General features: G+C 37.1%; 4 protein-coding genes and 1 long non-coding RNA gene across 6 annotated transcripts; 2 read left to right on the forward strand and 3 right to left on the reverse strand.

Annotated features, from left to right (window-relative positions):
• The first annotated feature begins 5,535 nt into the window (after positions 1-5,535).
• Positions 5,536-7,756, forward strand: Rab30 (RAS oncogene family member Rab30). Of its 2 annotated transcripts, none has more exons than XM_017614207.1 (4): positions 5,536-5,627; positions 5,754-6,092; positions 6,881-7,078; positions 7,181-7,756. In XM_017614207.1, exons 3-4 carry the CDS (start codon positions 6,908-6,910, stop codon positions 7,679-7,681), a joined length of 672 nt encoding a protein of 223 aa, XP_017469696.1. In that variant the 5' UTR covers positions 5,536-5,627; positions 5,754-6,092; positions 6,881-6,907; the 3' UTR covers positions 7,682-7,756. The 2 variants fall into 2 exon arrangements, with proteins under 2 accessions (XP_017469696.1, XP_017469697.1); XM_017614208.1 differs by having other exon boundaries at positions 5,577-5,890; positions 5,980-6,092.
• Positions 7,757-9,858: 2,102 nt separating this feature from the next.
• LOC108361558 (uncharacterized) lies at positions 9,859-13,541 on the reverse strand. Its single transcript, XM_017614202.1, has 2 exons — positions 12,571-13,541; positions 9,859-10,007 (listed from the first exon to the last, which is right to left on the reverse strand). Exons 1-2 carry the CDS (start codon positions 13,456-13,458, stop codon positions 9,987-9,989), a joined length of 909 nt encoding a protein of 302 aa, XP_017469691.1. The 5' UTR covers positions 13,459-13,541; the 3' UTR covers positions 9,859-9,986.
• Positions 13,542-14,584: 1,043 nt separating this feature from the next.
• LOC108361560 (uncharacterized) lies at positions 14,585-30,378 on the reverse strand. The gene is made up of 4 exons (XR_001847321.1): positions 30,304-30,378; positions 24,274-24,277; positions 21,819-21,823; positions 14,585-14,598 (listed from the first exon to the last, which is right to left on the reverse strand). It is a non-coding gene; the product is annotated as an uncharacterized LOC108361560 (long non-coding RNA).
• A 721-nt stretch (positions 30,379-31,099) lies between these two features.
• LOC108361559 (uncharacterized) lies at positions 31,100-32,120 on the reverse strand. The gene is made up of 2 exons (XM_017614203.1): positions 32,043-32,120; positions 31,100-31,990 (listed from the first exon to the last, which is right to left on the reverse strand). Exons 1-2 carry the CDS (start codon positions 32,077-32,079, stop codon positions 31,326-31,328), a joined length of 702 nt encoding a protein of 233 aa, XP_017469692.1. The 5' UTR covers positions 32,080-32,120; the 3' UTR covers positions 31,100-31,325.
• A 13,074-nt stretch (positions 32,121-45,194) lies between these two features.
• LOC108361561 (juvenile hormone epoxide hydrolase 2-like) lies at positions 45,195-46,923 on the forward strand. The gene is given in 3 exon segments (XM_017614205.1): positions 45,195-45,763; positions 45,766-46,383; positions 46,751-46,923. Coding segments are annotated over 3 exon segments (1,245 nt in total). The 5' UTR covers positions 45,195-45,309.
• The last annotated feature ends 5,490 nt before the right edge of the window (positions 46,924-52,413 follow it).

The following is a 52,413-nucleotide window of genomic DNA, read 5'->3' on the forward strand; positions in this document are numbered from 1 at the left end:
TTTTTGGGTTGTTGTTGTAGTAGTCGTTGTTGTTGTAGTTATATTCACTCCTGAGGAAGGCACGGGGTTGTGTGCTGCTATTTAATGGCCTTCCTCAGACTTTTTCTTAGATTTCAGGGTTGTGTGCTGTATTATTAATAAATAAATTTAAGTATTTGTCAAATCTTGATTTTATTAAAAGAAAATCATAAATGGTGTTGAAAAACCAAACAAACGCTCGTGCGAAAGCTCTATTTTTGTGTATTGTTAAAATTTATACATCTTTTGTGGACTCTATGTTTCTTGAGAATTTAGACAACGTGCGAGCTGCCACGTTCTGTTATCAATATAATTAACACATGCTTTTCCGAGTGGTTGCCTTTCAATAAAAAGAATAAACAAATATTCGCAAATAAATTGGATTTATTTTATAACTGACAACTAACCTACGCTTTTTGTTCTTTTCTCCTTTTTAATTTTGACTCCTTATTACCGCCAACAACTTTATTTGTATACATATTTACAAGCTGTCAAAATTTTGCGTAGTCCCACGAGCTAGGTAAAAACTATGGCATTCGTATTCACAACGAGAAATCTCAAAATTTTTGTTTGGTCTTTCCAAATTTTCTCTTTTTAATCAGTTGGCAAAGGCCCTCAGTGGCAGCGCTCCGAGCGTTGAGATAGTAATTTCATGTCAATTAGTAGAAAAGTTCCATGTTGAAAAAACTTTTTATTATGGCGAGAAAATTTTACATTGCTGCTGTGCCAATTCGTAACTTTTTANAGTTCCATGTTGAAAAAACTTTTTATTATGGCGAGAAAATTTTACATTTCTGCTGTGCCAATTCGTAACTTTTTACTGTTGGAAATTTTTGACAGTTGCTCTGGTTCAAAAGAAGTTGAGCAATTAAAATCAGAAATTATACAAAAAAGACTTGTCTTTACTGACATTTATTCTTCTAGAACTAAAAGCCATGAATTTATTAGACGCCTTAGTAATAAAATCAAACCATCACGCCGGGTTGAAAATTTTCATTCACTTCATTGTTAACAAAAATTTACAATCCGTAGTACTTTTCTATCAATTCGCAAATGCGTTTAATTAAAATCGTTTAGAAAATGCGTCATTTATGTATACCGTTTTATGTGGAATTATTCAATAAATTTCGTTTTACACCAAACTTTTTGAAACTATTTGAAGTTAATTATTTTTTGTTTCTTAAAAGCAACCCTGCGTGCTTGGAAGGCCTGTGTACCAATAATTTCATCCCTAGCATATTCATCCCCGAGGAAGGCAGTCGCCAAATTCAGCGAAGGTTGTTTACTGGTTATATTGTGGTTTCGACTTAGTTGCTGGACTATGCATACGCGCCAGTGTGTTGTCGGTAACTTAACCTCACTTTTTCGGCAGGTCTATTCCGGTCACGCATTTTAAAGTACTAGAAAAGGTACTAATTATTTACTACCTTTAATTCGTTGGTGCATACTATTTAAATTAAATGTAGAAAAATGTATAATTACAGGCTTATAAGCCTGAATATATGTTTGTATCGGCAGCTCCACACAGCTTGGACATATATTGTGACTTTAAAAAAGTAAAAGCCGTAAAATAAGGCAATTTCCTATAAGACTGTAAATGATTTTCTAAATATATTAAAACATATAAATATCGATAATATAAGCGAATTCCTAATTTAACCATGCAGCCACTCTATTCTAGTGTATCAGTAGTTCATTTGGCTCAATATTATGACAATGCAGCAAGAGTTATTTAATATAAAAAAGCGCCTTTCCATACGTTTTTTTCCATTGATAACCACGTCTTTTATTTTTCTACTTTTTGAGGACAAAAATTATACAAATCCAGCAATTTTAAATATTAATATTGTTCTGAAAACACCAAGTTCTTTAAAAATCGCGGTAAAACGAATTACTAAAATGGAGATTTTAGATACTATTTCCCAACGAATAGTAGTATAAAAATTAATATCGGCAGCACTGAAAATAAGCATGCCAATCTTGTCAAATTCACAACAAACACGTCGCTGCTGACAACACCTTGTTATTATTCCACCATGGAGCAAACCTATAATAAATAAAAAAAAAGTTGCGATCCCGTACGAGTCCGGACTAGTCAGAAATCGTCAGAATCAGTCAGATTTTACTGGAAATCGATCCCGTACTCGGTTCTCTGACTATTGAGAGGACAAAAAAGAGAGTAAATACCGTTCTCTCTCTGTCATAAGTTACCAGTTTTAGTCCGAGAATTTTTTGCTGGTAAATTCTGGTAAATGTGTCAAACGATCAGCTGTAGTGTGTTTGGCAACCAAATTGTAAATAAAAGAAAAGTGCACTCTGCTAATTCATATTGAAAAGTATTTAATTACTTGTTTAAGTGGATTCTAATGAATTTGAAAGTATTTTTGGTTATTTACATGTGTGAGCTGAGTGTGTTTACATACAAAATAAGCAAAAATTTACAACTAAAATTTGGAGGTTATGTTGAAGTTGACAGAAGCTACCATTTTTTACTAGAAAGCGATCCCGTACTTATCAATGTTACTCTCTTGCTCTGAGCGAATTTTTATTTTTTGACAGTTTTACTAGTCCGAGTCCGAGGAATACGGGATTGCACCTAAAATAAGTGTGCCTGGGCCACACAGTCGAAGTGGAACTTACGTTACGTATCTCTTTTTTTTCTCATAACCAATGCACATAAATATGTACATACATACATGCATCTGCTTTCTGTAACACTGAATTTACTTTGAATTAGGTCTTAAAGACCGTAATAAATTAAAAAAAGGTTGTATTTTTTTCTTTTTTCTATCTAGATCCCTACCTCTACTCCCGTTCGTTATAATTACATTTATTTTATTATGTTTTCCTCTATCTTCATTTTTATCTTTACACTCTATCGATAACAAAATCAATAGTAACTTTCAAAAAAATATCGATAAAAATATCGAAGACAAATTCGATAAAAATTTCGATAGCAAAATCGGTTATAATATTGGTAGCAAAATCGATTGGAAAATCGATAAAAATAGCGATAGCAAAATCGATATTAAAATCGAGGAACTCATCAAGATAACCAACCGTTCAGCTATGAGAAAACTAAAAATGCAGACCGATAGTACTTTTTACGCCGCAATTTACTATTTGCCGCAATTACAAAGTAAACGTAAAATAAAAGGTTAAAGAATTTTTTTTTTATATTAAAATATTAATATTTTCTAAACTACGTAAGCGATTAAAAAATTAATATCAAAATAAAGACAATTAAGCTATCTAAGTTGATATATAAAATGTGTTTGCTTGCTTATATATTTAAGCCAAAAATATTAAAAAACAAATAAAAACTTATACTTTTTTTATAAAATAACCTTTTTTAGAAAAAAAAGCATAATCAATGCTAAAGACATATATATTATTTAGAAAGTGCAAGTTCATAACTTTAATTTGATATATACTACGTTTATACGCACGTATTATTTGCAAATAACAATTAGCAAAATGGTAAACTTTGCCGTATAAACGCTGAGTTAATTTTTTATTTGCAAATAAGTATTGATTAGTGGTACTATTTGCAAATAAGCGCAAGACGCCGCCATTATTAGGTTTATTTTCTTTTTCGATGGTCATCTTATTGCCTTTTTACACGGTGCAGCGACCAGAGGTGGCGCCGTCAGTGGTACCGCTACTTTGGTTTTGCCGATTGTGACAGTTGTGGTAACTTGTAAACAAACCTTTGTTTACAAATCAGTGAAAGAGAAATTTAATTATATGTGAAAAATCAGTTTAAATTGTGTTAATTTGCAATTTGTGAGTGATTTTTGAGTTGAAGACTGCGTAGAAACTAGTAAAATGAAGTGCTGTGTGTTAAATTGCGACAGCCGTCAAGATGCAGGATGCGTAGATGCAAGTGTAGCGCTGGGGCGAATCGCTGCATTTTGTGTACATAGGGCACGGCAAAGCCGTTCCCGAAATGTTTCTTTATTATTACATTAACAGCATTTCCTCACAATGATTTTGTTTCTGCTCCAAGCAGCCACCATTAGCAAGTTAACTAATCAATCCCGCTAAGATGCTGCCGCAGTTTTCTGCAGCAGTCTTAATTGCAAAACAATGGAGTGCACTAAAACGTTTGCTGAAGCAGCCTCAATTGCAAAGCAATGGAGTGCACTAAAATGTTACCTATTCTCTAATAGATTAGGTGAAAAAGGCAATATTTTCGCGTGTAGCAAAATTAAAACACGTTTCTCGCTGTAAAGTGAACTGTTTTGGAAGTTTTAACTCGTTCTCCTTTTCGCTCTATTCTTTGTTTACTTGTGGTACACAAATGTCAACGCCCAGGACGGCGCAATCTTGTATTCTATCATTCTTGGCCTTTTTATAATCAAGACGTTGCCATTTTTAACTTTATTTTCTTTTTTGATGGTCATATTATTGCCTTTTTATAATCAGGCAATATTAAAAAATACTTTTTCACCATCGAATAAACAGTGAGTTAGCTATTTGCAAATTATTATTTTTATTTGCAAATAGCTTACGTATAAACGTAGTAATACATATTTTATTTTGATCTACTTTTGAGGTTTAAGAATTCAGTGATAAAAAAAATTAAAAGCATTTACAAGCAAGTGACAAGTGTGGGTAATATCATAGTTTCTTTTGCCCAGAACTGGTTACTGCGTGTTTTATAAAAATGTCTTGTATATAAAAATGTGTATATAAAAATGTCTTGTGCAAATGAAAATTGTGATTTTTGGCCATTTTTCTAAAGGGTCCCTAGGGAACCGTAGGGGACCTAGATGGTCGGGATTGCATTTTTGTCAATGGCGGCGCATTCCCTCTCCAAAAAGGTGGGTTGAAGGTGTCACGCCTACTTGCCTTTCACCCACCGCCCCTTTAACGAACGGCCATAATGGAAAGCCAACCAACCCGTTTAATTAACTACAATATGCATTTGCACATACATGCATTTATATTTTTTATTATTACTGAATTCTGAAAACTCAAAAGCAAATCATAATATAATATGTATATCAAATTAAAGGTTAAAACTTGCACTTTCTAAATACTATACATTTTTTTAGCATTGATTATAGACTTTTTCTAAAAAAGGTTATTTTATGAAAAAATTATAACATTTTTTGTTTTATAATATTTTTGGCTTAAATATATAAAAAGCATACACATTTCATATACCAGCTTGAAGATAAATTAATTGTCTTTATTGTGACATCATTACCTTTTGAATCGGATACGCAGTTTAGAAAATATTAATATTTTAAAATATCAAATTTTTTTGTTTAACCTTTTATATCCACTTTACTTTTTAATTGCGGGTAATAATATTTATATAGTTAAAATCAGTGTAAAAAGTACTAGAAATCTGCATTTTTAGTTTTCTATAGCTGAACGGTTGGTTATCTTGATGTATGCCTAAAAAGTTACCGATTGGTACAGGCCCTATTTTTCAAAATTAAAAATTAAGTGCAATTTGATGTAAAATAGGGCCAAAAATGGCACGGTTTGAGCGAAGTTGGCAGCCCTGGACACAACTTTGATACTACACAATGAACACCGACATGCTTTACAGTAAATTCAGGAGGGTTGACCAGCCAATTGGAGAAATAATTGAGGTGCTTATGTAGTAAAAAAACGTCGCGCATATGTGTGCGAAAGATAATTTTTACTAATGTACTCGATGGGACCAAGAAACTTCAAATAAGTGTGAAATAAAATAATAGTTAATTAATTGTTAACAGCAACCGAAAAAGAGGTGTAATTGAATCAAGGGCAAAAACGGAACAGGCATTCGAGTGACTGAATTCTACTGTGTATTTCGTGAAAAGCTTATTTACACAGGCTTCACTGTGTTTGTTTACATCGTGGAATTTGCAAGGTTTCCAAAAATATTTTAATGCACTCATAAAAATATAAAACAAAAGAAAGTATCTAGTATACAAAGTTATAACATTTCTGCTACTAAAGGGGATACGTATTTTAGAAGTTTTCCAGTCGAAAGATCAGCCACGACCAAACCACGAATTCGCAAGCGAAAGAAATAGTTGAGTCAGCAAAAATTTCAACGTATATAAGCAAAGGTGAGTATTGCAAGAACAGAAATTACCAACATTTTCATGTTTGTGAGCTATTTAAACCTTAATATTCGGGTGGGACGGAATATTGATCATCTGATGTAAATACGTCTGTTGCATATACATATGTATACATATGTACGTATGTTTATACATTAATACATTATGTATTTAGGAAAGCCTTAAAGCCATGATGTCATATATTTCCTTACATACATATGTATGTACATATTAGAAAGCGCTATCCATTTGTGGGATAAACTAATATGTTTAGCTTTATATTCCAAACAATAACATATTTTATGTAAATAAAATATCCTTTGATGAAAGAGTAAGGGTATTCCTGAAGTCTTGCATAGCTTGCTTGGTGCACGAGTTGCACGGATTGCATGGTAAAAACCGGTTTTCCAATGGTACAGCTTTGCAACCACCGTGCACCGTGCAAGGGCTTTGCAAGAATTCGACGATACCCCTAGTATTTGAATGTCGCGGCAAAACGAAAATTGCTTAGCTCAGCTCAAAGGAGGAATTATGTACATGATTGCATGTTTAACTGCATACAAAGTTGGAGATTCTTGATATAATTTATACGAATCCCGGCCTTCCCCGTAGCGTGAGTCCGACCGACTGAAAGTGCGGCATGGCTAGAAACGATATATATAATTAATTAATTATGTAGATTATGAAACCGACAGTCACTTTTTTTTATAATCCAAATAAATAATCTTAATGTAATGTAGTTGAATTCTTTGACATAGATTTTTTAATATAAACTATTTTATTTTTTTATTCAGCACAACTAAAAAATAAATCGCGCATAAATGGAGGACTACAAATTTCTTTTCAAAATTGTACTGGTTGGCAATGCGGGTGTCGGCAAAACATGTCTAGTGCGGCGTTTCACACAAGGATTATTTCCACCCGGTCAAGGAGCAACCATAGGCGTTGACTTTATGATTAAAACCGTAGAAGTGGAAGGTGAAAAAATCAAGGTAATAACCATACATTACATATGTATTTACATACATATGTATGTGTGTAAAAAAAGTATAAATTGTTAATGCATCTATTCTTATACATTTATACATAAACAGCTTCAAATATGGGACACCGCAGGCCAAGAACGTTTTCGATCAATTACTCAAAGCTATTACCGTTCGGCGCATGCATTGATACTAGTTTATGACATAAGTTGCCAGCCGACTTTCGATTGCTTGCCCGATTGGTTGCGCGAAATCCAAGAGTATGCCAATTCGAAAGTTTTAAAAATTCTTGTTGGAAATAAAACTGATCGCGATGATCGTGAAATACCTACACAAATTGGTGAAGAATTTGCAAAGCAGCATGATATGTATTTTCTTGAGACTTCAGCCAAGGAGGCAGAAAATGTCGAACGCTTATTTTATGAGATCGCCGCTGAGCTTATTGACCAGGCGCGAAGTAAGGATGGCACGAACGCAAATAAAACATCTGCGGATTCTATTGGTCTTGGTAATTTTGGCACAAAAGCAACTCAAAACAGTTGCTGCAGTAGTTTTAGTAGCAGTACTAGTCAATCAACAGGCGAGAACAGCAATAGTAGAAGTAACACTTAAACAACAGTTGGCGCATAGAGGTGAAACAATTATTAATTAATATTTGACGAAAAATAAATAGATTTTAGTAATATACTCCTAGTTAAGGTTAAATACATACCAATTGTGGACATACATATGAACATATGAGGCTATGGATCGTGCTAACTAACGCATGTTTTGTAAGAAAAAAATCGATACAAGAAAGGTTGATTCGTCCAAGAAAAAAGATGTTGGTCACATTAAAACTTACTAAATATATTTTAATAAATAAAGGCGCTATCTCATCTTTAGAAATCCAACGTTCCACAAAATCCCGTAGATTATTACTCAAAAATTACCAAATAGAATTTGAAAATAAATAGAATATCAGTAAATAAGTTTAATAGTTAAAAAAAGCAGTGTGTTTAACACTCGCGCAACTGTATAACATAGATTTTTATAAAGATTTCTATATTAAGGTAACGAATTTAAATTGTGAAATAATAACCACGAATTGTTTCATTATTACAATAACTGTCTTATCTAATATCTTGGTCTGTATTCTTTCACTGTCGATTTTATAATACTCCGCGCTTGAAATCTTTGAAAAATTGCCACAACACAAGTTATCGGATCACCGGCTTAATAGTCCATTTACGTTCAAAACAAAGCCTCTGGTCAAACTGTAGCTGTATGTGCATATGTATGTGTGCATGCAGTATGTATCAATGCACAAGCCTTCATATTTTTAAAATATGTACATTTGCAAAGTTTTTGCACAGATGTAAGTGTTAAGTTCGTAAATTTTTTTTTAATATTTAATTTTAATGACATCTTTATATTAACACTTAGTGTGAACCCACACCGAAAACGACAAAATGTTTGTTCGTGTCGTATAGAGCAAGAGTACATTTACTTGTTATTATTCAACTCAAACCAAATTAGTCGCAACACGACACAAATAGGATACAAAAAAAAATATGATTTCTTGTCGAAGACAACAAACCCGTTTTGTCGTGTACGGTGTAGGTTCACACTTGGAGTGTAATACATTTATCCGTCCTTGCAAAATTTTTAGTTTCGGGTTTATAAAGTTTTACAATTACTACATATGTACATCACTCTTCTAAAAAATTTCAGCTTTGCACGGCTTATCAGTTTTCGGGAACTATGTTTGTTTGTTCTAAGTTGTATAGATGAAGCGAGATCGCTTTGAAAACGCCAGTTTAATACTCCTGTTGGCATAGTTTAATCCTTTAATCTATTTATTAATTTGTTGTTGTTGTTGTTGTAACAGCATACAAACTCCCCAAAGACTTTTGGGGAGTGTTGCTGGAGTGACAGTCCTTGGCCAGATATAAATCTGGGTCGTTCCGGTTACGTAGACCCGACTGTCGTGGGTGCACTCCGGTGGAGGAAGTGAAACGATTCGATGGTATACGTATGTCTGTATGTATGTAGCTTGAAATTCCAACAGGATTGATTTATTGCGTATAGCGTCAAAAGAGTTTTGATGTTTGTTTGGTTTCCCAATATGTAACCCCCGTATTATGAATTTTCATGCGATAGACGATAAACGCTTGCAAGTATATCGTATCAAATCAGCCCTCGTATTATCCTTTCCATACGCCCGATAGATAGCGAACAATTGGATAACATTTATTATACGCGAATATAAAACGAAAATTATTTACACTACTATTAAAACAGTTATCATTGGTTTAGAACATTAACTTTATTCATATTCTTTATTTAAACTTTTTTATTCATATTCTTTATTTAAACTTTTTGTATATCTACGGGTTTTTTTTTACATACATATTTTGTACCAATTTTCCTTTGGTGGTTACAACAAACTCTTTAATTTTTTTCTTAAAACTACACCTTTAAATACACATATCAGTGTACACACATTCTATTCTATTGTCCTTTAGGAAGCTTAACAGCTCCCTGAGAATGCTAAAGTCAAATTTGAAAAATAATTATTTTATACAATTGTATGCATTAAAAAAACTGTAATTTTTTCTAGCGGTGAAAAATCTCGGATAACCAAAATTAAAAATGAGCGCTAACCCCAGAGTTGTCTATAACCTCTCTTTTAAACTTGCTCAGGCAAATCCTTCCATAGGTGTGTCCACAGATAAGCATGTTTATTAGCTTTATCTCATGGGTAGCGAAACTGCATTTTTTGTCGCGGAACCTTGGCGAATCTGTAATTTGCCATTGTTTTCTCAACTTTTATATTTTGTGCTTGGCCACATCATCGAGCCTAGAGAAAAATTGACCTAAGTCAAATTTCCCTTTAACAAACAAATCATTGATTTGTATATATGTTTTAATAGATTTACCCCGTTTGATATAGCATGTCTTGGGTGTAATCTTTAATTTATAGTATTTTCTCACGTCAGTGTTATTAATAGGTACATATATACTGGGCTTATCATATGTATTAGATTGATGCGTTTTAATTGTGTTTTGATTAAGAGAACTTTTGTTTGTCATAGATCTTGTTTGCATTTTGTATAAAGTGTTATTTTTAACATTTATATCTTTTAAATCGTCAATTGTAATGCGTGATAATGCATCCGCAACATAGTTGTCTTTTCCCCTAAGGTACTCTACCACAAAGTCATATTCTTCAAGATCAAGTCTCATTCTAGTTAGTTTTGAGCTAGGGTTTTTCATTGAAAATAGGTAAGATAGTGGCCTATGATCTGATCTTACCAGAAAATTTGTTCCGTAAATGTATGGTTTAAAATATGTTATTGCCCAATGTATGGCGGTTAATTCTTGTTCAATTGTTGACTTATTGCTTTCTCCTTTTGTGAAAGTTCTAGATGCATATGCCACCGGCAATTGTTTTCCCTCATATTCTTGTGTTAGTACAGCACCACATGCGTGTTTGCTTGCGTCAGTAGTTATACAAAATTGTTTGCTGAAATCTGGGTACTGTAACAATGTAGGACTTATCAATGCCTTTTTAAGGTGCTCGAAAGCATTATTACATTCTAGTGTCCACTGAAAAGGTACTCCTTTCTTTGACAATCTAGTGAGATGTCTTGAGTATTCAGAGAAATTTTTTATAAACCTCCTGTAGTAGTTACAGAATGCTACAAATCTTTTCGCACTATCTGCATCTGTAGGTATAGGGTAATTTTTAATTACTGAAAATTTTTTGTCGTCGGGGAGTATGCCTTTGTCAGTGCACTTATGTCCTAAATAAGTCACCTCGCGCATAAAAAATGAACATTTTTCAGGATGTAATTTTAAGTTGTGCTTGCGACATAGTTCAAAAACATCCGATAGGTTTGATAGCATGTGTTTCTCAGAGCAACCCAGGACTACCAGGTCGTCCATATAGAGAAATGCTTGTTCTGGTTTTAAACCGCTAAACGCAATTGTCATCATTCTTTGAAATGAATTAGGGGCAATTTTTAATCCGTATGGGAGTCTAGAAAACCTGTAGGATCCATTATTTGTAGAAAAGGATGTCAGGTCTCGTGAATTTGTTTCTAGTGGTATTTGATGGAATCCTGACATAAGATCCAAACAAGAAAAATATTTAGCTCGACCTAATTGGTCTAGGATGTCATCTATTCTTGGCAGTGGGAATTTATCCGCTATTAATTTTTTGTTAATCTGCCTGTAATCTATTACTAACCTCCATCTTTTTTCAATTGAATTTGGAAGTGATTTTTTCTGAACTAATAAAATAGGACTATTATATTCGGAACATGATGGCTCTATTATTCCATCTTTTAACATTTTTGAGACTTGTCTTTCAATTTCTTCTTTGTGAGTGTGTGGTATACGGTAGTTCTTAATGTATACTGGGTCTGTATCTTTTGTCCTTAACTTTTGTGTGTAAAAATTGTTTGATGTGATTGCTTCTGTTTCTAATCCAAAAATATCGCTGTACCTAGAACATAATTCCGTTAACGTTTTTTCAAATAGTTTTGGAAAATTTTTCTTTAGTGTATCTAAAATTTTATTTTTTCTTTCTGTTTTGTTTTGATCACTTGAAATTATGTTATAGTCAGTGAGATTTTCTGATTGAATTCTGTTTAGTTTTACCGTTACTGGTCTGTCATTTGTGTTAAGAATTCGTATGAATGCATTTTCAGATTTTACCAAGGTACTTGCAATGAATATACCTGTTTGTATTTCTTGATTAGGTATCAGTACTTCTTGAAAAGGAGTAGAAAGTTTCACCCTTCTTATAACTTCTGACATAGCTGGGAGTGTTATGTCATCGTTACAAGTAGTTATAATTGGTATTTCAATGTGCATTTGGAATTTTTCTGGTCTGAGGGTTAGGAAATCTTGATTCTCATTGAATTCAAGTAGACAATTGTATTTTTTCATAAAGTCCATTCCAATAATGCCATCACACGGTATTGGGAAATCGTTTTGTACTACATGAAACTCGTGTGGTATTAAGTAATTTTTAAACTTTAAATCGAAAAATGTTGTGCCTATTGAATTGATTTTTCCTTGTCCAATGCCTTGTAGTGTTGTAATGTGTTTTTTGTTTATGTGTTTAAGTGTATCTTGGTCATGTTTAATTATGGAAATGTCTGCTCCTGTGTCAACTAGTAGTGTTATGGCGGTGTTAGTGTGAGCAATTCTGACTTGTATGTAAATGCTAAAGTTAAGGTTAAGATTGTATATTTTGTAGTCCGAGTTTATCTTAGGGGAATGTCCGGGTTTTCCGAACTATTGTTGTCTGTTTGGGTCATTCTAATATTCCTTGTATTACCTCGGTAGGTATTTCTGTTTTGACCTCTATTATTATAGTTATTTCCACTATAATTGCTGTTTTGGCCATTGTGGTTTCTTTGAACATTGGTTCTATTTTGAAACCTTCTTCCAAAATTTCTATTGTTTTGGAATCTGTTGCCAAATTGTCTTTGTCGGTAGTGCAAAATGGTATTTTGTTGGCCTGTAGCTTCTGTACAACTTCCAACAAATTTGCTTATTACTTCATTCATGTCAGTAAACTGACCTGCTTCCATAATAAGTTTGACTTTTTCTAATGTGCAATTTTTAGTTATTGCCCTTACGGCTGCTTGTGTCGCATATTTACTTGCCAAATTTAAGTTTATGCCGTCATTTATATATGCATTTTCTAATGATTTTGTTAGTGTTTCTATTTCATTGCAGTAATTTGTAGCAGTTTTGCTACTTTGTCTTATATTCATAAGTTTTGCAGTCACTACTTCTACTGACTCACCTTTTACGGTGGTGCGTAGTTTGGTACTGATTTCCGCAATTGTATTTTCATTGTCAATCAAATTTCTCGAATTTCCTTTAAGTTTAGTCTTAATTAAGGAAATGGCTATTGCCTCATGTTCGCCTTTTATCGCATCAACCAGAGTTAGTGCGTCAAGGAATGAACGTAAATTTTCTGATTTGCCATCAAAATCAGGTATAAGCTTTGTTGCTGTATTTATAAATTCTACTACTGTCTGTGTCATTGTGGGAGTTTGTATAATTTCTTGTAGTGGTGTAAATGATATTTCCTCGTGTAGTGACGTTGGGATATCTATTGTAATTCCTTTTCTTGAGGCTACCGTTATGAGTTTTTCCCTAATGTCAAGAAAGAATGTTTCAGCTGCTACTTTATGACCTTGTGTAAGTCTATTATAGTTGACATTTAGAAAAACTCTAAGTTTTTCAAGTGTGCTGACTAGGTTATTGATATGTTTATTAAGTGTCTCTGTCTTTATTTCCCTGTCGTTGTTTAGGCACTTATGTGTTTTCAAAAATTCCTCTCTAATTTGTCTAGCTTTAATTAATATTTGGTTCCAGTCCATTACCTTTGGTTGAACCTTTTATTGTAACAGTGGGTAATAAATTTGTTAGACTTGGTCTAAATCATTGCTTCTACTGGCTGTATATTTTTTTTTAAAGCACCTATTGTGCATTCTATACAATTTAAAGCAAATATTTGCTGCTAAAAGGGCTACTATTACAAATAACAAGATGGTTATAACTTCCAAGTCGGGGGACGTTACGTCAACTTTGTTGATAACATTTGCAGTAGAGTCTACTGTTTTTACGTCTAATAGACCCATTTTAGGCCAAGTTTGTAGTATTTGTATTGGTATGTCCAGTTTTAAATTTTTCTAATTGTCTCCTATCATATAAGTTTTTTAAAAATTTTATGTAACTATAACCCTCTTTTTTTTTATTAATTCTTATTTTAGTAAATTTTTAATTAACATTTATTTATTTTTATTGATAAAATTTTGGCTTAATATTTAAAAAAAAAGCAATAAAAATTTTTTTTTTTTTTAAAAAGTAAGATTGAAAGTAACTTAAGAAATGTATTGTATATGTATATAAAAAAAAATATTTTTGCCACGAGCGAAAATTCGCTTACTGGCCCTATGAGTGCGGATTGACGCACATCAGTTTTTGTTTGCTTATAATATAATTTATATTTTTTATTATTTTTTTTTTTAATTTTGCTTTCTATTTACTAAATACTGCTCCATCAGGAATTCTACCTCTGAGATTCTACTCCATATTTTAGTTGCTGCATCCCATGGTGGTGGCGGCCTTGTATTAACTGTTCTTAGTAGGATTGCCTTCTCCCGTTTTAGTTTTTGCATGTAACCTCCTCTTCTTTTTGGCTTTTGTGCTTTTGGAATGGTAATTTCATCTGTTGTCTTTCTGCTGGTTCTTTTTCTATATTCCTCGAGAGTTATTGGTTGTGGTCCTTCCTTCATCACGCAGCTGACGGATCTTTGTGGCTGATCCACGTCAGGACAAATTAGTTTTAAGCTGACTGTCCGTCAGGCTTTTTTGTTTGATGATTGATTGATCTTTTTTTTTTTTTTTTTGGCTGATCAAGTCAAAGTGCTTTTTAGTGCATAATTTTTAAGCACAAAATTTTAAAAATGTTGCAATTTAAGCAAACCAGGATTCAGGCTGATCTGTGCAGCAAAGCACTAGACTGCCACTGTGCAATTCAAATCTAAGCACCGGTTGGCAGGATAGCTTTTTTGCAAATTAATTTTCGCAAAAAGCTGGCAGGATCGCCATGTATCGAATGAAACAATTCATTTATGTTTTAATTGTATTGAATTTATTTTACTGAGCAACTCAATGTCGCTTTGTAGGTTCTTTTACAATTGATTTCTTAGCCTAACATATTGGGGTATTTATGGGAAGTAATTGCTGCATAAGTCTAAATAATATTATAAATAAATTGAAGCTTAAAGTTAGTTTGTTTGACGGTTTGGCACGTGTGCCTGACAATGCGTGAGTTCTATATTCACAATATTCAAACAACTGAAATATGAAACCCTTATTGTTTTAAATAATTATAAACGTTAAGCATGGTCGACTTTCAGTTACACTACACCCATCTTTTTGTAGCCCCAATTTTAATTTAAGCAATTCTATCTCTTTTTCTAACCGTTATTTTCGCACCACCGAATTCACGGGTGCTACTTTTGACGCACCCCAGTACGCTGATTGTTACGATAACAACTTTTTGAGAAAATTCGCGACGCTCTTCGCCGTTGTCTATATTCGCAGCATCGTTATTATTCGCACTATCGCCGTAATTTGGTCCGCCGCTTTTACTCCATTAGCGTTGAGTCCACCCTTTTAATTGGAGTAGCGAATACTTCGCGTTGATTATGCCCGATTAATTTTAAATTTAAGCAGTTTAACGCCTTTTCTCTGCGCAATACTTGGAGTAGTGCCCATTACGAGAACGATTGTAGCATCTTACTGCTGACAATGCCAATGGGGTATGGAGCGCTCGCTTTCTTCTCGGTTGCTGCTTGGAGCCTTTCATATTGTGGTATCAGCTTTTTAAATTTGCCGATTGTCGCCACTCCGCTAAAAATTAGTGTTTTGGCCGACTTGTCCTTGACCCCGTCGATGATGAAAGCTACCAGTTTATATACTTCGATTGGTGCTGACTGAGCAAGCTCTTGCATGCTCAGAACGTAATGCGTGAGGGTTTCCGATTTTTCCCAAACGCGCGTCTCCAATTGACGAAGAATGTCTTTGACACTCAGTGGCCTTTTAAATTCATCGATGAGTTGCTGTCTCAGACACCCGTTTCTTCCACCCGTCAATGTTGCATATGCGTAACAATATCTGGGCGCAGCCACCTCATCGTACCGGTAAACTTTTCGGCTGTCCTCGAACTCGCTGCTCCACTTCGTCGCCATTAAATGTACGGAAGGTTTTCTCTATTTCAGAGAAGTTGATCGGGATGCTGCGGCAGGCTTTACCTGTTTGCAACTTTTAGCTGCAAAATACGTAGCTGTTTTTCGATTGCTGTTAAATCGAAAGAACGGTTCTCGCTGATTGCGACGTCTGCTGTCGCGGTTACTATTGCCGCGTTTTCGCGTCGCTTAGGTGTTGCTCTGAGAGTTTCGCTCATCGTTACTTAATCAAGTGGGTTTGCGTTAGGTTTTTTTTATTTCCGTACCTGAGCTATAGAATAATTCACGACCGCTTCGGTTAACTTGTTTATTCGGAATGAATCTTTGTTACAAGCGGTGCCACGTGATTTGCATATATCCTTTTTGAGACTAGCGCTGCCAGATTATTGGTATGTTTACAGTACATTCTACTACACTTGTCATTTTGCTTGCATTGTTTATAGCTTTGAATTGCATCATAGTTATTTTCCATAACTTGGATTTTGATAGGCGTCAAGAAGGCCTCATTTGTTTTCTCTTATCCAGTGGCGTATGTGCTTGCTTCTCCCTTTTGTGTTGTTGACGAATCTCCAAGAGTCCCTCGTGTTTGGGTTTTTGTTAAGTTCTGCAATTGCTTCCCCGAAGTTCGCTTTTTTTGACAGTTTCACCTCGTTTCCCTAGTCAATTTTTGCACATATAGCAGCTTCAAAGTCTTCAATATTGGGGAGTTGTGTAGTATGGCTTTTTAAGAGATGCCAAAAGTCTCCTATAGCTTTTGTTCAGCCCATCATTCAACCACGTTTTCGGTGTAAACTTAACTTCGTTGAAGTCAATCGTAGACTTCTTTAATGCATGATACATACCAGTGTTGAAGGATTTGACCCGTTGCCGCATTTAACTTTATTCAGTTCGTTGTTCAAAGCCTTATTGCTAATGAAGAAGTTGGGCAGCTTTTCTACGTTTCGAAGCTCAATAATAATGGACTGGCGATGACTTCCGCCAATGAAATCATCCTTTGTTGTCCAGTTTTCAAGGTAATTACAGTCAGGCTGAAGTCTAGTACAGAACCGTTGATTTCATTGCCATTGGTGTTTCTGAAGGAAAGGTTTTAGCATCGCTGTTGAGGCACTTGAAGTTAAACCTGTCAATGGTAGCAGAAAGGATTTTCCCTCTCGTCGAATCATAGTTGTCTCCCAACCTGGACCATCTTGCGTTAAAGACTCCCAAAAAAAAACGTTTGATTGTTAGTTTAAAAAAGATAACAATTTTTGAATTTCGTTAATAAAGTTTTATATGTTTAAGGTCTGACTAAAGTATGCCGAACAAAGTGTAATGTTACTGTCCACATTCATCATCTTACCAATATCAATGCCACATTGCGTCTGATATTTAAATGTTTGTAGTTTGATACTTTTATGCTCCTAATTGCCACGCCTACGTATCCGTAGGCTCTGATTTTTGTTATTAGATTATAATGTCGATTTCTCGTTCAATAAGCGACTGTGAACTCAACTGTTTGTTTCTAGAAGGACTCACACTCACTTATTGAGCGAGAAAACGACTTTGAAAATACCACAGATAATCGATAATCGACTAGAAGTCGTTTATCTACTACTAGTCGACACTAGCAATAGGGGTGTCAATTTTATTATTTATTTTGAATGTATGAACTTTACAGGTACGGTCTACATGGAGCTCCGCCGATGTGTGGTGATGGGTGTGCTGGTTCAGCGCGCTTTCTAGTGGATGAATTGCATTTCGTATTTTACGCCACGGTACTTCACGGTGGCGCGGTCTGCCCCTCGTCGTGCAACCAAGACCGGTTCGTGCTTGTATTTCAGCATCCCGCGCTTTATTTTCTTGGTTGGACGTTTTAATTTAAAGTTCTCTCGGAAGTCGCTCTGTAGGGATGTTATTTCTGTTATTTACATATTTGTATGGACTTATTTCTACTTTGTACTGATTTTTTATTTAAAGAATATTAGAATGTTATGTTGTGATTTCTTTCAAGAAGAAAATTTCAGATTTATTTATTTATTTAATACCTGGAATTGTGATCCTGTCGCTTACACCCTCATTTCGTCTTCCAGTAGCTTCCTTTGTGTTCGATCTTCCATATTTAATTCTTAAATCGTAGCAAAGAGTGATAGGTTTTTTTAAATTGTTTGTCGGTAGGGTTTGGCCTTTGACTGCCACCGACTGTGGTAGTTTGGGCCAACTTACTGTACCTGAGTCTCGTAGTTATTTTATTTGTTGCTTTTCAGAGCAGGCAAGCTTTCGTCTGCTTCAAAAGGTGAAAATCTATTGGAGTTTCTTTTGTATGTTTGATTTTTATGTAGTTGCTTGCTGGGTTAGAGCTGCTTTGGCCGTTGAATAAATAAATTTGAATTTTGTGAAATAAATTTCCTTTACACTCCTTCGCGTTTCTACGAATTTGGCGCCTTCTTCAGGTAGTCTGTTTTTTATTAGAATCTGTTGGAGGGCTTACGGAGGTAAACCCCTATTTACGATATTGGGAAGGGAAATTGTTGAGGCAAATCTGTTAGATATACGTGTAGGTACGGATCTACACTGCGAGGGTAATGGATGTAAAGCACTCAAGTATTTGTATAATAATGCAAATACGCATGTATGTAATTCATATGCAACTTCATGAGACAATGTTGAAGTTCAATAGTACAAAGAATGAGAATTCAATATAAATATAACATAAAGATGTTCCAAACAGTAATTGAAATGTAAATGTATAATTCAAATTGATACTTAGCGAAGTAAATGATGTATGTGGTAAATACTCCACGATGATGAAGTTGATAAATTCCTTTGGTTGATGTAGTTGATTAAAATGATACTCTATCGATGATGGTCCAATCCGTAAGGTCGAAAAAGGAGAAGGAGAGCCAATAAGGCGCCCCTGTTTATAGCAGTCGCATGGTCACATCGAACTGCCGTTAGTTCGAAAAAGAGGGTGGATGCGTTCTCTTTAGCAGAGGTGTATTTTAAGTGCGTACGTCGCTTAAACAATCACAAACAATAAACATGAAATACAATGATTTGATTTGAATCTTACTCACATTTAGTAATAATAACATTTATATCACAGGAAAGAATTTATACATAAACACACATCAATTGTTTTGTTCCTGCTTTCGCTGACGTCCATTTCTACTTTGAATAACAGCTGTGTAAGCGCTGTTTGTGCTGTCCACGTGTTCTTTAAAATTCATCATATTGTTAAGCTGCTGTCGTATACAGAGACTTTCCAATGTCGTTCGTCTTCTTTCTCTTCTTTCTACATCCAAGATCATCGTATTCGCGATTTCGAGTTTCCTTTGATTGTGTGGTAGCAGGATTTCTTCTTCCTTTTCCCATTCAGGGTATGTTTTTCTGCTGAGAGCACTGTGGTTTTGGATGCCACAGATAATACATTTAACATTATTGCATTTATCTATGCAGCCTTCCTCTTTTCCGCATGTAAGGCACCTCTTTTCCGCTTTACACGCTAGTCTCGTATGCCCCAGCCTTCCGCAGTTATAGCATTGTCTGACTCTGGAAAAGTAATGTAAAACCTTAAAGTTTGCTGTAAATATGAGAATCGATTCGGGAAGGTTATTGCCTTAAAATCCAATTGTTATGTTGAAAGTCGGCAGAAGTCTTTCTTTGTCGTTTGGGTCCCGTGTTTTAAGTCTCGCGACAGAAATAAGTGGAATGTTCAATTGAATATTTTCCTTGATTTTCTAGTCGATAAATTCAACAGGAATTTGTCGGATGACTCCGAAGGTCTAAACAAAACTATGCGGGATAAAATGTACGGGACGTATTTTAGCCTTCATTAAATCAGAATTTTTAAGACACTTATTCACAGAGGAGAAGTTGTCAAATTATACCTTGTTGATGGATTTAGCTATAGCTTGTGAATTTCGCTTGCTCTGAGTGAAGTTTAAATTCAATTGTTTTCAATGTGGCGAAGAACACATTTACGATACGGATCATTCCAAAATTGTGTCGTAGCAATCATAGTTCATTGCACGATTTCAGCGACTTATTCCTTGTAGGGTTCTGAAATGGAACTAATAATTAATCTCGTCTATTGTTAACCCATATGATACGCTTTAAAGTATTTGAAGTAATATAAAGATTGCCATAATAAAGATGAAGCACCGCATTGTATCGTATCGCACCCGTTTGAGGGCTTTTGCTTTTTATCGGTGTCTTATCAAATACGATATACGATTTTATCGCTTTCTAGAAAATTGAAACATAATTTACACATGTGGTTTTGTTGAAAGCGATGTTGAATCGCTTAGAAAATCGCCTCATGTAAATTCTACTTAAGTGATTTTACCTGGGTCGAAGTTTTCAAAACTTTTCTCAACTGGAGCAGCGAGTACTTTTCCGCACAAACTACGTCGCGTTACATTTCGCGCGAAATAATGTTTAATTAACTGAATGTTTTAAGTACTTTGCGATTACTTTAATTTAGGATGGGTGAAAAGACCACTTCTGATTAAACATTCGGAATGCTAAGTAGTTATTAAGACACAATTTTAAACTCTGAAATGTCCACTAAGTCTGTTACCTTCATCGCGTGCAACTTGTTTTTAGTTGGGATCCTCCAGTTGCCTTTGTTGATCAGCTAGGTCTCCTTTTGATGTTTGAATATGCGACAATGCTTTGTTACTAATAACTTAATTCGTTTTATTTTCAAGTCACTTCTGTGCCGTTCAAGGGTCAGAATAATACTGAATCTTACTAACTATTACAATTATTCGATAAGCTAAACGGGTGTGCGCGCTTTTAGCTGACCAAGCAGTCAGTTAGTTAGCTTGATGTCTACTTATTGAACTTATTAAATTTGCGTGTAATCGATAAGTTTCTTGTTTGTGCGCGCATTCACACCGTTAATTAGTTAACCTGGAGTTTATGCGCTGAAATTCATTTGTTATTATCATCGGCCGCATGTGTTAGCTCAGCGATTCATGGTGATCCAAATTGTGATATTGTCAAAGTTTCAAGAGGATGTTTATTTGACAATACTTCGTTGACAATTTGTCGGGTTAACTCCTCCCCTTCTTAGTGATGTTCATCTATCGGCTCTAAAATATGCAGACAGTTTGTCCCTTTATATTTCCTGCTTTATCGGGGTTAGTATATTAAAATTTTTTAACTTTAAATCTAAATTTCTTGTTTTACATCTTTTAAATAGTTAAAATTTTTCCTGAGGGATTTTCATATTTTAGATCATCTATAATTACTAAATCTTGAAAGGGTATCAAATAAACTCCCTCTAACGTATGGTTATTAACTTTATATTTTTTTATTTTATTATTTCATTTTCAATAAACAATTTTCCATCATTTTGGGCTTGTTAACACGTTGCACTTTCTGTTGCGGTTGGGCGCTTGTTTGCGCACGTTCAATTCCCCGTTTTTGCACATTTTTTATTTTGCTAAATAATCCCATTATTTCTCATTGTGTGTGCATTTCCATAATTTGGTTGCTTATTTCGTATTTGTAATAACGGATCTACGTCCATCGGTTCTGTGCGATTTTGATAATAGCTACCTGAGGATTCTTTTGGGAATACCTCAAATTATTTTGCAAATTTTGGTTTCTTCGATTTTCTTGGGGAAGGTTTTGAGAATTTGAATCTGAATTGGGTAATAATGTCTTGTCAGTAAAAACAAGATATTTTTATTTAAAACTTGATGTCTATCAAAACTATCTCCTGTACAATATCAAAAATAAATTTATGAAGGGGAGAATTAAAACAACACTAGCAAACATCCCAAAACCAGGCATGCTGCCAACAACATTCACAAGATTTGAAGATTCTCTATTTATTGAGGGGTTAATGAATAATTCATTGTTTGAGGCATCTCGCTCATTTTGGGTTTCATAAATTGTTTCTTCTTTTCCTCTGAACTCAACATCATCTGGAATGATTTTATCAACATTTAATAATTTGATGACATCAACAACTTTTGATTTCTTTTTATCATCACAAATACTATCACCTTCATGCACCAACTTATTCAAAGGACAATCTGCATCAAGTGATTGACACGGACAAGCACTCATAAGTGATCCACTTTTCTTAACATATACATTTATGTTCAATAGATCCTTAACAATAAAAGGGTTAAATCTTGATGAACTTATAACCAATTTATTTATTGTGTCCTTTATCATAAAAATTTCTTGTTGTAATACAAAATTATTGAAGTTCTGTCTAGATATAAAGTTTTTTATTTCTTCATTAACCTGATTTGTGTCATCAATACTAATCGCCATTTCTGGTGTACTCCTTTTTACTCTTTTATTTATACATACATTGTAATTTTTTATTTGCCTGCAATGATCATTTTCCTTAAATTCAAGACTATGTTTTTGTGCATTTACAATCCATGAACTATACTTATTGCCATCATCGTCAATGCAATCTGCTAACACATTTAATTTTTTAGCCTTGACGTTATCAGGCGTTATTATGACGAAACCAGACTCTTTGTTATATTCTTTCCCATTTAAATAAATTTTTTCATGTCCAGGTTTTATATAAGCTGATCCATTATTATCAACATATACGAAACTGTCTCTCTTATCAATGTGACATGACCAATCTTGAATACAACGATCTCTCAAAAACAAAAAATGTTCACTCCATTCCGCACCTTCATGAGTCATTTCTTTACTTTCTACCCAAGTGGGATTAAGCCCCAATCCTTCACAATGTTTCAATCCGCCACCATAACAGTCTCCTGAGGGGTAGCATAGTGATCCTATTTTACACATCCCTTTCATTACCCACTCAAATGCTTCATTTTTATCTGGAAGATATGGTCCTTTTTGTTTCACCAATGTAGTTTGTCCTGATGTCCCTGTAGTGATATGTTTCCATATATTCCTACTAAGTATGTGTATCTTCACCGTTGAAGGGTATCTCCATAATAATTTTGGTTTTTGTTGAACGCAAATTTATTTCGTCATTTTTAAGACTTATGAAGTTCCGTCAACTTGTTTGACATTTTTCAACAGACAAAGAAAGTTTGATGGTTACAAGAGTAATTAATAATTGGGTAAAAACAAACATTATGAGAATAAATATCTGTTATTACTAAAAAAAACAAAAAAAAAAAAAAAAAATTTAAAGCGAACTTGGAACGCATGTGGTTGGAATATAACTCCTGCGCTTTTGCTAGAGTATCGGGTATATCGCGTGGTCCCAAAGTAAAAAGAATTTGGTCACTCATTTCTTGTTCTATTATGTGTGATGGTCTCTTGTCGGCAAACGCTAAATCTAATAGAATCGCGTCAAGTTTAAAAATGTACCATGCTTGGTCAGAATGTCATTTGCTTCTTGCGTTATTTTTGTTCCTTGTCAAAGCGGCAAAGTGCTTCCTACTTCCCCTCGTATACAATGACATAGAGTTGTTGGCCGCCTCACGCCAACTAACGTAATTATTAATATGTCCTTTAAATTCTGGAAGGGACTTTATAACGTCCAAAGTTTCCTCGTAAATTATACTGTGTTCAATCATTTCTGTCACGTATTCAGCAACATTATTTGATCTGTTCAAAGCCTCTAACTGACGTCTAACTTGTACGATCTCACTACGTAGTGAGGCAGTACTGGCTACTATTAGCCTCGATACCACATCCATATTGGATGCATTATTGATATCACTGTTTGTTATCGACGTTATTGAAAATCTGCTTATTAAACTTTCCAGCTTTGTTACAATTTCTTACATCGTTTAAATTATATTAAACTCGGACGCGTAATGAGATTTTTTTTTATCATATTTTAAACTGTGTCGATCTCCTGTTTAAATGAAGATAATTGTCGATAAATAATAATTCGCGTGTGACTTGTTTTCTGGATTTTCCGGAAGAGCCTCCATCATTAACTTCATGGCCTCCCCAGAGTTGTATTCATTCGACTTATCGAAATATATACATTGATATGCTTATACCTAGTTTACACAGGGCAATACTTAATATACTCTTATACAGTGTTTACAGCTCGGCCAATCCTGACAGATGTAGTTTAGGTTTAACGTGGGTACCTTCCGCACTCTAATGCAGTCTAAGCTCCACAGAGCCCCTAAAGCTCAACGGATCAATTCAATGCGAAGATCAGCGCCCGGAAATGCGAGCATCTCGGTACCAATTGGCAGTGCGGAATGGACACGCTAACCACCTTGGTAGGGTTCGAGGACTATCTAAACCTCTGCCGTGCTATGGGTACGGCACCCGGTTGCAATGAAACTCCACATCGTGCCAACACGACTCTCCCCGCATTCGGGTTTAAACCACAGCCACCACGATACTCCCCGTAGGGCCAAGCCGCACGAGCAGATTGGAGCAAGCTCCAAGGGCAACTGCTCCCCGTGGTACCAGAATTAAGTCTCCGGTCAGACCTCGTGGCCGAAGCCACTCCCAGTTGATATACCATACTACTCTGGACTGGTAGCCATCACCAACACCACTTTCCTACTCGAGGCGTCTTCGCCTTCTAAAAACTTCACGTGCGAAATTCCTGGAGAGGGTACTACCGAAGTCGTACCGTCCATCCGTCCATTTTACCCCCACGCTATCAAGATTCCTCAAGTCCGAGTATCTCGGGCATTCGCAAAGCACGTGCTCGATATCCTCAAGCTCCGCTCCACACTCACACACCTCAGAGTCATGGAGGTTCCTCTTACGCAAAAAAGTATTAAGAGGACCATGCCCCGTTAGTAGAAAATCCAAGCTCAAGCAATGCCCGTAGTCCGGATTTTCTCTCCAATAAACCCTACACTCGGAATGAAGCGGTATATAACATGACCATTGGAACTACCATCCCAACGGTCCTGCCACATACCACGCACTCTGTCATCCAACAACCGTTTGCACTCAAGATAGCCCCTCTCCAAGTCACCGTCCGAAACCCACCCAGTCAACGGCAACATGTTCATGTCTTTTCTCATCCTGTAGGTCATAGCTCTCGCTATAACCACCAGGTCAAGAGAAGGAACTCCCATCAATACCTGAAGCGCATCCGTGGAGACGGTGCTACACATCGGAAGACAACCCAGCAACAATACCCTCTGACAGGATAGGACCTTCTAGCGACCTGCAACCTTCATAACTGTTTCGTACAAAATAGCGGACCCAAACGTGGCACAAGCCACGAATAGGCCGCGATAGATGGCACGAACAGCACGCCGGCCGAGGCCCCATTCACATCTCAGGATGCGACGTACCTTACCCACAACACCAACAAGGCGCTCCTTACGGCACACCAGGTGGGGAGCAAAGCTCATGCGTTCCCCAATGGTCAGCCCCAAATACCTGACTTGCGTCACATATCTAAGACTGACCCGGTTGACGCGAACCACCGGTGTACGTCCCAACGATAGCTTCCCCTTGAGTAACATTATTACCGACTTGCCAACCGAAGTGTCGACTCCCATACGTTGCCCCCAGCTACCGACGATCTCAAGCAGCCGTTCTTCCTGCCTTTCTATATCTGACCTGGAATTTCCTTCAGCCAAGACGAGAAGGTCACCAGCGTACGCACTAAAGCCACAGACTGGCTCGAGCTCTCACAGCAGGGAATCCATCATAAGGACCCAAATAAATCGACCATTGATGGACCCCTGCGGACAGCCACGAGCCACATCGACCTCAACAGTCCCCGCAACACCAACCATGGTAGCTCTGCGATCGGAGAAATAACTCCGCCAGAGAGCCATCTCTGCACACCCCAGCTGTTCCAAACGCTCAATGACTCTGTCCCAACGTAGGTAGTCAAAAGCCCCCTTAAAGTCAACAAATATGCCAAGGACATACTTGTTGACACTCCCCCGTACTACACTCTGAACATTCAGCCAAGCATCCTCTACACTACGTCCTTTCCTGAAGCCATACTGTCTATCCGACATGCTACCTGGGGACCTTTTAGACCTGACCAGGCCAAATACATACCCCAACTCCTCATCATCTAGTGGGGGAACAGGCATCTCCTGTGTCGAAGGTACTTGCACCTCCGCCCTAGGAAAGAACGTTCCTAACAGAACCCCTGCACACTCCCCCCACGATGATAACATAGTGTCACCAACGCGAAGAGAGGTGATTTACGTACTCTGACGACCCCGACATATCTTGAAAACCTGTCCCCAAGTATCGTCCCTATTCTCCCCTACAAATCTCTGCCAGTCCTCCTCTTTCGTTCTGACTAGAAGATTTTTATATTCCCTCATCTCACTCCTATATTGACTCCTAAGCTGGGACAGATTATACCCCCCCGTTGCACCTACACCTTTGAAACAGACGTCTTGCCTTCCTCTTGTCATTGAGCGCTGGCGACCAAAACTTCGCCCGCCTAAGATTAGGCGGCACCCATCTACGCAGAACGCGATCATTTACCTTCCAAACGATTTCGTTAAGACAAGCAATTTGCTCATTCGAGGTCATCTCCCCAAAATCGCTCAGAGGCACTTCCCACATAGCCACTTCGGCTAGGAGCTGGTATTGGTCCCAGTCAACCCCACTGGTACGCCACCTTCTCGCATGACACCCAGAATCCCTGCCAGGAGGCGTATGGGGCAAGATCACAATCTCAATAAGATTGTGGTCACTTATACCCTATCCAGCCCTAACTCTCCAGTCGAAACATGTCTGCTACTTGCCAGAAGTAGCACCGTGTCAAGGTAGGCGAGGTAGGGTTCCAATGACTCACCAAACTTACAATAGATGCTGCTGACGAGCAGCCTCCCGAACCTACCCTCTACACTAACAATTACTCCTAGCTCAGACGAGTCTACCAATACGCACTCTAAGTGCGGGTTATTCACCACAACTGCAGCATTGGCCCCACGGTCGGTGAAGACCCTGAAACACAAGGGAGACCCCGTACCACACCATGTGAGGCATAAGGTTCCTGCATGCCGCAGTCCTCCTCTAGCATCAATGTCCCTAAGTCGCACATCACCGAGTAAGCCCCCTGACAATTAAGTTGCAGGACCTTACCCATCTTAATGTCTGGGAAGCGCACGGGCAACAACTGCATCATAAATCGGGCAAGCGGCTGTCATCATAAGATACTCAGCCGGCTTTCCCCTGAAGGCGCAGTTGCGACAATGCATTGCATTCTCACACCTCGCCATACGATGCCCTTCCTGCCCGCACCTAAGACAGAGTTCTTCGCCCTACAGTTGGCCACACGGTGATCGAAGCCCATGCACCGGAAGCAAGCGGGCGCAAACAAATCCTGCCGTACTCGGAACGAGAACCACTTAATGTAGCAACGGCCTGCATCAAGGAGAGCGGACATTAACTTGTCCGTACCCTCCAAGACAACATTTGTTACTCCATCCGGAGTCTTCTTCCAAGGACGGCTGACCATCCTTACGTCCTTCTTCAGGCATCCAGGGCTGAACTCCTGAACGTTCAACCTGTACAACTCCCCCATGAATTCATCGGGGGTATCTCAGTGAGAACCGACTGAACCACAACCCTAGTTCCTTGCTTCCTGATGCTGACATCGAGCCCCACCTCAGAGAAGCGGGTATTCTTCGCAACCTTCTCCCGCTCCGCGACAGAAGGTGTACGAATAATCGCACCGCCTCCCTTTAGAGGTTTAATCTCATGCACCCTCACACCTAATGAGGGGCCCACCTCATTCATTACCTTCTTCACGACCTCACTAGAGCGCTGACCCGACTTCTCCTGAACAATCAGCGAATATGTCTCCATCGGTTTCGGAGCCACCGATGCAGGCATCGATGGCACAATAGCCTCCGGTGTCGACTACGGTGGAGCTCCCATCAGTGGGACCACAGCAGGCTGGGAAAAGACGCCCTTTCTTCGCCCACTGAGGACATCAACCTTGCCGTGAAGGTGGTCATTCTCGGCAATAGCCGTCATCAGGAGCTCCTCGTACTCCGAGGAAAACTCCAACAGCCTCTTCGCCGACAATAAGTCAACTCCTTCCAACCCAAAAACGGCCTCGCTAAATTTAGCGGAGATCGCCTTTAACCTCCTCGCCGATACCGAGGAACTAGCCCTCGTATCAGCCCCAACCACCTTACCTGGCTTTAATGCAGCCCCCCCAACGCCCACATCAGCACAAGTGCTGGTACCAGCAACCGTGCTCGCATCGACGTTCTTCTCAGCAACCGTGCCCGCACTCGCGCCAACGCCCAACGACCAACCAGCACTCAACCTTGCTCCACCTGACGCATCGCTAAAAGGTATTACCCCCGAAACCACAATCGACCTCGGACGACCACGCCTTCCATCAGACCTGGTACCCGAACCCGATTCTTTCTTGTAAACCTCATCCGTCCGACGTATATTCCGTGGTGGCGATTTCACCCCCTCCTGTTTCCTCGTTGCATCACTCTCCTCCCCCGACGTGGACACTTCGCGAACCGACGATTCTTCGGCGCCCACACTAGCCACTCTGCGGTTCTTCCTCCGCGAAGGCATTTTGGCCTTCAGCCTCTCCAGCGGGTAGCTGTACCGTGCACTTACGCGCACACGCACCCAAGCACCGACTGTGCTCTAACAAACGCCCTAAGAGCAAACTGAAAATGGAGCCCCGGTTTCAGTAGGACTCAAAGTAGAGCCCGCGCTATAATGCCGGCGACTCAACGAGCGGTCAAGGCGGCTAAAACCGCTGGATGCAGACCACACCCCAAGGCAGCCCTTGAAAAGGTCACCCAAGTAATCCCGCCGGTCGGAACGGTGTCCCCGTATCGGGATACGGATCGACCGATGTAGTAGCTATGCCAACACACTCGTGAGGCAAAGCAATCGCCGATATGCGCGTATAAGCCCTACTCAAGGTCTAGCCAAAAGCCAGCAGCTCACACAACAGATGCCCTCAGAGCAAATCGCTTGAGAAAGCAGTACCCGGCACACGTAATACGCGGTACACAGCGCAACACTCCGCCAAAAAAGGCGGGACCTAAAATGGCCACCGTAGAAGGTCAGAAACACCGAGCGGCACTGCAGGAGCCCAAAAACCCGTTCTACGAAATGCCGGAAAATATCCGGAAAAAGTCTGGAAAATATCCGGAAAAAGTCCGGAAAGAGTCTGGAAACGATCTCAAAAAAATCCCTAAACTTGCCCAAGATCAGTACTAAATAAGCACTTACCTACACTAATTCCCTACTGGGTACACGTGAATCACGTGTTCGCGATTTGGTATACAATAGACTCCAGCGCAATTCCATTTAAACGGCNATTTCCATATTCTATTTTTACTCTTTCAATTTCACTGACCAGCGCTGCAAACGATATCAACTAGTAGGCTAACAACCAGAATTGAAATTTAATACGCAAGTACTTACCGTACTACAAGTATACAGAGAGTAGATTTGCTACTCCCTTTTGGCAGCAGCAAATATCTCTCGTACGCGATGAGGGAAAGTAGAGTACGTACTTTGGTGGAGTAATAGCAAGTACGTCAAGTATTTACTCTCTCAACGCCAAGTAGTGTATGTATGCGGAAAAAAAGTAACAATGTGTTGGGAGTAGAGTACAATGCAAGGAGTACTTATTGAATGAAATGCGGCAAATACAATTGCGCTGGACTCTAGTATACAAATACTGTAGTCAATACCTACACACACGCACACGTATATTATCTCGAGCTGGTAAACAAGTTGTTTGCCAGCCACAAACGGTATCGCGCACTTCTGGTAAACAAATACCACCACAAAGCAGACGACGAAAAACTTGTCAACAAGTTACCGTACACCGACGCCACTTATTGGTAAACAAGTCACCGTTAACCGACGCCAAGTAATAAACAACCGCGCACCAACTGACAAACACAAGCGCACAAAAGAAAATCGCCGATAATCGCAACTGAAATCTTCCGCAACACGTCCGTTCGCTACGATCGCCACAACTGAAGTTGCCACTCCTGACAATGGATCGCCCTTGATCATGTGCCCAAATTACTTAAAGCTAATTCATGCCAAGGGGTCATGCCCTGCGTCCTCTCCACCGATGCCGCCATCATCTGGTTTACTCACCCACTTCCGAATGCGGTGAGCTTCAATGACCCCAACGTATGGAAGTTGGGATAACTGACAATTATCAAAGTCACGAATGACGTAGCGGTCATTGCCTAATACCTTGTGTACTACGTACGGTCCTTTATATTGGGGTATACATTTTTTGTTAACACCCACAGTCGTATCAACATTCCTTATGAGCACATAGTCTCTGCAAAACGCTTGGAATAAAATAAATTGACAAACCGTGTGGTTTCGCTGTTTCACGCTGAGTGCCCTTTTATTTTTCAAAATGGCTTATGGCTTCTAAAATATAAACGGTTCTTACTCGCTAAAGTTACAACTAATTGTCTTACTCGCTATTAAAACTAATCTTAAGGTCTAGTTACTTAACCTAATTTCTTACGGTCTAAATACAATCTTTACGGTCTAAATACAATCTGTACACAACAAAAGGCCTATTCACACACGTACATACATGGGTGAAGAAATTGTAAAACTGGACCCCGACTTGCAACTCAAAGCGAAGAAACAAATGCACGACATTTTGATGGATCTGCAAAGTGAGCAATTGAAACGGAATGGGCTTATGTAACACAATGACTATTTATATGTATGTATGTACACTCATAGACAAAAATAGGAGTGTCCCTTTTTGTCATGTTTTGACCATTTTCCGTAGGTTATTGAATTTTAATAACTTATTTATAAAACTTTAGTTAACTCTACAACCAAACACATATCACTAGAAGCTTTAAACTTTAAAAAAAATTCAAGAAAATGCATAAAATTACATAACAATTTCGAACTTCCTTTTAAGTATTTCAAAAACAAAATGGGTTGTTGCGGCGCCCTCAGCTTAAAAAAAACAATACCCAAAATTAACGGTGATCTTAAGCCACTTGAAATTTGCCATTTATTACATAAAAATTACACATCTACACAGACATGCAATTTTCTTTTTAATATTTAAAAGAAAAAAATCGAAATTTTGATGAGTTTTCCTGAATTTCGTTTAAAGTTTAAAAGTTTTATTGATATGGTTTTGTTTGTAGAGTTAACTATACATCCCGTGTCATAATTATAAACGCACCACATATTGCCAAGTTTAAAGATTTTTAATTAATGGGGTGTATTTTTATAAGTAAATTATTAAAGTTCAATAAATAAAAGGAAAATAGTCAAACTTTACGAAAGGAGGCAGAGTTATTATTTTGCCGAGTGAATATGTATTTTGATTATTCTTACCACTTTTTTACCTTATTATTACTTTCATTAAAATATTTGGTTGCTCTAATTGAATCAAAAATGTAACAGTGTTTGTACTACTCACGGTGCACCGCTAAGTAGGCAGGTATTAGCTAGTAGGTATGTACATAAATTGAAGACATTGTACTCATTTATTTAATCACCAAATAAACCAATTGTTGCTTCTACTAGTATGGAAAATTTCCAACACGAAAAGTTTTGGTTTATTTAAACAATGAAACGATATTTTAATTTACCGCAGAAAAATAGTTTTCGAAAGTTTTTCTTATTTCTTCAGCGCTCCTTTTTGACGCATTTCTTTCAGAAGCGGTTGTTGTATAGTTGTTATCTATTATTGCATCTATTTCACTTTCGGAAATGGCGTCAAACGTAGTTTTCTTTTTCACATTTTCTGTTCTTAAAAAGTTGTGCACACATACGCAAGATAATACAATCTGAATGGCTGCAGCTGGAGCGCGATGGATGGGTGAAAATAAAACTCGAAAACGGTTCGCAAGAATGCCAAAAGCATTTTCAACAACGCGCCTGTTCCTCGAAAGTATGTTGTTGTATTTAAGTTCGCTTGGTGATAGTCTTAGATGAGAGTAAGGTTTCATTAAGTAGTCTTTTAGAGCAAAGGCATCATCGGCTAAAAGCACAAAAGGCGAGGGAGTTGACATGAAAGGGAGCGTGCATGGGGCTGGTATATGTACTTCATTTTTTTCAATAGCGTATTTCAGGTCCGAGTTCAACCAAATTCCAGCATCACCCACTCTCCCATTAACACCGACATCAGCATAAATAAAACGATAGTGGGCATCAGCGATTGCCATCAATACAAATGAATGGTATCCTTTGTAATTGAAATACGTAGATCCTGCTTTCCTCACTGGCAGTATTCTGCAATGCTTTCCTGAGACGTTTCATCAGTTGAGTGAATTTAAAAGTGTTAATTGTTAGTTTACCATCTAAAGCGCCGATGCAGTTCGGGAATCCCCACATCTGATAAAAGTCTTTTGCAATATCACGCCAATCTTGCTCACTTGCAGGGAATTTCAAATACTCCTCCCTTAACGCCAAATATATTGCGGGAATTGATTCCTTTAAAATTCTGGAAATGGTTTACTGCTGAATTCGGAACGGCAATTGAAGTGACCTTTGGGTTTCACCTCATTTTGGAAATATGTACATACATATGTATGTCGGTACTAAAAATTACCAAGAATATATTTTTCTTACCAGTGGATAGATATCGCAATGTCAGCTGCAGCCGTTCCGCAGCTCCTATGCAGTTCCTGAATTTTGTATCCTGCTTGCTAATATAGGGGCGTACTTTTTCTAATAAGAATGCAAACTGAGCTGGAGTCATTCTTAAGATATTTTTGTGAAGGATTGAATCCTCGCACTCAATTTCCTTTAACAGTTTGTGGCTAAATCCTATGAAAAGTATTTTTGATAATTACAAAAACGAACTATATACAGGTGTATATAATGTGGAATTCGAAACTTACCTTCCAGTTCTCTTTTTAAAAGCCATTGCGCAGAATATTTTATTTTAGGCCTTTTTCTTTTTCCTACGCTGTATTAAGGCAGCAGCGTTTAGCAAACAATTTGTTGCAATAGATAAAACTTGTATTTCCATTGTATGCTTAGAAAATCTCTCGTATGTCAAAATGCAAACAGCTGTGTAAAAAAACTAACGAAATACAGCCATCTGTCAAAAAAACCTAACGAAATACAAGTTGGCCGGACTGTTTTTAACAACCTAGTTTGTTTTTCGTTTGTTTTTTGGCATATAGCTTACTCGCTTACACAAGTACTGAAATTGTATGTGACCTTCTCTTTCTTTCAAAATACAGCGTAAAATACACTCGAAAACCAAGAAAAAAACGTAGTATCATACGGGCATAAGGCATCAACATGCCCCATCGAAACTCCTTTCTTATGATGTAGTTCTCGAGTTCGAGTGCCCACCTAGCAATTCTCGGATTCAACTGTTTTCTTTCAAGAGTCATAGCCAATGAGTTGCAGTCCGTGATTATCTTGAACGGCATACCTTCTAAATAGGTTCTAAATCTTCTTAAAGCGTACATGATTGCTAATGTTTCGAGCTCGAAACTATGGTACCTGGATTCGGCACTTGATGCAGTTTTCGAAAAATACGAGATAGGATGAAATTTGTTGTCATCTTGCCGCTATAGGAAGACAGCCCCAAACCCTATTGCGCTTGCGTCGCAATGTAATTCTGTCTCTCTATCACTGTTATATATTGCGAGAACTGAACTATTAGACAGTCACGCTTTCTTAAATTTTAATATTTTAATAGGCTTGTCCGATCTTGCATCCTTTAGCGCAAATAAAACAAAGTTATTCCACTATTGTTGCCCAACGTTTCGCTAAACTCATTAGCATCTTCAGGGGCTGGTTGTTTATTTTCACTTTATCAACAATAAGTACAAAAATTACAAATATGCATTAACGTTTTACAAAAATTACATAAGGAACATATGTACATGTATGACGTGCATTTGAATATATAAGTGGCAAATGAATTATACTATTTTACTACTTACACAAATTTCTATTATAACATATTTAATTAAACTTAATTTTACTTCGGCACCATCTATTGTGGTAGTCTTGTCAATACTGATAATTACTAAAATTCGTCCACATAAAATATATGCAGCAGCAATGTCATCGGTGTCTTCCTTCTTATTTATTGTTTTTTCTCTTTTTTGCATTATTCTTAGGCTCTCCAGGGTATACCTTGTCTTTTCCCTTTTTTCCTTGTCTATTATTATTGTGTTTGCAAAGTCAGCTGTGGGCCCACTAGTAGTTATGTGTTGTGATAATGCTGTATTGGTTTTGTGTTTTTTTATGTCTATATATATTTTGTAACAGGCTTCGTTTTCTTTGCCTTTACATGTTATTTCGTAAACTACGTTGTTCTGTTGTTTGGTGTCTATAGGGCTTTTTGTTTTTGTGTAAATCGTGGATAAAGAGTTATTGGACTTGCATGCGAGTGTGATATTTTGTTTTCTAGCCAAGTCGCGATCGAGGTTTTCGGATAGTTTGGGGATGTATGTTATGCTGTGGTATTGTTTTTTCGTGGCAGTTGTTTTTGTAGATGTTGCTCTATTTTGAGGGCTGGTTATTTCCATTACTTTCTGTTGTATGAGTTCGCGTATTAGGTAGTCGGGGTAATTGTTGCTTTTTAGTATTTTTCTTATTTTGTCTATGTTTGCGTCATGAAATCGTTGGTGGCTTAAAGTGAGTATTTTATGTATTGGGTTTTTGGCGGTGTTTATTTTGTATTTGGTGGGTTGTGATGAGTAGTAGTTAATTAGGCGGCCAAGTTTGGAGTACCAATCCAGAAATAGGCAATTTTTCTCTCTGTGAATGCAGGCGTCTAAGAAGGGGATGCGTGCGTTTTCTTCAATTTCTATGGTAAACTGAAGTTTGTTGTGGTATTTGTTTAGTGTGTCTAGAATCTTGTTCACGTCGTTTAGTTTTATTATTGCAAAGATGTCGTCCACATATTTCGCTATAAATTTGATGTCAATGTTGTATTTGTTTTTAAGCTCCGCGATGATCAGTGGCGGATACACGGGGGAGTTTTGGGGGTTAAAGTCCCCCCCTCAAGTCAAAGAATAATATTTCACTAATATGGGTCTAGAAAAAAGGCGCTTTAGAAGAAAGTACGCGTAATAAAGTTTCAAAACACGAATTTTTAAAATCATATATTCAATTTTTCGCTTTATTTATAAAACATTTTGATAACTTTAAACACATTAAATTTTTCTTTTTACTTATAAATCAATGAAACGAAGAATTTGCAAATTTTTCGTGGTTTTTTGAAAAATTCGTCTAGAACTTCGTTAACTGAAAAATTTATATCTTTGTGAATATTCATAGATGCTAGACCGTTGAGCCTTTCTTGACATGTTGTATTTCTCAAGTAGGTTTTAATTCTTTTCAGGCATGAAAAGCTTCGTTCATGTGTGGCTATTGAAACGGGCAAAAGTGCCAATATACGTAAGATCTTAAAAACATTCCCAAAAGACGTTCTATTAGCTACTTGTAATGCTTCGAGAGCATTTCGAATATGTTCGTGTGAAACTCGTTTTTTCCACATTTTTACCTCCAGAAGAAAGTTTTGTTTCGAGCAGTCGATTAATTTTTCATAGAAAGCAAACAATTCTTCAGTTTTTTTTTTCGTTAAAAGTATACTTTGGAAACAAAACACTAAAATTATTTAAAACTGATTTATGGTTCAGGAACTGGCTTTTCAAATGAGCAACATATGTATCAAGGAAGGGAATGTAAAAAGCAATGCGATAGTATGCCTCGGCGTCTCCGGTTTTCACATTAAAGCAATTCTTTTGGCGACTGCTGTATCGCGGTACTTTGATTTCTGTACCTAGGTTGGTGCATACTTCTTCTACGTGTTCGAAAAGCAAATGAAAGTTTTTTTCTGCATTTTGTCGCATTTCATTGCTTCTGCAAGATCTTCATCAGGTACTTGTAATTGCCGGCTAGCAGAGCAACAATAATTTATAAAAAAGCAAATGCTTGGCTGTTGTCGCTGTGCTAACAGTTTTTCAAACCCTGATAATTTCTATAGATATTCGCATGATACAAATAATTTTTACGGTATTTTCCCAGTGACAAATAAAATGTTTTTGACAGTTGGAAGAAATACAACTTCGAAAGTCTTTTTAAAACGATTTTTCATTTTGCTACGTTAGAGCCGTTGCCGAGAAACTTATGGATACATATACTTATACACAAAAATTGCTCGTTTAAGGTTATCAGAATAAGGGGCAAAATTTCCCGCAAATCGCTCTAGCACTGCTTTTAATGAAGCTTTGTGCTCCTCAAAATCGCGGCTAGCAATAAGGATATCATCCATATAGACAATAATCGTCCGCTTGTCAATTAAATCACGGAATACGTTATTAATAAAGCGAAAACAGCCGGCGCACTCTTTAATCCAAACGGCATCTTGAAATATTCGTATTGACCATTTGGCGTCACGAAATCAGTATATGGAATAGATTCCGCCTGCATTTGTATTTGGTGAAAACCACTCTTCAAATCTAATATAGAAAACACCTTTTTGTTTTCGCTGAATTCGATGCAGTCATCAATCAAGCGCAGAGGGTAGTTATCTCTAACTGTTATCTTGTTCCTTTCCATTTCTCTTTCGCACCAATACAATTGCAGAAGCATACGGAGAGTTGCTAGGCCTAATTATATTTTCTTTTTGCAATTCGTCTATTATTGACTGCACCTCACTTCGTTCTAAATAGGAAAGCCGTCGGGGAGGACAGTGGAATGGAACGTCAGTCATAGGTGTATTTTCATTTCATACTTATATGGTTCTATCGTAATATCTGTATTTAGGTAAGCATCATCAATTATCTGTTTCAGTTCTAAACGGCAATTTTTTAATAGTCTTGGCTATATCTATACAAAATACGTCTGGTATGTCAGAACAAGGATTTGAAACTCTTTTTGGCTCACCTCCATTACCGACAATTGCGGCATTGGTATTAAGGACACTTATAAAATTAATTATTTCATCGGCATATGGTCTTACATGAGATTCTCTTTTATCAATTCGATCAGGAGTAATTTTAACTAATTTTATATTAAACAGGTCTATAAAGTCACGTCCCAAAATAACTGTCAACGACTTGTATTCATCTGATACTATTCTTAGTTCAACGATATTTATTTTCTCTTTGAATTTCATTTTAAGTTTAATAATTCCAAGAATTTTCAATTTGTGTCCACCGATCGCCTTGTATCCAGATATAGTTACCCTCATTCTCCCTTTTGTCAGGTGTTTTGGGACGTCTGACTTCCGAATGAAGCTAATCGGACTAACGGTATCAAAAAGAGTAAAAACTAGATTAGATACTACTTTACTACCTATCTTATACTCTATGCTTACATAATTATAGGCGTCGACGGCAGTGAGGTCTTCAACTCCTTCGTCAGCTACGGCAGCAACTTCGTCTTTACGCTTCAACACTTTTCTTGGATTTGGACAAGCGCGGTGATCGAGCCCCATCTTACAGCACTTGAAGCACGAACCATGTGCCCGTGTTGGGAGCAATTAAAACACAGTAACTTTGCTTCGGTTTTATGTGGCTTGCTGTGTCTTCTGAATCGCAGTTGTCGGGGAGTTAGTCACAAAATATTTATTCTGGTAGCGGCTAATGAGCACTTTCAATTCTTCAATAGTCCGCGCTGTTAGCAATAAATGCGCGTTTGGTACCGCATTCCCTATTCCGTCGACCACAAAATCAATCACCTCTGCCTCTGCGATGTTTGCCCGCTTTGCAATTGCCTGCATATTAAACACATAGCGGTGTAGTGTCTCGTCCTTCCTCCACTTTCGCTGTGCCAACATCTTGTAAATTTCTTGCCTGGTTACATCAAAGTCGAACTCTTTTATAAGTGCTCCTTTTAGCGCGTCGTAACCGAGTGCTGCCGAGCCGTACCAGTCAAGCAGCGACGGAGTGCGAGAAGCTAAAATTGTTATTAGCGCCCGTTGACTCCATAATTTCTTCGAAGTCTCGTACAAAATGGTTAACGGGGTAGGCCACATCGTCTCCACAAAATTTTGGCAATGCATGCTCGATTTCGCCAAAGTCCAGACGACGATGACCTCCAGCGGCTTTGCGGATTTCGAGTTGTTCAACAACATTTCGAGGCGCTTGTGATGGGCCATAACCTCCTGGTCAATGTTCCCTAACGATCCCGGCATGCATTCGGCGGCGGCAGAATCAGAGTTTCCAACGTCCAATTGTTGCAGACGTCAGTATCGGCATTTACGGCAGCGGCAGTGGCGGCATTTACACCAGCAGCAGTGTCGGAATTTTCGGCAGCGGCAGTGTCGGCATTTATAGCAACAGCAGTATTTACGGCAGCATCAATGTTTGTGGCAATGTCACCTGCTTCGGCAGATACTGGCACTGGCCCACCTACAACGGCCCGTAGCAAATTACGAAGCTGTCCCGTTGTGGCAGAGGTTGGAAAATCCACTTGAGCGTCACTAAGAACATTCTTGCCTTGTATTCACCATATTTCCGCAAAATTCTCTTTTTAATTGTTTCCTCCTGGCTCGTTCTCCACACCTAAAGTTTTAAACTGTGTCGATCTCCTGTTTAAATGAAGATAATTGTCGATAAATAATAACTCGCGTGTGACTTGTTTTCCTTGCTATGACCTCTATTCAAATATAAGCACTTCGAATTTTTATGGTTATTGCCGCAATAATCACAGTAGTACAACCTTTCGTATATTTGGCTACTTGACTTATTGTATATCTCTTTGATACTTGAATCTGCGCAACTGTCTCTGATTCCAAGGTCTCCTGATTATAATAATCTTCAAGAGTGGCTCTTTTATTCTTTCCTCTAAACTTGAATACTGCTGCCATGCAACTTATTTTCTATGTCCTTTGTCTTCATCAAGACAGAAGCTCGGCCAAACACTAACATAGTGCAAGCGCCAATCTATTATTATTATTATTATGTATTCATCAAAAACGTCCTTTTTCTTTAAAACCCTTTTCGTAACCTCATCAGGATATCTTTGTATTTCTAAATTTTTTATCATCCTATCTATCTCCTCATAGTCTAGGTCCGCTAATAGAGCGTCTGTCATATCTACTTGATAATAGTAATAAAATACATAAAATAAAAATAGTCTTACGTAAATGGTGCTGCTCGTTCTCTTGTTGGTGTTGATGATTTCTTCCTTCTGCTTTTTCTCTTTTGTTACCGCTGCTGCTGCTGTTATTGTTCATGAATTTCTATAGCTTCTATTAACTACACATTCGTATATGCGTGTCGTAGACCAAAATTCAAGTCGAATGAAGTTTTTTGCTAAATCACAATTCAGCAACTTTAAGTCGCCTTGTAAATTTAAGTCTTTTGGAAGAATTTTAAGCATGAGTTTATTTTTAGTCACTTTATGGGCAATTAATGCGCTCATGCATTTGTATTAACAGTTTTTTGTTTTTTATTTTGTTGTATTCACAAATTTAGTTGTTTTTTCCTCTCTTAAGGATACTCGGTTATTCTTCACTTTGGGTATAAATTGTAAATAGTTTTGAGTCCTTTCAAATGTCACAGTATACTTTGAGTAGTACACTTTAGTCGGTAGTGATTGATATTGTTTTGTTTAAAAAAATTTCCCCCTCTTTCGTGAAGATTTATGTCCTTTGTTCCGAAAAAAAATGTTCCGATAGAGATACGTTAATTGCCGTACTTCCTTTCGGGCTTTCGCTTCACGTTGTCTCCTTTACTATTCTTTTATTTTGGTTATATTTTTTTTCCTTTTTCGGAAGGATACTGATTTGTTTTTAATCTAACGCATACCCTTTTGCACAAGGTTTTGTATGCGGAGTTTTGTTTTTTGTCCTCAGGGAGATGTCACTAGCCGTACTTTGTTTTTTTCACATCTCCTGGCAGGATCGCCACTTATATTTTGAACCGATTGCTTTAATAATGTCACGTTAGCTAAGTGCGGCTAGCAATTTGCAGACCTCAGGAATGCATCAACTATTCACACTCTTTAAGAAAACGGTACCTTCTGCTCCGGCTTATTATCGGCTATTGGCGGGAAATGCTGCTGGCGGGGAATGCTGCAATTGCTAATTTTTCATTTTACTAAGATCTCGGGTCGTCCGAACCTGAACTACTCCACTCGCTTATGACGTTCGGCACAATGTTCGGGTAAATTGACATGGCGACTACTGCTTATTTGGCGGAACCCGCCAAGGCCTTCTGCAACCTCATAAAATTTTGGCGGTGGCTTTATCCAAAAGTTTCCGCAGTGTTCTTGAAATTCGCAAAAAATAGCGGTCACTCTTCGACATTGTCGCTGAGCACAGGCAAATCGTTAGTCTTTACTTGCGAGTCGGTCGTTGCCACGACGGCTTGAGTGTTTTCACGCCGTGCTGGCTGCGCGTTGTGGAACATTCTGTGGTTGCATGCCTTCGCGAAGCCTTATGATGTCCCTTTGATTCTCCCCAGTGCTGTGACTTAGCTTAGATTGAAAATTGTAAAACAAGTGCGTGTTCCACATTACTAATTTTTATTAATAATGATGATTAAAAAAATCAAGGGCTATACCAGCTTGATTGCCCGCGTATCCTTTAAAGAGGTAGCGACATCCTAGTAAAAGGAATAAGTCCCAAATTTTTCAGGTAAAAATTTCAGTTGGTTGGGTCTGTATAGCCTTTTAAATTTTATAGATAATTATTATTTTTAAGTAAAAAAACTCAATACTTATTATTATTTCTGAGCGAAAAAATAAAAATCTCAAAATAATCATTATTTGTGACTGAAAAAAGAAATTCAAATATCTTCGTTGAGCGAAAAAACAAAACTCAGTAATAAATATTATTTTTAAGCACAAAAAGTAAAAATCTTAACATAATGATTAAATGTGGATTTAAATTATTTTACTCATAATGATTACCGTCCCTGCAAAATATAATAAACACTGTAAGTTTTTTCTTGTTAAAAGAGCGACTATTTATTAATTATCAAAGGTTTTTCGAAATTTTATTTGTAAAACTAGTAGTTCGTAAATCTTATTGATACATTCGATAAACAAATTGAGCTTTTATCATATGCACAGCTATTGATTTTACAAAAGAAATAACTTTAAAAGATATAATTATAATATTTATCATATTTGTATACAGTTATACTCACCTGGAATTTGCAGCCACCCGCACTTGTATCGCAACCTCAAGTTGAGGTTCCCACCCAACTTCCAAAACCTATTAAACAAGAAAACCCACTTTTACTGTCGCACATGTAGTTAAAAGTGGTTGAATATAAGCACAAGACACAGTTTTTGAAAAAATATTAAATGCAAAAGTCACAACTAAACAGAAATGTCAAGGACAGTGATGTTACTCATACTTTTTCAGCAAAGTACAGAAAAGGAGTTTTTCTAGTGTAGATTTTGTTCAAGAGGGCATCATTCAAAACTGGGCTACGGAATTTGTCAAAATTGCAACAAATACTCTTCAACTGACATCACCTTATTTTTATTTCACCATGGGTTCTCATAGAAAAAAATTTTAAGGCGAAGCTAAATTTGTTCTTTATGCCATGTCCCCAGCTAACCACGTAGTTATGGCTATTGAGTTGGTTATCCCGATAACTCACTTGATTTAGCGTAGTTTCGCCATATAAAAGTGACAGCACTTAACTGTTTCACTGAAACCACATCGAAAGTCTGATACAACCATGTGTTTTTCCGGCATCAGTGGGTGATTAGCGTTAAAATGTAAAAAAATTCGTTCCCTCCTAGTGTTTGGATTTAAATAAGATCAGATTAGATTTACTCCGGTTTTTGAAAAAAAAAATTGAAATCTACTCCGCTTGACTTTAAATCTGTTCGGTTTTTTTTTTTTCATTCATGTTATGCCCTCTGGGGGCCGTTTTTTGAGGGTTCACCACCGGTTTCATTAAAAAAATTGAAAGTTAGCTAAATCTCACTGTTAAAAAGTAACTCTTTCATAGCAATGCGTCAATAAAGTAACTTTATTATTTTTTATGTATGGCTGTAGAAATTGGCGGATGCGGAACTTTATTTAAGTTGTTAAAAAATACATGTACCTAGAATAGAATTTATTTAAAGTAGAAAAGGTTTAGATCCTATTGCTCTTTAAAAAATTAAGTGTTAGATATTTTCTACATTATAGAAAATGCTAAAAATTACCTAAATATGTAACATATTATCCTTACATTGGCTCGCGTTGCATAAATAGAAAATATTTAAGTCAAACAATTAATGTCAGAAACGAAAATCAAAAAAAATCAATCTAGTACAGAAAATTTTTTTTTGCTCCGAGTTTTGCAGCGATTTAGTCCTGAATCGAGTTTTGTAGTTCCGAACACTGTTCTCTAGTTTTATAAACCTCAAACCGAAGTGTGTACAGCAATAGTTAGTGATGTGGTTAAGTTCGATTTGAGATGGTTAACTTTTTGGTGGGGACATGGTATTAACTTCACTTCAATATTTCCAATTAAAGGTGTTTTGCTGTTACATAGAAAAAAGTTCAAAAACGCTAAGAAAATCTTTTCTTAGCAATAACGAAAACGGTAATTCATTGTCATCTAGAATACATATATATAAAGCTGCAGTGCTTTTATAATGTTACGAAATTTAATTAAAACGGATACTCGTTCTTATGGTCTAATTTTAGATCTTCCAACGCTTCTCCATTGTGGCGAATTCACTTGAGATCTGCATCATTGGACAATACAATTGGATGAAGCTATAAGGACTGCCGGTATCGAGCCAAGAAAAAAATTTCAGACATTTTAGGGATTTGCTACGATTTTGACTGAAATCAACACTTACCATATCTTGAAAGTATACTGCCTCTCGGTCAACATTGTCTTCCTCCAGCTCTGTCACCGTCTTAATAGGACAGTTTCTCCATTAATAGGACAGTTTTGCTCCATTTTTCCGCATTTAAAGCAGGAACTCGGTGTGCGTCGCGACTCTTTTCAGTATTTTGAGAAATGCCCATAACGCACAGTGTTTCGACTATATGGAGGCAGGCGGAAATAATAGTACACCTTTCGGATTTTTGCTGCCACACCCGATTCTCCAGCTGACGGAATACGTCCGTGACACTCAATGGCTTCTTGAATTCCGCGTTCAGCTTGTTCTTTGGCTCTTGCCATGAGCTGGCACTGGCTATACGCATGAATATTTTCCTGTTAGTAGGCATCTTGCCATGATTAATTTCGTTTCTTCATCGTTGTCGTACACCTTCTTAGTGACCCATTTTTCAATACTTAATTTATCATCGTTGCTGAAACTCGGAATCATTTTTTCCGATGTCGCTGAAGTAGATTGGAAAACGGTAGTTAGTTCTACCGCACTCTAACCGTTTTATTTCTGCTTATAGTATACGTAGTATAGGTATCACAAAGGACAATCTTACATTGTCTAAGTGAGCTCCGGTTACACGAGGCTGCCACCTTACCTATACGTAGTATACGTGGGCGCCTTTCGAGCTGCACCTCTATTTCCGCTAGGTCTGCGCCGTCGGCTGCATGGTTGTAGTGGGCCGCGGGGCTTGCGTAGTTGCTGTGGGGCGTGTGGTCTGCATAATTAGTTGCAGTCGCCATCGCGGTCGATTTATCGCGCTGATTGATATTATAATTGCTGTGGGCCACGAGATCTGCGAAGTCGGTCGCAGTCACCATCGCGGTCGCTTCTGCGATCACGTCGAGAACTTCGTCGTTTTGTGCCGCTTCATTTGCGTCGTCGTCTGCAGCCACTGCATGTGGCGTATGTCAGAGTATTCTAATATAAGTTAACGATTTTCTTTTGTTAGAAAATAAAAAAAACCGTTTTGTTGGTCAAACGACCAATCTGCTTGAGCTTTATTAAAAGACTGAATTATTACAAACATTTCACTTACTGGCTAACTTAGGGCCAATTTCACAATGCGTAGTTAACTCAGAATCGAGAGTTAACTACAGATTTGTGTACTGAAAATCGCTAGTTAACTGTCGATTCTGAGTTAACTACGCACTGTGAAATTGGCCCTTAATTGCTTAACCTAATTAACTGCACCGGCCTGTTGTTTGTTGTTGTCGCAAATTCCCTGAGTTTGCGAACTTCAGCTGCGCATGTTGGTTTGGCTTCCGCTCTCACAATAATACGTTCTTCTGCTGACTGCGCGTCTGCATTTTGTTGGGAAATATTGTGCAATAGGAGTTGCACTTCCGCTGTGCTAAACTTATTATTGCTGATTGCTAATTTAATAAGCTTAGCGAATGTTAACATTTGTTATGTTAACACTTCCCCTCTTAAAAACGATCGTCCTCGATCGTTGTCAGAAATACGGCAAGTTGTTAAAATTTATGTAAGTTTGCTGATCGTTAGAAAAATCGTTGACTTTATTTAGGTTTAGATTTGCTTGAGGCATCTGATTAGCATCCAGATTCGAAGATATTGTTATATTATTTTGGTGCTTTCTCCAAAGTTTGCAAAAAATTATTATGACTACAATGGTAGTTGCAACTGCTCCGAGAGAAAGTGAGCTATTGGATATTGTTGCTGCCTTGAGAAGATTTATTCTCCGTATATTGTTTATATGAAATTCTTTTAAAGCTTCGAGAGAAAGTACGAGTTTTTTCGATTGGCGCAGGTTGCAAGACTGCTGGGATAGCGGGCGGTGGAATCGGATCATAGTTGATGTAAGTTTGGTTATTTATTTTTAGGGTGGAGTTATGAAAATTGATAAGTTGTGTCCCTGACACATTTTTTTGTATACCGTTAGCGTCTATTTGTCCTTGGAAGCCATTGAGTAGTAGAATACCAGTTTTTATTTCTTCAATTTGTTGAATGTGGTGGCCGTTACTTATGGTGCAAGTTGAATTTAAACTATTAATTATTCTAGGTAAACAACTACTATTACTTATATTGACTAACTATTTACAAATCTCAATTTTCTTATAGCTATCGCAAAAATTCTTTATTCCATAAGTTTCTTTTGTTCCTTTTAATATTTTTTCAAATTCGACATTAATTATAGTTTTATTTTGTTTAACAACTGGTCTTACAATAATTTTTTGAAAATTTTCTTTAATTGTTAGTGGTATCTTTACCAAGTAAAATATTGTCATATTTTTGCTAATAATATTTATATTTGATATTTCTAATGCTTCTTCCGCATTTTTAAATGGTATTTCATCGTTTTCCAGTTTTTCAAAAGCAATTTCCATTTCATCCTTATTTAATAATAATGTATTCAAAATTTCTTTTTTGCCCATTGTATGACATATTTAATATTAGTTAATTCTTCTTTAATTAGCCTTATTCTATTTTGCAAATTAATAATTGTTTCATTTTCTACGTATGTGTCTTTTCTAATGTTATTAAAGAGACTATTAACTATCGTGGTAATATTATTAATTTTTTCATTAAAAATTTCATTTATAAGTACTTGTTTATTATTATTATTATTCATTTGATTAAGGTTGTTTGTTATTATTCAGTTTCTCTTTATCACTCGATTTGCACGGCTGGTTATTCTCTGACAGTGTTTTTTTTTTAAGTTTTTTTTTGAAATCAAAACTTAAAGGATAATTGAAAAAGTTGTATGATTTATACTCCAAAATATCTACGCTCCTATTTCCTCGTCGGTTTTAAAGTACTATACACGAAATGGGTTCAATAATAAAAGTTCTACTTGTACTCCTCGTGGTCCTGGCCGTCTTTGTACATCGGCTTCATTTATTGTCAAGTTCAGCGCCGCTGCCTGCATTAAGCGATACGAGTGCTGCTAATTACAAGGAGAATACCGACATAAAAAAATTTGATATAAGCGTTAAACCAAATGTAATAGAAGATCTCAAAGCACAGCTGTCACAACCACTCGTTCTACATCAGCCACTAGAAGGAATTGGCTTTCAATATGGATTCAATTCGAATTACCTTGAAAAGGTGGTCGAATATTGGCGGGACAATTACCTGCCCAAGTGGAGTGAACGCGAAGCTTTTCTCAAACAATTTCCGCACTTTGAGACACAGATTCAGGGTTTGCGTATTCATTACATTCATGTGAATCCAAAATCCACCGAAGGTAAGAAAGTGATTCCTCTGCTGCTGCTCCATGGCTGGCAGGATCTGTACGCGAATTTTACAAAATTATTCCGCTGCTTACGAAACCGAACCCCAAGAGCGCCTACGTTTTCGAAGTGATTGCACCTAGTTTACCTGGTTATGGTTGGTCTCAGGGCGCCTCAAAGACTAACTTTGGTCCAGCTCAGATGGCTGTGGTTTTGCGTAATTTGATGTTACGTTTAGGACATGACAAATTTTTAATACAAGGTGGCGATTGGGGTTCCATAATCGGATCGCATATAGCCACTCTGAGACCTCAAAATGTACTTGGTTATCATTCAAATTTTTGTTTTAGTAACCACCAATTAACGTTGTTATATAAATTTGTGCGCTACCTGTTGCCATAATACTTCATAAAAGACGAATACAAAGCTTTCTTTAAACCATTGGGCGAAGAGTTTGCGTTCATCATGGAAGAGACCGGATATCTACATATTCAAGCAACCAAACCAGATACTATTGGCGCCGCGCTTTCGCAGAACCCCGTTGGCTTGGCTGCATACATTCTAGAGAAGTTCTCTACTTGGACCAATCCTGAAAACAGAAAACTTGAAGATGGTGGTTTGACTAAACGTTTCACGCTGGATGAGCTTTTGGATAACATTATGATCTACTATATGTGACCTGGTCTACGGAAAGGGGGCTTAGGTGTCAAAAAATCAATTTTCACTTTTTGGTTGATTCGGATGGAAGATGAGATGCTTTTTCACGTGGTGAAAAGCGGAAAATCCTAACTTGCTTAGAAGTGTACTAAAAATTTTTTTAANAATGTTCCACACTAGCAACTTACACGATGAACTATAATAATATTCCGACCAACAACAACACTTACTGGACCAACAACAACACTTACTGGACGTCCGGCGCGGAGAACAATTAACGAGATAATGAGAAACTCACGAAACGAGTTGCTTACTTTTAACAGCTTTTTCACAGAAAACTAGTTTTCGCACGTAAGCTCCCTTTTCGTAGACCAGGTCACATATAACAAATTCGATAACCACAGCGCAGCGTTTGTATTCGGAAGGATTCAACATGGCGCAAATGGGCTTGAACCTTGAAGAAGGTGGCCACTTTGCAGTCATGGAAGTACCGAAGTTACTCTATCAAGACTTTGTAGAGTTTGCCGAAAAAGCTTTAGCCTATAAGTTATAGTCAAATTTTGTGATTTAATCACTTATTAGTATGTAGATTTTCTCTTTCCTGCACAAACTTGGAGTTTTCTGTTTGAAATTTGTTGGGAAAATAAAATAAAAATTATATTTTTATAAACTATACAATTTATGAGGCTATGAGGGCCAGAGGATCCTATCTACAAAAAGATGTATTTAGTAATATGAGAAAGAAGGATCTATAAAAAATAAATTCGGTATTTTACTAAAAAGTTCATTGCACCTGCGTGATGCTACATACTTTAGTAAAAGAATACTAAAAGGGCGTCGTGCCTCGGGCTATTACCGTATCGATTCTAGCCATGTATTTTAAGGTGCACCTCAACTTTTTTTGAACTGTTAGTTGGGTTACTCTGGCGCTCACGGCCGCATATGTTAATATTAATTTAATTCCAATTTCGGAAAAGATGGTACTCGTACTGACGAAAGTCAAAATCACTGTGCGATGGTTTAACCTCTCAGTACAGAAAATCAGCCGCTGAAGCTAAAAACCTGAAAATTTGTTCATCGGCTAATTTTGGGTTATTGATTTCAAAAATACAAAAATTGTATAAAGCTCTTAGTTTTACCGTCATTCAACGTCCATTATATTGGACAGTGGTACTCTAGATTTGTAAACAGGGAAGTGATATCAATAAAATTTCTTTTGCGGATCTCAATTCCACTGAAAATTACCTCCAGATCTTCGTGATCGGGGCTTCCGGCGATGAATTTCCATGCCGTTCCTAAAATATTTATAGCTCTTTTTTGTCTTTTCCCGATTGGTTTTATAGTATCTAAAATTTGCAGTGATTGGGTTAATTCGTGTTTTACGATAGGGAAAAGGATATTGTCTTTAGGTATGTCGGTGGAGATGAATCTGTACATGTCCGTCAGAAATTGTTCGTATTTGCTAAGGTCGATTATATGTATAAGTCTGAAGGCTCCGTTCTGAATTTTAGCTATTCCGTCATTTATTGTCACAAGCTGCGGGTTTGTATAGTCGTAAATGTCTACTGTCGCAGTGGCAGAGTAAATCAACAGGAGTCTGAAAATGAAAGGGTAAATTTTAATTTCTAATATTACTTTTATGGACTACTCTTCCTGTTTCCGTTAAAATGGTTGAATTTCTGTCTTCCTTTACTATTTCTTTTTTAAATTTAGGGGAAATTTTCGTACCTATTCTTTTATTGATTTTCACATATACGGCTTCTCCTGGGTGATAAATTTTTATGGGATGCCGGGTTTTATTATGATAAGAAAGATCTTTTAGCTGCTTATTTCTTAACTCAGAGATATTTTCTTCCCTTGCTCTTTCGAATTGTCTTGGGTCAGTGGAGACTCTTCTCCCGAAAAATACCTCTATTGGTCTCTTTTTTGTTGTTGAGTGAATTGTATAATTATATTCGTAGACAGAGTTGTCGAGAAGTTCGGCGAATGAAGTGAAGATGCGTTCTGCTTTTAAGCAACGCATTATTTCTGTGAGGGTCGAGTGGAATCGCTCTACTTGACCGTTGACGGAACTAGAATAAGGCGGTGTTCTGAAAATTTTTATGTTTAAAGTACCCTCTATTAAAAATCTTATGGAAGCTGAGTTTAGGGATGTTTCGTTATCTATTACGACTGATTCGGGTACGCCAAATTGAAAAAGTAATTCACGGAGAGGTTCCTTAACGTGTTCTACTGCTCTTGATTTAAGTATTTTGGTTTGAGCATATTTCGAAAATTTATCTATTGCTGTCAGGACTATATTTCGGTCGGTCATGTAAATGTCGATGTGTAAAATTTGTCCAGGGAATTGGGGTATAGGAGTTTCTCCTAATTCTGGTTTGCTAGGATGTCTATCATATTTATTTTCTTTACAAGTTGCACACTGTTGAAAAATTCTTTTTATCTTTTTTGTCATAGCGGGAAAGTAATAATTTTCTAAAATTTGACTTTTATTTTCTCGGCAATTCCTATGTGCTCTTTTATGGGTCTTTACTATTATTTCTTCCTGTTCTTGTTCATCTGTGACATCTTGAACTTGCATTTGAGTAAATCTGATCTTGTAGCTACTAAAGTGAATTGGGTATATTTCCTGAATTTTGCCCATAATTCGTTCTTCTGTCTTGATACAGTTAACTACGGAGGGGTTAAGGTATCTTTTTAGGCGGTTTATTAAAATTTCTGGATTATATTCTGGCTCTTCTAAAATGTGTCTGTGGTATGTGGGGAATACTATTTTAAATTGGTACGTTGAATTTGCTGCTACTTTCAGAAACAGTTGGATTTTAAAAACATTTATTGGAGTCTCTACATGAGGGATTAAGTTATCTGACGAGCTTTCGTCACTGTGTTGGGTAACGGATTAGGAATTTATTGGTTCGGGTGGCGTCCTTGATAAAGCGTCGGCCACAACGTTGGTTGTACCTGGTTTGAAATGGATTTCATGGTTATATTCTTCCAGAGTGGCTTTCCAGCGTTTCATTTTTGAATTATTGTTTTTGTTACTAAGAACTTGCGTAAGAGGTTGATGGTCTGTAAATATTTTGACCTTAGCTGAGCCGTAGAGGTAGTTTCTAAAATTGTTTAGAGCCCATATTATAGCTAAAAATTCTTTTTCATTTGTAGCATAGGCTTCTTCGGTTTTATTGAGCGTTCGAAAAATGAAAGCAATTTGTTTTTTTATCTTGAGAAAGGACTGCACCGATGGCATAATTTGAGGCATCGGTTGTTAAATGGAATTCTTTACTGAAGTCGGGGTATGAAAGTATAACATCATCCGACATGAGGGATCTTTTAATTTTATTAAAAGCGTCTTTTCCTTCTTCATTCAATTCAATATTTATTTTAGCTGATTTGTTTTTGGATATACGCCCTTCTTCCCCTCTTAAGAGTATTGTAAGGGGTTTGGCCAACATGGCGTAATCTTTAATGAAACGGCGGTAGTAGCCGGAAAGACCTAAAAATGAGCAATTGCTTAATGGTTTGCGGGTAAGGTATTTTTGCAATTGCTTCTACCTTCGCAGGATTCTTTGTTATTCCTCTTGAGGAGATTATAAATCCTAAGAACTCTACAGAGTCCCTGAAAAAATGACATTTATCCAGTTGGATTTTCATATTGGCGTCTTCGAGAGTTTTAAGTGGAGAGCGTGCTCTTCTTCGGAGTTGCTGAAAACGACTATGTCATCAATATAGACGTAGCATATTTTGCCGATGTGATGACGAAGAATGTCATCTAGGGCTCGCTGGAATATTGAAGGGGCGTTTTTGAGTCCGAATGGTAATCTCGTGAACTCGTATTTGCCATTATTGATTGAGAGAGCCGTTTTCTCAATGTCGGATTCCATGAGCGGGATTTGATGAAATCCGCTTTTTAGGTCCAACACAGAAAAATATTTATTTTTCCCAAGTTGGGACAATACTTCGATTATTTGGGGTATTGGGTAGCGGTCTGCTACGGTGACGGATAGTATCTTGTATAAACGGGAGTGTCCTTATTAGTTCTAATTTCGCCTACAACTTTAGTGGTGTATGTAAGTTTGTCATTTGGTTCCGCAAAGAGGTTAGAAAAGTTTTCCACTAAATTATTGATTTTATTTTGTTGACTTGGTGACATGTTGTCTTCCTTAAGATCAATTTTGTTAATTGATCCTGAAGCTAACTGTTTTATCCTAATTTTTGTGTTTCCTTTTATTTCCATGAAGTTATCCTTGACGTGGATAACAGCTTCGAGTTCCTTGAGGCTGTCGTTTCCCAGGATGCCATGGAACGATCGTAATGTGGGGAGAAGATAAAATTTAAATTTGTTATCTGCTTTAAAAAGATTAAGGAAGGTATGTTCCTTAATTTCGATGTCTCCTGTTATTGATTTCGCAAATAAAATTTTTTCATTTCTGATTGGCTTGGGCACGATAGAAGGTTGAATGTAATTTTTTTGTATACCCTGTGTCTATTAAAAATTTTACAGTTTCTCCACTCTTCAGCCTGCAGTCAAAGTAAGGCAGCGAAGAGTGATTCATTCTAAAAAATGTAAGTCCGTTGTGTCTATGTAGTCGTATTCCTGTCGTACTTCACTGTTGGCGTTGTTGGTATAAGTTTCGTCATCGTAATAACCTGCACTTGTCTGTTCGTCATTTGTCATGGTGGGGTAATATTCTTGGGGTTGGTCGGAATCTATGTGGAAATTCCTTTGGATTTTGTTTGGGGGAGCTGGTGCTGGAAGATTGCCAGCAGGAGGTCTTTTATTAGTTGGGTCATTAGGACGTGGCCTATTCATATAATTTATGTTGCGTGTGATGTCCATTGGTTCTGGACGTGGCTGTGGCTTTTGCAAAGGACGTGGTGGTGGATTGTTTGGCTGCTGACCATAATAATTAAGGGCTAACTATAATATGAATAAGCTGTCGTAACTGACTGTCAGTAAATGAACGAAAAGTCTGTCAAATGCATAAGCAACGTAGTGTAGACTTTTAGGTGGCTATATTTTACTTACATGAGTTCAGTGTTGCCACATTTAGTTAGATATAATGATAGCCACTATCAAGCAGTTTGTTGTAGATCACACAATTATAGTAACCTAGAAACGCCGAAGAACTGTTCGCCTTGTGAAACTTTCAGGATAACCTGGTGTTTCTGTAAAAGGAAATGCTTACGGCCCACTTCCTAATGTGGAACCAGAATTTNCCAAAAAGTGTATGGGAAAATACTCACACAATTATAGTAACCTAGAAACGCTGAAGAATTATTCGCCTTGCGAAACTTTCAGGATAACCTGGTATTTCTGTAAAAGGAAACACTTACGGCCCACTTCCTAATGTGGAACCAGAACTTCTTTTAACCTATGTTACATGTAGGACTGAATCGAAAAAGTTACCAAGTTGAAAAATAAGTTACCAAATTACCAAATATGAAAAATAAAGAAAAAAATTACCAATTTCGTTAAAAAAAATCCAATGCGGCAACACTGCATGTGTTACATATGTACATACTAAACTGCTGCAGGAATGCATTTCTTTGCAGCTTCAAACATTCTCTTGATGTTAGAATAGCCGCTCTCTTTCATTCTATGTTAGCGAACATGAATTAGAATGTTATCGAAGAGTAATAGAATGGAGTGGAGTGAATATTCTCTCTTAATAGAATATTCATATTCTCAACATTTGCAACGGAAGGTACAGTATTTGAGAATACTCTAATATACTCGTATGTACAATTAAATATACATACATATACATATATAATTTTGTATGACGCTGTTACTAGACTGTTGAAGTGAATTTAGTCCACATTAAAATTGAAAATTCAGTAATAGTAAATGGGCTTTATTTTAAAGTTATGACAAATAGACATAACTTATGCACATATATACATATGTGCATATATCTTAAATTAAAACAAAATGAAAGGAAAATATTTATTTAAACTAAAACTTAACTTGGAATTCATTTGGATCACTTAAAACATACATACACCCACCAGAATATGTTTCCGTGCAGTGTTTTTTTTTGTT

The sequence above is a fragment of the Rhagoletis zephyria genome, unplaced genomic scaffold (genome assembly GCF_001687245.7).
Source record: "Rhagoletis zephyria isolate East Lansing unplaced genomic scaffold, Rhagoletis_zephyria_1.1 Rzeph_scaffold_00790, whole genome shotgun sequence".
Classification (NCBI taxonomy): Eukaryota; Metazoa; Arthropoda; class Insecta; order Diptera; family Tephritidae; genus Rhagoletis; species Rhagoletis zephyria.

Excerpts from the sequence above, each read along its gene's own strand:
- Rab30 (XM_017614207.1), top strand. The coding sequence starts at position 6,908 with ATGGAGGACTACAAATTTCTTTTCAAAATTGTACTGGTTGGCAATGCG. Across the intron at positions 7,079-7,180 it reads TGGAAGGTGAAAAAATCAAG|CTTCAAATATGGGACACCGC; the intron begins GTAATAACCATA and ends ATACATAAACAG.
- LOC108361558 (XM_017614202.1), bottom strand. The coding sequence starts at position 13,458 with ATGGACTGGAACCAAATATTAATTAAAGCTAGACAAATTAGAGAGGAA. Across the intron at positions 10,008-12,570 it reads CTACAGGCCAACAAAATACC|ATGCTATATCAAACGGGGTA; the intron begins ATTTTGCACTAC and ends TACACCCAAGAC.
- LOC108361559 (XM_017614203.1), bottom strand. The coding sequence starts at position 32,079 with ATGTGGGGATTCCCGAACTGCATCGGCGCTTTAGATG. Across the intron at positions 31,991-32,042 it reads CTGCATCGGCGCTTTAGATG|GAAAGCATTGCAGAATACTG; the intron begins GTAAACTAACAA and ends GAAACGTCTCAG.